Source organism: Panthera onca, chromosome D1, assembly GCF_046562875.1.
Source record: "Panthera onca isolate mPanOnc1 chromosome D1, mPanOnc1 haplotype 2, whole genome shotgun sequence".
In the NCBI taxonomy this organism is placed as follows: domain Eukaryota; kingdom Metazoa; phylum Chordata; class Mammalia; order Carnivora; family Felidae; genus Panthera; species Panthera onca.
Genome location: NC_138348.1, coordinates 52,616,754 through 52,688,842, shown reverse-complemented (window position 1 = coordinate 52,688,842; position 72,089 = coordinate 52,616,754). Strand labels below are relative to the sequence as shown.

The following is a 72,089-nucleotide window of genomic DNA, read 5'->3' as shown; positions in this document are numbered from 1 at the left end:
ATATAATGAAGAAACCAATCATGTTTGCTCCAATTATGGAAGAGTATGAAAAATTCACATGAAGTTCAAAATGAAAGTTAAAAAAAGGAACAATCATGGTTCCTAATACACAGTTATACACACATCCTACTTAAATTTTTCTCACTAAAGGGAACATTTCTATTGACTTTTCTCTCTGAAAAACATACTGCATTTTCTCAGGAATATGGTTTTCAGGTTTCTCTTGCATTTTCATCATTATAATGCAATGAGAAAAGTCACGATAAGTTAGTATGAATACATTCATTAGGATGGTTTGGGGGGTACCTATCTAAAAATTGTGTTCTGGAAGCCCATGAGAACTTCTGAGCGAGCTTATTGGACCCATGGAGGGCATCGAGTGTGCACATGCAAATACAGTGAACATGGATGGATTGATGTAAGACCTCTACCCCCAGGAGACTAACTGCGTACAGAACACAGTCCATGTTGGGCTGGATTACCAGAGCTCCTTCCTTTTAGAGAGAAATAAAATCATTTGCTTTTTCCACCTGCCTGCCTGTCTGTCCCAGGAGGACATTCTAGGCACAAGGAATTAGGGATGGAAGGTTCCAAGAGGGCAAAGCCCCTAAGGCTCTGGAGTTATAACTATCCACAGATACTTCAGGAACTAACTGAAACTCCAATATCAGTGGAGCCAGACCCCTGCTCCATGCTCTGTAAGTGAGACTGGATAGAGGGTGCCTGAGACACAGCTATACCAAAATTAGCCAGAGCATAGAGGAGATCTTTCTCTTTAGTCCAGATCTGTGCTCCATTCCATTCCTGAGTCAGTATTGATGAAGTAGTCTGAAAATAGGGCAGTAAACACTGCATCCAGTCTCAGGTCAGGAGGTACATGTGATAACCTCTGCTCTGAGACCTTTCCTTTTGCCCTCCTCTTGCTTCTTTGGATCTTTTCCTGGGTGAATCCAGATATGCAGAGAGTAGGAATTTCTTCATAGGAGATTAATGAGTGGAAGGAGTCAGGAAAGCATATCATTTGGAGCTCAGATTAGAAATTTTTGGGTTTTCATCTGTGAATATGAAAATTTAGGAGTTATGGGCAAAGAATCTGTCCATAAATGCTTGAATCATGACATAGGAACTAAATTTAATCTGTACAACTACAGGACTGAGGACACAGACATAGTTGGAGCGTTAGTGAGAGTCAGAAGATAGTTCCTCAGATTTCAGCTCAATCTAAAGAGTTTCTAAAATCTACTGCTGCCACAAACAGAAAATTGTGCACAGATCATAGAGGTATCTGTCACTGTTCAGATCAATGATGTCTGAAAAAGTACTTGGGAGAGATGTCTCACAATTCTGTCTGAGTTTATGGAGTTAGGTGGTCCCTAAAAACCCTTCCCTTCTTCAAACAGGGCTTCCATAGTGCTATGCTGGGGCCTGTCCAGCAGCCTGGGAAAAAGTTTGCCCTGCAGGTTCTCTGCTTTTGTCATTGCCCTTCAACCTCACTTGGCTTCTTCATTCTGTCTCTACCTGGAACCAGTAGTTATTAGCTCTAGGTCCTCAGCCCTCACGCTTCATTGGCTAGCTCTGATTGCAATCCAAGATTGAAAGAGAGGAGAAGAAAAACATACATGGTCTCAGATGCTTTACTTCTAGGGTAGGTCAATGCTTGTTGAATCAATTGTAGAATGAAGAATATGTAGGAACATTCCAGAGAAAAGAGGAGAAAGAGTCAGTAAGTAGAAAGAACAGATAAAAAAAGTCCTCCTAGGCTGTCCTCAGAAATTCTATCCTGGTGCTAGACACAATTATCCCAAAGTACTTCAGGAGAAAAAGAGAACATACTTCTTCCTCTTTACTTCTCCATGGATACTCATGTCTGAATTGCCATTTCTTCCATGTGGCTGTACTCTCCAAAGCCCATTTCAAGACTTTTACCTCTGTGCATTCAAAGAAACCCTAATTCGTTCCAAGAATACTCTGACACCCTTGAAGAAGGAAAACTTCTTGGAGATGGTAAGATTTGTGTCTCTCTTGCAAAGGTTAGTTGAAACAATTCTGTAGAGAGTAGAATCAGAGAATACAGTAAGCAAAGATCAAATGACTAAACCTAAACGATGAAAATGGTGTTTAGGGGAATATTTTAAATTCAGCAGCCTGATATTGTACACGCTGTGGGTCACTGTGGCAAAGACTGGTCTGAGCTAGTGCTATTAGTTATGCCTCAAACCTATATGTGAATGAATCCTATGAGAAGTTTGACAGAAAGACAGAGTTCAATGAACATAGCGTTTAAGACAGGAGAAGGACCTTAGGTCAAAACTGAAGGCTCAATGTTTTTTCCTATGGGTTTTTATCTTCAGAAATCTCCTGCACTTCCAGTATCTCCCAGCCTTTGTGGCCACTCCACCATGGCAAAGCATAGAACTACTAGACAAGAAAAAATGGATTATTATATTGAAGATATAAAGAGAAACAGAAAGGGAATAAAAGAACTTTAAAGGTAGACTTTATCACCTTCACACTATTGCAATCAGAATTATCAAATTTCATCTTGTTCCATGACTGGTATCACTCTCTCATACCTATGTGTGATTGCCTAGGCTCCTTTTAAGACTCTTTCTTCCAAAAGATAAGAATCCTACAAATATAAACATGTATAGGGGAGGGGCAGTTATTTGGCAGGACCATACCAGCCTAATTACAATCACTTTTTAGACAAAATGAAAATTACCCTACGTTACTTTCAGGGTACCATTTTAAAATATAATTAAACTCCATTTGAAAACTCAGAATGGGGGTGCCATGGACAACTAGGGACATTCACCTGAGTCCCTATTTGTGCCAGTTTCAACTACTCACCTGCACACATTGTTATGGTTAAATTATCATATAGTAGTCTATGTGGCCATTAAAGAAAATCAAAACCCAAAGGAAGAAACTTGTAAGAACAAATTTAGCAACTCACTGGTCACAAAGTAGTTCTAAAGTAATTTTGTCCCTCTCTTTACTTTTGGCAAAGATACAACAATTCTATTAATAATCATCCTTGAAAGAATCAAGCATGTATAAGTAAACCATATTACCTCTGTTCTCTATACTGTTCACTGGTAAAACCATCCAAGTAGCAAGGCACAAAAGATAAACAGATGAAGTCACATGGCTCTGGATAACCCGAGGCTCGTGCATTTCACCTAGGTGAAGCAAATTTTCTAAATCCAGGTGTCTTGAGTCAGTATCCAATTTTTATCTTAATTTTACAGATCACTAAAAGAAATCTATAGAAATATATGACAAAATATGACAGCGCACCAAAATGGCACCATCTCCTCTGAGGTTTCAGACTTCCTCCTGAATTGTTTTGCCAGGTCCCCTAGCTGGAAATTCTGGTTGTCCCTGCCCCTCAGCTTCCTCTTTCTTTTAGCCATGGGGGCCAATAGTGTCCTCCTGATCACCATCAGGCTGGAGGCATCTCTGCATGAGCCATTGTACTACCTGCTCAGCCTCCTCTCCCTGTTGGACATCATTGTCTGCCTCACCGTCATCCCCAAGGTGCTGGCCGTCTTTTGGTTTGACCTCAAGTCCATCAGCTTCTATGCCTGCTTCCTCCAGATGTACATCATGAACTGCTTCCTTTCCATGGAGTCCTGCACATTCATGGTCATGGCCTATGACCGCTATGTAGCCATCTGCCACCCATTGAGATACCCATCCATCATCACTGACCAATTTGTAGCCAAGGCTGCTGTCTTTATTTTGGCCAGGAATGGCATTTTAACAGTACCTATCCCCATTCTTTCATCCCGACTCCATTATTGTAGGACAAATGTCATTGAGAACTGCCTCTGCGCCAATATGTCTGTCTCCAGGCTCTCCTGTGATGATGTCACCATCAATCGCCTCTACCAGTTTGCCGTAGGATGGACCCTGCTAGGATCTGACCTCATCCTCATCTTTCTCTCCTATACCTTCATACTGCGAGCTGTGCTGAGACTCAAGGCAGAGGGTGCTGTGGCCAAGGCCCTGAGCACATGCGGTTCCCACTTCATCCTTATCCTCTTCTTCAGCACCATCCTTCTGGTCTTCGTGCTCACTCTTGTGGTGAAGAAGAAAGTCTCGCCTGATGTGCCAGTCTTGCTCAACATCCTCCACCATGTCATTTTCTCAGCCCTCAACCCCATTGTGTATGGGGTGCGAACCCAGGAGATCAAGCAAGGAATCCAGAGATTACTGAAGAAAGTGTGGTAATAAGGACAATTAGATCTCTGCATTCCTCACATAAAATGAGTTTTGAATCAATAATGGGTGAGTGGGCTTAATCATATCTATGAATTGCAATCTCAAAATAGGTAATTTGAATATTGTGTCTTCTTTAAAAACTTAAGCTTCACTGTTAAGTTTCCCTTTTCTCACTTCTCCTTTAGGAATATCTTTTGCCCCTTTTGCCTTTTCCCATACATATTATCCTATATTGACAAAATACTGAGATTCCTTGGGGGAGGTCCCAAAATGAGAAATTTATGTTCCTGAATATACAGCTGTTATTATGTCATGCCTTTACATTCTTAAATACACAACTGTGGCTATTTGGGGGTAGAGTTGTGTAACATGTAATGAATTCTTATTCTCATTTCTACAGAAGGGATCATATTGGAGAAAAAGATATAGCAGTGAAATTTCACTCCTGAATATGGAAGGTTGCTACTTCTCTCTAACTGGGTCTGAAGTTGGGTGATCATTCTAAATGAGCATTGCAAGAGGACAGGGTTTTTCTGTCCTGGATTTCTCATTTGTGCAACAATTATCAATGAGGTCGATTATAGTTAAGAGACTCTTAAATTCTCCTCCGCAATGGATTTGTGCTTTGCACATTTATCTTTTCAATCCAGAGTGTCACAGTTTAGTTCAATCTAGGGTGTGCAAAAATAGTTTAACTAATGAGTTAAAGATTTCAAAGACTGTGTATATGATCCAGTAATAATAATTTAAATATAAAAAATATAATATCTGAACATTTTTTTCATATTAACTGAACAATTTCTAAGAACACTTTGTGTCCTGGGAATTCTGTTAGCTATTAAGACTCAAAAATATACAGAAAAATGTGGCTTTTGGGAGCTCAAAGTTTTCTTAGGAGGAATAAAATATGAGTTCCAGGAATATATTCTCAATGGGAAAGAATGGGGAATGGGGTAATGTACCTACTGGTAGTAGAGTAACTGGAAACTTAAGAAAGCACTGGATAGAGAGTTAAAAGTCTGAATTACAAGCCTTGAACAGCTACCAAAAAAGGATGGCTTCTTGGAAACAAAAGAGGTGGTCTCATTGTGTTTCATGTTACTCATCAGTTACTCCTGAGAATAGTGAACAATTGTTTTAGAAAACCCTTTCTAAATATAAGCTTTTGTGCCTCAGTAGCAACCTATAAGTAAGTTTCCTTGTTTATACCATGAAAGGAAAATCTCTAAACCATCTAATGCCAAAATTGTCGCCCAAATCTAGGTCTTTCAGCCTTCACAGAAAGCACCTGGATTCATCCTTGACCACTTAAGCTTTCATTCAGCACAAGTCTGTTCATTTATTTTAGTTCTCTGCCTCACAGTGATGAATAACAAGTTGGTATTTCATTCCTCTGCTTCTGGTTATCACTATGAACTACTATTTGGAAAGTAAACATGTACTCACATAATTAAGAAGCAATGGTTAAAAGCATACAATCAACATTTTAACTGGGAATAATATATTTATCAAAGGTAAAAAAAAGAATGTCAAGATCTAATTAGGTTCATACCATAGATAACTTTTTTCTTTCTTACTTGAAAAAGAATTCCCCAATATCTCATTCTCTCACCCATTTCAACATAAGAAAAATGACTTTGTTGAAAGTGTGCATAACCAACAGAAAGGTCTTATAAATATGAAGAAATAATACGTTAAGATAAATTGAAGCTACTATCTCTTAGGAAATATTACAAGTCTACTAGTTTAAACACTATCATATATTAACATCTGCTCATTAAGGGACCAAAAACTTTCAGGACTAATCTCTACCAGAATCACATTGCATAACAAAACCAGATCTCTCCTATCAGCTTTCAAAAAATTTGAGCACTGAATGTATAAAAAGGGCTACATCAGTCTCCAAATTAGACTGATAAAATCTTTGTATTTTAAACATATATTTTTGTTAAGTACTGGGTGTTGTATGTAAGTAATGAATCTCTAAATTCTACATCTGAAACTAATATCACACTGTGTGTTAACTAACTGGAATTTAAATAAAAACTTGAGAAAAAAATGTTTTGAAAGCTTTGCTTTATTGTGTTTATACACAGCTTTTACAGGTTTATGGCTCACATCAAAGCAGTATTGACAGATCCATTTGATAAACAATGGATCAGTATTGACAGATCCATTTTATCCATCTGATAAACAGATTAACGATGGCTTATCCCATTAAAATAATTGATACTAATAAGTATCTCCTCTAGAACAATGTTGTCCAATGTGAGCCACACACACAGACTTAATTTTAAACATCTAAGAAGCCACATTAAGATATAAAAAGAAAAGCTAAATGGATTTTAATAATTATTTGTTGAATCCAATATGTCTAAAATACTATCATTTCAAAACTTAATAAATATGAGAATTTAATAAATATATCTCATTCTTTTTTTTGTACACTAGATCTTCTAAATCGAGTGTGTACTTTACATTTATAGCATATTTCAGTCAGGACTATCACATTTCAGGTGCTAGTAGATAATCAGGACTATCACATTACATGTGCCAATAGATACCATATGGATCAGTGTAGCACAAGACATATGGATTTTTTTTTTTATTTTTTAATATATGAAATTTACTATCAAATTGGTTTCCATACAACACCCAGTGCTCATCCCAAAAGGTGCCCTCCTCAATACCCATCACCCACCCTGCCCTCCCTCCCACCCCCCATCAACCCTCAATTTGTTCTCAGTTTTTAACAGTCTCTTATGCTTTGGCTCTCTCCCACTCTAACCTCTTTTTTTTTTTTTTTTTCCTTCCCCTCCCCCATGGGTTTCTGTTATGTTTCTCAGGATCCACATAAGAGTGAAACCATATGGTATCTGTCTTTCTCTGTATGGCTTATTTCACTTAGCATCACACTCTCCAGTTCCATCCACGTTGCTACAAAAGGCCATATTTCATTTTTTCTCATTGCCACGTAGTATTCCATTGTGTATATAAACCACAATTTCTTTATCCATTCATCAGTTGATGGACATTTAGGCTCTTTCCATAATTTGGCTATTGTTGAGAGTGCCGCTATAAACATTGGGGTACAGGTGCCCCTATGCATCAGTACTCCTGTATCCCTTGGATAAATTCCTAGCAGTGCTATTGCTGGGTCATAGGGTAGGTCTATTTTTAATTTTCTGAGGAACCTCCACACTGCTTTCCAGAGCGGCTGCACCAATTTGCATTCCCACCAACAGTGCAAGAGGGTTCCTGTTTCTCCACATCCTCTCCAGCATCTAGAGTCTCTTGATTTCTTCATTTTGGCCACTCTGACTGGCGTGAGGTGGTATCTGAGTGTGGTTTTGATTTGTATTTCCCTGATAAGGAGCGACGTTGAACATCTTTTCATGTGCCTGTTGGCCATCCGGATGTCTTCTTTAGAGAAGTGTCTATTCATGTTTTCTGCCCATTTCTTCACTGGGTTATTTGTTTTTCGGGTGTGGAGTTTGATGAGCTCTTTATAGATTTTGGATACTAGCCCTTTGTCCGATGTGTCATTTGCAAATATCTTTTCCCATTCCGTTGGTTGCCTTTTAGTTTTGTTGGTTGTTTCCTTTGCTGTGCAGAAGCTTTTTATCTTCATAAGGTCCCAGTAATTCACTTTTGCTTTTAATTCCCTTGCCTTTGGGGATGTGCCGAGTAAGAGATTGCTACGGCTGAGGTCAGAGAGGTCTTTTCCTGCTTTCTCCTCTAAGGTTTTGATGGTTTCCTGTCTCACATTCAGGTCCTTTATCCATTTTGAGTTTATTTTTGTGAATGGTGTGAGAAAGTGGTCTAGTTTCAACCTTCTGCATGTTGCTGTCCAGTTCTCCCAGCACCATTTGTTAAAGAGACTGTCTTTTTTCCATTGGATGTTCTTTCCTGCTTTGTCAAAGATGAGTTGGCCATACGTTTGTGGGTCTAGTTCTGGGGTTTCTATTCTATTCCATTGGTCTATGTGTCTGTTTTTATGCCAATACCATGTTGACTTGATGATGACAGCTTTGTAGTAGAGGCTAAAGTCTGGGATTGTGATGCCTCCTGCTTTGGTCTTCTTCTTCAAAATTACTTTGGCTATTCGGGGCCTTTTGTGGTTCCATATGAATTTTAGGATTGCTTGTTCTAGTTTCGAGAAGAATGCTGGTGCAATTTTGATAGGGATTGCATTGAATGTGTAGATAGCTTTGGGTAGTATTGACATTTTGACAATATTTATTCTTCCAATCCATGAGCAGGGAATGTCTTTCCATTTCTTTATATCTTCTTCAATTACCTGCATAAGCTTTCTATAGTTTTCAGCATACAGATCTTTTACATCTTTGGTTAGATTTATTCCTAGGTATTTTATGCTTCTTGGTGCAATTGTGAATGGGATCAGTTTCTTCATTTGTCTTTCTGTTGCTTCATTGTTAGTGTATAAGAATGCAACGGATTTCTGCACATTGATTTTGTATCCTGCAACTTTGCTGAATTCATGTATCAGTTCTAGCAGACTTTTGGTGGAGTGTATCGGATTTTCCATGTATAATATCATGTCATCTGCAAAAAGCGAAAGCTTGACTTCATCTTTGCCAATTTTGATGCCTTTGATTTCCTTTTGTTGTCTGATTGCTGATGCTAGAACTTCCAGCACTATATTAAACAACAGCGGTGACAGTGGGCATCCCTGTCGTGTTCCTGATCTCAGGGAAAAAGCTCTCAGTTTTTCCCCGTTGAGGATGATGTTAGCTGTGGGCTTTTCATAAATGGCCTTTATGATCTTTAAGTATGTTCCTTCTATCCCGACTTTCTCAAGGGTTTTTATTAAGAAAGGGTGCTGGATTTTGTCAAAGGCCTTTTCTGCATCGATTGACAGATTCATATGGTTCTTCTCTTTTTTTTTGTTAATGTGATGTATCACGTTGATCGATTTGCGAATGTTGAACCAGCCCTGCATCCCAGGAATGAATCCCACTTGATCATGGTGAATAATTCTTTTTATATGCTGTTGAACTCGATTTGCTAGTATCTTATTAAGAATTTTTGCATCCATATTCATCAGGGATATTGGCCTGTAGTTCTCTTTTTTTACTGGGTCTCTGTCTGGTTTAGGAATCAAAGTAATACTGGCTTCATAGAATGAGTCTGGAAGTTTTCCTTCCCTTTCTATTTCTTGGAATAGCTTGAGAAGGATAGGTATTATCTCTGCTTTAAATGTCTGGTAGAACTCCCCTGGGAAGCCATCTGGTCCTGGACTCTTATTTGTTGGGAGATTTTTGATAACCGATTCAATTTCTTCGCTGGTTATGGGTCTGTTCAAGCTTTCTATTTCCTCCTGATTGAGTTTTGGAAGAGTGTGGGTGTTTAGAAATTTGTCCATTTCTTCCAGGTTGTCCAATTTGCTGGCATATAATTTTTCATAGTATTCCCTGATAATTGTTTGTATCTCTGAGGGATTGGTTGTAATCATTCCATTTTCATTCATGATTTTATCTATTTGGGTGGGTCATGTCCCTTTTCTTTTTGAGAAGCCTGGCTAGAGGTTTGTCAATTTTGTTTATTTTTTCAAAAAACCAACTCTTGGTTTCGTTGATCTGCTCTACAGTTTTTTTAGATTCTATATTGTTTATTTCTGCTCTGATCTTTATTATTTCTCTTCTTCTGCTGGGTTTAGGCTGCCTTTGCTGTTCTGCTTCTATTTCCTTTAGGTGTGCTGTTAGATTTTGTATTTGGGATTTTTCTTGTTTCTTGAGATAGGCCTGGATTGCAATGTATTTTCCTCTCAGGACTGCCTTCGCTGCATCCCAAAGCGTTTGGATTGTTGTATTTTCATTTTCGTTTGTTTCCATATATATATATTTTTTTCTTTTTATTTTATTTTTTAATATATGAAATTTACTGTCAAATTGGTTTCCATACAACACCCAGTGCTCATCCCAAAAGGTGCCCTCCTCAATACCCATCACCCACCCTGCCCTCCCTCCCACCCCCCATCAACCCTCAGTTTGTTCTCAGTTTTTAACAGTCTCTAATGCTTTGGCTCTCTCCCACTCTAACCTCTTTTTTTTTTTTTTTCCTTCCCCTCCCCCATGGGTTTCTGTTATGTTTCTCAGGATCCACATAAGAGTGAAACCATATGGTATCTGTCTTTCTCTGTATGGCTTATTTCACTTAGCATCACACTCTCCAGTTCCATCCACGTTGCTACAAAAGGCCATATTTCATTTTTTCTCATTGCCACGTAGTATTCCATTGTGTATATAAACCACAATTTCTTTATCCATTCATCAGTTGATGGACATTTAGGCTCTTTCCATAATTTGGCTATTGTTGAGAGTGCCGCTATAAACATTGGGGTACAGGTGCCCCTATGCATCAGTACTCCTGTATCCCTTGGATAAATTCCTAGCAGTGCTATTGCTGGGTCATAGGGTAGGTCTATTTTTAATTTTCTGAGGAACCTCCACACTGCTTTCCAGAGCGGCTGCACCAATTTGCATTCCCACCAACAGTGCAAGAGGGTTCCTGTTTCTCCACATCCTCTCCAGCATCTATAGTCTCCTGATTTCTTCATTTTGGCCACTCTGACTGGCGTGAGGTGGTATCTGAGTGTGGTTTTGATTTGTATTTCCCTGATAAGGAGCGACGTTGAACATCTTTTCATGTGCCTGTTGGCCATCCGGATGTCTTCTTTAGAGAAGTGTCTATTCATGTTTTCTGCCCATTTCTTCACTGGGTTATTTGTTTTTCGGGTGTGGAGTTTGATGAGCTCTTTATAGATTTTGGATACTAGCCCTTTGTCCGATGTGTCATTTGCAAATATCTTTTCCCATTCCGTTGGTTGCCTTTTAGTTTTGTTGGTTGTTTCCTTTGCTGTGCAGAAGCTTTTTATCTTCATAAGGTCCCAGTAATTCACTTTTGCTTTTAATTCCCTTGCCTTTGGGGATGTGCCGAGTAAGAGATTGCTACGGCTGAGGTCAGAGAGGTCTTTTCCTGCTTTCTCCTCTAAGGTTTTGATGGTTTCCTGTCTCACATTCAGGTCCTTTATCCATTTTGAGTTTATTTTTGTGAATGGTGTGAGAAAGTGGTCTAGTTTCAACCTTCTGCATGTTGCTGTCCAGTTCTCCCAGCACCATTTGTTAAAGAGACTGTCTTTTTTCCATTGGATGTTCTTTCCTGCTTTGTCAAAGATGAGTTGGCCATACGTTTGTGGGTCTAGTTCTGGGGTTTCTATTCTATTCCATTGGTCTATGTGTCTGTTTTTATGCCAATACCATGTTGACTTGATGATGACAGCTTTGTAGTAGAGGCTAAAGTCTGGGATTGTGATGCCTCCTGCTTTGGTCTTCTTCTTCAAAATTACTTTGGCTATTCGGGGCCTTTTGTGGTTCCATATGAATTTTAGGATTGCTTGTTCTAGTTTCGAGAAGAATGCTGGTGCAATTTTGATAGGGATTGCATTGAATGTGTAGATAGCTTTGGGTAGTATTGACATTTTGACAATATTTATTCTTCCAATCCATGAGCAGGGAATGTCTTTCCATTTCTTTATATCTTCTTCAATTACCTGCATAAGCTTTCTATAGTTTTCAGCATACAGATCTTTTACATCTTTGGTTAGATTTATTCCTAGGTATTTTATGCTTCTTGGTGCAATTGTGAATGGGATCAGTTTCTTCATTTGTCTTTCTGTTGCTTCATTGTTAGTGTATAAGAATGCAACGGATTTCTGCACATTGATTTTGTATCCTGCAACTTTGCTGAATTCATGTATCAGTTCTAGCAGACTTTTGGTGGAGTGTATCGGATTTTCCATGTATAATATCATGTCATCTGCAAAAAGCGAAAGCTTGACTTCATCTTTGCCAATTTTGATGCCTTTGATTTCCTTTTGTTGTCTGATTGCTGATGCTAGAACTTCCAGCACTATATTAAACAACAGCGGTGACAGTGGGCATCCCTGTCGTGTTCCTGATCTCAGGGAAAAAGCTCTCAGTTTTTCCCCGTTGAGGATGATGTTAGCTGTGGGCTTTTCATAAATGGCCTTTATGATCTTTAAGTATGTTCCTTCTATCCCGACTTTCTCAAGGGTTTTTATTAAGAAAGGGTGCTGGATTTTGTCAAAGGCCTTTTCTGCATCGATTGACAGATTCATATGGTTCTTCTCTTTTTTTTTGTTAATGTGATGTATCACGTTGATCGATTTGCGAATGTTGAACCAGCCCTGCATCCCAGGAATGAATCCCACTTGATCATGGTGAATAATTCTTTTTATATGCTGTTGAACTCGATTTGCTAGTATCTTATTAAGAATTTTTGCATCCATATTCATCAGGGATATTGGCCTGTAGTTCTCTTTTTTTACTGGGTCTCTGTCTGGTTTAGGAATCAAAGTAATACTGGCTTCATAGAATGAGTCTGGAAGTTTTCCTTCCCTTTCTATTTCTTGGAATAGCTTGAGAAGGATAGGTATTATCTCTGCTTTAAATGTCTGGTAGAACTCCCCTGGGAAGCCATCTGGTCCTGGACTCTTATTTGTTGGGAGATTTTTGATAACCGATTCAATTTCTTCGCTGGTTATGGGTCTGTTCAAGCTTTCTATTTCCTCCTGATTGAGTTTTGGAAGAGTGTGGGTGTTTAGAAATTTGTCCATTTCTTCCAGGTTGTCCAATTTGCTGGCATATAATTTTTCATAGTATTCCCTGATAATTGTTTGTATCTCTGAGGGATTGGTTGTAATCATTCCATTTTCATTCATGATTTTATCTATTTGGGTGGGTCATGTCCCTTTTCTTTTTGAGAAGCCTGGCTAGAGGTTTGTCAATTTTGTTTATTTTTTCAAAAAACCAACTCTTGGTTTCGTTGATCTGCTCTACAGTTTTTTTAGATTCTATATTGTTTATTTCTGCTCTGATCTTTATTATTTCTCTTCTTCTGCTGGGTTTAGGCTGCCTTTGCTGTTCTGCTTCTATTTCCTTTAGGTGTGCTGTTAGATTTTGTATTTGGGATTTTTCTTGTTTCTTGAGATAGGCCTGGATTGCAATGTATTTTCCTCTCAGGACTGCCTTCGCTGCATCCCAAAGCGTTTGGATTGTTGTATTTTCATTTTCGTTTGTTTCCATATATATATATTTTTTTCTTTTTATTTTATTTTTTAATATATGAAATTTACTGTCAAATTGGTTTCCATACAACACCCAGTGCTCATCCCAAAAGGTGCCCTCCTCAATACCCATCACCCACCCTGCCCTCCCTCCCACCCCCCATCAACCCTCAGTTTGTTCTCAGTTTTTAACAGTCTCTAATGCTTTGGCTCTCTCCCACTCTAACCTCTTTTTTTTTTTTTTTCCTTCCCCTCCCCCATGGGTTTCTGTTATGTTTCTCAGGATCCACATAAGAGTGAAACCATATGGTATCTGTCTTTCTCTGTATGGCTTATTTCACTTAGCATCACACTCTCCAGTTCCATCCACGTTGCTACAAAAGGCCATATTTCATTTTTTCTCATTGCCACGTAGTATTCCATTGTGTATATAAACCACAATTTCTTTATCCATTCATCAGTTGATGGACATTTAGGCTCTTTCCATAATTTGGCTATTGTTGAGAGTGCCGCTATAAACATTGGGGTACAGGTGCCCCTATGCATCAGTACTCCTGTATCCCTTGGATAAATTCCTAGCAGTGCTATTGCTGGGTCATAGGGTAGGTCTATTTTTAATTTTCTGAGGAACCTCCACACTGCTTTCCAGAGCGGCTGCACCAATTTGCATTCCCACCAACAGTGCAAGAGGGTTCCTGTTTCTCCACATCCTCTCCAGCATCTATAGTCTCCTGATTTCTTCATTTTGGCCACTCTGACTGGCGTGAGGTGGTATCTGAGTGTGGTTTTGATTTGTATTTCCCTGATAAGGAGCGACGTTGAACATCTTTTCATGTGCCTGTTGGCCATCCGGATGTCTTCTTTAGAGAAGTGTCTATTCATGTTTTCTGCCCATTTCTTCACTGGGTTATTTGTTTTTCGGGTGTGGAGTTTGATGAGCTCTTTATAGATTTTGGATACTAGCCCTTTGTCCGATGTGTCATTTGCAAATATCTTTTCCCATTCCGTTGGTTGCCTTTTAGTTTTGTTGGTTGTTTCCTTTGCTGTGCAGAAGCTTTTTATCTTCATAAGGTCCCAGTAATTCACTTTTGCTTTTAATTCCCTTGCCTTTGGGGATGTGCCGAGTAAGAGATTGCTACGGCTGAGGTCAGAGAGGTCTTTTCCTGCTTTCTCCTCTAAGGTTTTGATGGTTTCCTGTCTCACATTCAGGTCCTTTATCCATTTTGAGTTTATTTTTGTGAATGGTGTGAGAAAGTGGTCTAGTTTCAACCTTCTGCATGTTGCTGTCCAGTTCTCCCAGCACCATTTGTTAAAGAGACTGTCTTTTTTCCATTGGATGTTCTTTCCTGCTTTGTCAAAGATGAGTTGGCCATACGTTTGTGGGTCTAGTTCTGGGGTTTCTATTCTATTCCATTGGTCTATGTGTCTGTTTTTATGCCAATACCATGTTGACTTGATGATGACAGCTTTGTAGTAGAGGCTAAAGTCTGGGATTGTGATGCCTCCTGCTTTGGTCTTCTTCTTCAAAATTACTTTGGCTATTCGGGGCCTTTTGTGGTTCCATATGAATTTTAGGATTGCTTGTTCTAGTTTCGAGAAGAATGCTGGTGCAATTTTGATAGGGATTGCATTGAATGTGTAGATAGCTTTGGGTAGTATTGACATTTTGACAATATTTATTCTTCCAATCCATGAGCAGGGAATGTCTTTCCATTTCTTTATATCTTCTTCAATTACCTGCATAAGCTTTCTATAGTTTTCAGCATACAGATCTTTTACATCTTTGGTTAGATTTATTCCTAGGTATTTTATGCTTCTTGGTGCAATTGTGAATGGGATCAGTTTCTTCATTTGTCTTTCTGTTGCTTCATTGTTAGTGTATAAGAATGCAACGGATTTCTGCACATTGATTTTGTATCCTGCAACTTTGCTGAATTCATGTATCAGTTCTAGCAGACTTTTGGTGGAGTGTATCGGATTTTCCATGTATAATATCATGTCATCTGCAAAAAGCGAAAGCTTGACTTCATCTTTGCCAATTTTGATGCCTTTGATTTCCTTTTGTTGTCTGATTGCTGATGCTAGAACTTCCAGCACTATATTAAACAACAGCGGTGACAGTGGGCATCCCTGTCGTGTTCCTGATCTCAGGGAAAAAGCTCTCAGTTTTTCCCCGTTGAGGATGATGTTAATTGTGGGCTTTTCATAAATGGCCTTTATGATCTTTAAGTATGTTCCTTCTATCCCGACTTTCTCAAGGGTTTTTATTAAGAAAGGGTGCTGGATTTTGTCAAAGGCCTTTTCTGCATCGATTGACAGGATCATATGGTTCTTCTCTTTTTTTTTGTTAATGTGATGTATCACGTTGATCGATTTGCGAATGTTGAACCAGCCCTGCATCCCAGGAATGAATCCCACTTGATCATGGTGAATAATTCTTTTTATATGCTGTTGAATTCGATTTGCTAGTATCTTATTAAGAATTTTTGCATCCATATTCATCAGGGATATTGGCCTGTAGTTCTCTTTTTTTACTGGGTCTCTGTCTGGTTTAGGAATCAAATAATACTGGCTTCATAGAATGAGTCTGGAAGTTTTCCTTCCCTTTCTATTTCTTGGAATAGCTTGAGAAGGATAGGTATTATCTCTGCTTTAAAAGTCTGGTAGAACTCCCCTGGGAAGCCATCTGGTCCTGGACTCTTATTTGTTGGGAGATTTTTGATAACCGATTCAATTTCTTCGCTGGTTATGGGTCTGTTCAAGCTTTCTATTTCCTCCTGATTGAGTTTTGGAAGAGTGTGGGTGTTTAGGAATTTGTCCATTTCTTCCAGGTTGTCCAATTTGCTGGCATATAATTTTTCATAGTATTCCCTGATAATTGCTTGTATCTCTGAGGGATTGGTTGTAATAATTCCATTTTCATTCATGATTTTATCTATTTGGGTCATGTCCCTTTTCTTTTTGAGAAGCCTGGCTAGAGGTTTGTCAATTTTGTTTATTTTTTTCAAAAAACCAACTCTTGGTTTCGTTGATCTGCTCTACAGTTTTTTTAGATTCTATATTGTTTATTTCTGCTCTGATCTTTATTATTTCTCTTCTTCTGCTGGGTTTTGGCTGCCTTTGCTGTTCTGCTTCTATTTCCTTTAGGTGTGCTGTTAGATTTTGTATTTGGGATTTTTCTTGTTTCTTGAGATAGGCCTGGATTGCGATGTATTTTCCTCTCAGGACTGCCTTCGCTGCATTCCAAAGCGTTTGGATTCTGTGTTTTAATTTTTTTTGTTTCCATATATTTTTTAATTTCCTCTCTAATTACCTGGTTGACCCATTCATTCTTTAGTAGGGTGTTCTTTAACCTCCATGCTTTTGGAGGTTTTCCAGACTTTTTCCTGTGGTTGATTTCAAGCTTCATAGCATTGTGGTCTGAAAGTATGCATGGTATAATTTCAATTCTTGTAAACTTATGAAGGGCTGTTTTGTGACCCAGTATATGATCTATCTTGGAGAATGTTCCATGTGCACTCGAGAAGAAAGTATATTCTGTTGCTTTGGGATGCAGAGTTCTAAATATATCTGTCAAGTCCATCTGATCCAATGTATCATTCAGGGCCCTTGTTTCTTTATTGACTGTGTGTCTAGATGATCTATCCATTTCTGTAAGTGGGGTGTTAAAGTCCCCTGCAATGACCACATTCTTATCAATAAGGTTGCTTATGTTTATGAGTAATTGTTTTATATATCTGGGGGCTCGGGTATTTGGCGCATAGACATTTATAATAGTTAGCTCTTCCTGGTGGATAGACCCTGTGATTATTATATAATGCCCTTCTTCATCTCTTGTTACAGCCTTTAATTTAAAGTCTAGTTTGTCTGATATAAGTATGGCTACTCCAGCTTTCTTTTGGCTTCCAGGAGCATGATAGATAGTTCTCCATCCCCTCACTCTCAATCTAAAGGTGTCCTCAGATCTAAAATGAGTCTCTTGTAGACAGCAAATAGATGGGTCTTGTTTTTTTATCCATTCTGATACCCTATGTCTTTTAGTTGGTGCATTTAATCCATTTACATTCAGTGTTATTATAGAAAGATATGGGTTTAGGGTCATTGTGATGTCTGTATGTTTTATGCTTGTAGTGATGTCTCTGGTACTTTGTCTCACAGGAACCCCCTTAGGATCTCTTGTAGGGCTGGTTTCGTGGTGACAAATTCCTTCAGTTTTTGTTTGTTTGGGAAGACCTTTATCTCTCCTTCTATTCTAAATGACAGACTTGCTGGATACAGGATTCTCGGCTGCATATTTTTTCTGTTTAGCACACTGTAGATATCGTGCCAAGCCTTTCTGGCCTGCCAAGTTTCAAAGGAGAGATCAGTCACGAGTCTTATAGGTCTCCCTTTATATGTGAGGGCACGTTTATCCCTTGCTGCTTTCAGAATTTTCTCTTTATCCTTGTATTTTGCCAGTTTCACTATGATATGTCGTGCAGAAGATCGATTCAAGTTACGTCTGAAGGGAGTTCTCTGTGCCTCTTGGATTTCAATGCCTTTTTCCTTCCCCAGTTCAGGGAAGTTCTCAGCTATAATTTGTTCAAGTACCCCTTCAGCACCTTTCCCTCTCTCTTCCTCCTCTGGGATACCAATTATGCGTATATTATTTTTTTTTTAGTGTATCACTTAGTTCTCTAATTTTCCCCTCATACTCCTGGATTTTTTTATCTCTCTTTCTTTCAGCTTCCTCTTTCTCCATAACTTTATCTTCTAGTTCACCTATTCTCTCCTCTGCCTCTTCAAGCCGAGCCATCGTGGATTCCATTTTGTTTTGCATTTCGTTTAAAGCGTTTTTCAACTCCTCGTGACTGTTCCTTAGTCCCTCAATCTTTGTGGCAAGAGATTCTCTGCTGTCCTGTATACTGTTTTCAAGCCCAGCGATTAATTTTATGACTATTATTCTAAATTCACTTTCTGTTATATTATTTAAATCCTTTTTGATCAGTTCATTAGCTGTTGTTATTTCCTGGAGATTCTTCTGAGGGGAATTCTTCCGTTTGGTCATTTTGGAGGGTCCCTGGCATGGTGAGGACCTGCAGGGCACTTCCCCTGTGCTGTGGTGTATAACTGGAGTTAGTGGGCGGGGCCGCAGTCCGACCCGATGTCTGCCCCCAGCCCACTGCTGGGGCCACAGTCAGACTGGTGTGTGCCTTCTCTTCCCCTCTCCTAGGGGCGGGATTCACTGTGGGGTGGCGTGGCCCGTCTGGGCTACTTGCACACTGCCAGGCTTGTGTTGCTGGGGATCTGGCGTATTAGCTGGGGTGGGAAGGCAAGGTGCACGGGGGGTGGAGGGGCAGGCTTAGCTCGCTTCTCCTTAGGTGATCCACTTCAGGAGGAGCCCTGTGGCAGCGGGAGGGAGTCAGATCCGCTGCCGGAGGTTTGGCTCCGCAGAAGCACAGAGTTGGGCGTTTGCGCGGAGCGAGCAAGTTCCCTGGCAGGAACTGGTTCCCTTTGGGATTTTGGCTGGGGGATGGGCGGGGGAGATGGCACTGGCGCCTTTGTTCCCCGCCAAGCTGAGCTCTGCCGTCCGGGGGCTCAGCAGCTCTCCCTCCCTTTGTCCTCCAGCCTTCCCGCTTTCCGAGCAGAGCTGTTAACTTATGACCTCCCAGACGCTAAGTCGCGCTTGCTGTCGGAACACAGTCCGTCAGGCCCCTCCGCTTTTGCCAGCCAGACTCGGGGGCTCTGCTTGGCCGGCGAGCCGCCCCTCCGCCCCGGCTCCCTCCCACCAGTCCGTGGAGCGCGCACCGCCTCGCCGCCCTTCCTACCCTCTTCCGTGGGCCTCTAGTCTGCGCTTGACTCCGGAGACTCCCTTCTGCTAATCCTCTGGCGGTTTTCTGGGTTCTTTAGGCAGGTGTAGGTGGAATCTAAGTGATCGGCAGGACGCGTTGTGAGCCCCGCGTCCTCCTACGCCGCCATCTTCCGGAACCTCTGAACTGTGCTATGTGGTTTTCAAGACCTTCGTTGGCTCCGTTTCTTCATGTGCTCCTCCTTTCCTTCCATGGAATCTTCCCTTTCACTTTCCTTCGGGGGCTCCTCTTGTTCATCTGCCGTCCGCGCTCTTCGTCACCTCTGGCGTCGCCGCCGCCTGCGGTGCTTGCTGCTCGCCGCTCGCCACCCCGGCCCGGTGCCCACTCCTCAGGCCCCGGCCCGGGCACCAAGACATATGGATTTAAACAGCAAATGAAAAATGGCTATGAGAGAAATGAATTGAGGAAAAACATATCCTTCTTGGGAAAGAGCTAAGCAAAATTCTTTCTTCTTGGCTGTGTTTTTCTCTTTTTTATGTTTTTCCACATGGAGGAAAGGAAGCCAGTGTTTTAGAAGATGAATAATGACTTCTTTGTCCTAAGATGCTTCGTTATATGAGTGCTTATGGCTTAGAAACCATTTCTAAACCAGTGTGAGAGGGTAAAATAAGAGAAGGCTAATCTACTGGCTTTATACAACACATAGTCCTCGAATCCTGCAGCAACAGATTTGAAATAGAGCTATGCTTGCCTTGGAAGTAACAGAACCTAAGAAAAAATGTAAATAAAGACTTTACTCATGATAAGGCAAGAATCTAAGTGCTAGGGGAAGCAATAGATGTTAATGTCAAAGGTTTATCAAAAGATAGATGATAATAATCACACTTTGTAAGACTTTAAACTTTTCTTACCAGTATTTACATGTACTCATGTAGGAACATTTTTTTAAGTTTATTTATTCTGAGAGAGAGAGAGAAAGTGGGGTAGGAGCAGAGAGAAAAGGAGAGAGAGAAACCCAAGCAGGCTCCACGCCATCAGGGCAGAGTCCAACACATGGCTCCAAATCATGAACGGAGAGATCATGACCTGAGCTGAGATCAAGAGTCGGATGCTTAACTGGCTAAGCCACCCAGGTGCCCCCATATTAGTATTTTAATTCATTATTTCGTGCCCTATTATTTTAATAAAATATATTTAAAATGAAATTTTTAATAGTGAAAAGTGTCATAATTATTCAATAAAACATATGAGTAGGAAACCAGACTTAATACCCCAATCCATAAATGTTAAAGTTCAGATTTTGTTGGTGAGACTTTTCACTTTTCTCACACATCACCATAATTAGACCCTTCTTTCAATGGCTAGAAAAAGTGAGGCAGATATTTGGGGGCAGATCCAGCTGACACTGGATATTGGGCCAGGAGAACAATGCAGAGCACAACAGAGAAAGGTAATGGCCCTTCAGGCCCACAGTTAACATCATTTTATCTGCAAAATATGCATTGACACCTATTATAGACAAACCCTTGTTGCAGGGCTGGGGTTGCAGGCAAGGTCCATGTTTATAAGTGCAAAGGGCCTGTGCCTGGAGGAAGAAGTCCAAGAAGCAAGGGGGAAATGTCAATATATAGGAAGGACACAGCCAAAGAAAGGCTAAGGTAGAGGTCTAAAGCAGTGGCCACGTAGCAGAAAGTCAGAACCCTAATCTAGAATAGGATTTGAAGGACTGGGTAGAATATTGCTTTAGGAACTTGAGTTTGAGCCAAGGAAGTAACACAATCTTATAAACTGAAGATATGTAGAGGAAATTGGAGCTGAAAAACAGGATGCCCTTCATCAGAACCAAACACAATCCAGAGAAAATGTACCACTGTGTAGTCTAATAGAAATAACTCAATACAAAGACCTCTCCCTTCCAAAATATTATTCAAATAATTACATTATATCTCCAGCATTCCTAGATTAGGTGCCACATGGATAAAAATTGAGACAATTCGTAGAAAATCAGACCTGACTACATACACTATAACCTACGAAAAGAATAGTGATCTAATTCCAGGACGCGGGACACATTGTCCTTTGTCAGTGAGAGTTTTCAAATTTCTTGTAATTAACAAACACTTGTTTATATTTTCTTTTTGTATAATTTAAATCTTGCTTGAATGTTGTGAGGTCTATTTTGTATATATGAAGATGAGGTTACTTGTGATACTGTATGATTTTAGTGAGTGTTTCAATTCTTATAAATCTGGTACTGCCTATAAAAGGGGATTTGATAGCAGATTTGACACTGCAGGAAAAAAATACAAATACAGGTATAGAAATTTAAGCTACTTAAATTAAAACATAGAAAAAAATAATGCTGAAAAAATATAGAGTGACCTGATAATAGATGAGATAATATTAACCAATCAAGTATTGATGAACTTGGTAATTGAAGGTATAAACAGAGAGGAATTAGGGGAGAAAAACATGGTGACAATACAGTCAAGTTTATAAAATCAGTAGAAATAAAACATGTAGTAAAAATAGAAGAAGGATAACAAGGGGTAAAATGGAAGTAAACTTCTATGAATTCGTATTTTATATGTGAAGTTGAATATTATTTGAAGGTTGACTGTGTTAATAGAAAAATGCATATTTAAATACTACAATTGCAACAGCAGAAATTTTCTTCAAAAAGTTCAGATTTTGGGGGTACCTGAGTGGCTCAGTTGGTTGAGCATCTGACTCTTGATTTCAGCTCAGGTCGTGATCTCACAGTTCATGTGATGGAGCCCTTCCTTAGGCCCCAGGTTGGGCATGGAGCTACTTGGGATTATCTCTTTCCCTCTCCATCTGCCCCTCCCATGCTCATTCATTCTCTCTCTCTCTCTCTCTCTCTCTCTCTCTGTCAAAAACAAATATTTTGGGGCTCTTGGGTGACTCAGTCAGTTAAGCATACAGCTCTTGATTTTGGCAGTCTCAAGTCATGAGATCAAGCCTGGCACTGATTCTGCCTGCTTAAGATTCTTTCTCTCCCTGCCTCTCTGTTCTTCCCACTGCTTCTCTCTCTCTACAATAAAAAATTTAAAAAATTTAAAAATAAAAGTAAATAAACACTTAAAAACTAAATTAAAAGCCCAGATTTTTAAGGCTGTATAGTCTCTGTTACAGCTACCATGCCAAATAGAGTAAAACAAGTCATGAATCGAGGTGCCTGGGTGGCTCAGTAGGTTAAGCTTCAGCTCAGGTCACGGTCTCCTGGTTCAGTTTGTGAGTTTGAGCCCTGCCTTGGGCTCTGTGCTGACAGCTCAGAACCCAGAGCCTGCTTTGGACTTTGTGTCTCCCTCTGTCTCTGCCACCCCTCCCCTGCTGGTGCTTTATCTCTCTCTCAATCTCTCTCTCTCTCTCAAAAATAAATAAGCATTAAAAAATTGTTTAAAAAAAGAAGCCATGAATGGACATTAATCACATCAACATAGCAAATGTATATGGTTAAATTGATGGATCAGGAAGGGGTGGCAATTTTGACCCCATGGACACATTTGCCAATGTCTCAACAATTTTGCTCATTACAACCATGGGAGGCAGAGGTGAGGATGGAAATGTGCTGACAACTAGTGAGCAGAGGCCAGGAATGCTGTTGGATATCTCACAATATATAGGACAGATTCACACACACAACAAAGAATTGTCTGACCAAGATGTCAATGCTACTTGAGAAACCCAGGTCAAAATAATCCGAATAAAAGCCAGAAATAGACATATGGGATTTGGAAGGGAAAAAAAACAAGTGTCATCTATATGCATCCAACTGGACATCCATCTGCAAAGAGATACATGATAGTTAGATGACTGATTGATACATAGATAGATAATAGGTAGATAGATGATAGAACGATGATAGATAGATAGATAGATAGATAGATAGATAGATAGAGATAGAGACAAAGACCTTCCACCGTTCACAAAAATTTACTCAGAATGGATCATGGACCTCAATGTAAAATGAGAAACTATAAAAGTCCTAGAAAGTAACATAGGTCAAAAACCTAGATAACCTTGGGTATTGGGATGCCTTTTTAGGTGCAACACCAAAGACACAATCCATGAAAGAAGAATTGATAATCTGGACTCATTAAAATTAAAAACTTCTGCTCTGAGAAAATCAATGTCCAGAAAATGAAAAGACAAGCCATACACCTGGAGAAATAATTCCAAAGAGAACACACCTCACCAAAGAAGATACACAGATGGCAAATAAACATACGAAAAGATGTTACACATCATGTTATCAGGGAAATACAAATTAATACACCAAGGAGATACCATTATACACTTATTAGAATGGCCCAAATCCAGAACATTGACAACAACAAATGCTGGCAAGGCTGTGGAGGAACAAGAATCCTCAGTCACTGCTGGTGGGAATGCAAAATGCTACAAGCCATACTAAGTAGATGGGTGGGTGGTTTCTTACCAAATAAAACACACTCTTACTGTTTGATCCAGCAAGTGCACTCCTTGGGTTTTACCCAAAGAAGTTGAAAACTTATGTCTATACAAAAACCTGCACAAGGATTTTATAGCAGCTTTGTTCACAATTGCCAAAACTTGGAAGCAACCAAGGTGCCCTTTAATAGGTGAGTGGTAAATAAATTGTGGTATATCCAATGGAATATTACTCAGGTCTAAAAGGAAATGCAGCTATCAAACCATGAAAAGACACAGAATAATCTTAAATGCATATACTGAATGAAGAAAGACAGTGTGAAAAGGCTACATGGTATATGATTTTTTCTATATGACATTCTGTAAAAGACAAAACTATGGAGACAATAAAATGAACATGGGCTGCTGGGTGAGGGAGGGAAAGTGGTGGGAAGATGAATAGGCAGAGCACAGAGAATATTTAGGTCAGTGAAAATACATAATAATGTATGATATTATAATGATGGACATATGCCATTATTCATCTGTCCAGATCCACAAAATATACAACGTGAAAAGTGGACCCTAAGGTAAACTATGGATGATTATGTTGTGTCAATGTAGGTTCACCCTTGGTAAAAATGTATGATGTTAATAATGGGGAAGACTATGCATATGTGGGGAGCAGGGATTATATGGGAAATCTCTGTACCTCCCTTTTTATTTTGTTGTAAACCTAAAACTGCTTTAAAAATATTAACTTTAAAAAATCAGAGTAGTAAAAACTAAAAAGGGGGGGGGCAGAATATACACAAAAGCAAATGATCATAAGAAAGCTGGAATGGTTATACTAATATCAGACAAATTTCCAATTCTGATATGGTCAGATAAATTCCTAGCAGGCCTGCTAATCTTGCAGATATCCTCTATGTATCTCAGGGCTGAAGGCACTGAAGGGTGAAGGAAAACATGAGGACACCGGATGGAAACTGAGCCTGAGGGAAGGAAATGGTGTGGGCAATTCATCATTTCTTTTGACGTTAGCTTGAATGAATAATAAGGTAAGCACAAAACATGGAGTAATTAAAACCAGAAGTCTTCTTATCTCTCCTAAAAACCTAGAGGAAAGTTTGAGGCAACAACAGCTACTGGAATAGGAAACAAGAATCAAGAAAAGGAGAGAGAGTGTGGAAAACCTAAATTCTGTGTATGAACTCTTCCAAGTCTCTACTTCCTGAAACATGTAGGCACACAGCAAATACAAAGCAGGTCAGACAAAGATAAAAGAGCTGAAGTAATATTTGAGCTGTTTTCCAACACAAGTTTCTATTTCAGGATCAAACCAAGTTAACTGTCTGCTTAAACAAAAGCTTCAAACCTCTTTGGAAGACTGTAACAGACCCCACAGCCTCCATAACATGATATCCACAATATCCAGCATAACCGAGGTAAGACTGAAAATCAGTGAAATAGCCATTTTACTATTTACTCTACAACAGTAGAGGAAAAAATTAATGAAACCAGAAACTGATATTAAGATAAATAAAATTAATATATGACTAAGCAAGGGGCACCTGGGTGGCTCAAACAATTGAGCATCTGACTTTAGCTCACGTCATGATCTCACAGTTCATGAATTTGAGCCCTTCCTTGGGCTCTGTGCTGACAGCTTGAAGCCTGGAGCCTGCTTCAGATTCTGTGTACCCCTCTCTCTCTCTCTCTGCCCCTCCCCTGTTTGTGCTCTCCCTCTCAAAAATAAATAAACATTTAAATATGTATAGAGAGAGAAGGTGAGTTTGGTGTCTTCCTTTGTTGCCATCTTGTACTGGAACTCAAGAAAAAAAGGAAGAGTTCCAGTACAAGTTAGAAACACAGGAAGACTCCAAACTCACCTCCTCCATGGACACACCAAATCTAAAGCTATTTATAGAGCAATTCCTCCTAAAGAAGAACTGAGTGCTAACTGAACAGCTTATACACAACAAAAGGTATGGAGAACTCCAGGAGAGATGGAGATGGTAATGAAGAGAACCTCCACTCCCAGCGCTGCGAACTGCAGTTGAGATGGACATTACTGAGGGATTAGGAGCAGATATATCTGCCCTGGGGCACAGGGGGGGAAAAATCCTGAGGTATAAAATAGCAATTTATAAAAGATCCATCCCTAGAAAGCAGTCAAATGGCATGAGTGCTGCTGAAACACGCTATGGTGGAAAGGACTGGCAAGCACTACAGTTTACACTCCCCCTCTACCTTGAAAGGGAAGACTAGGACAGGGTCTGGAAGCTATAGCCAGCCTGCTATCCCTCAATAACCACTGGGTTTCTAGCCCACACCAACTCCAGACACATGGACACAGAATAAAAGCTGCGATTTAAAAGAGCAACTAGCATAGAAAGAAGCCAGCTCTAAAATTCCTCCAAATGGCAGGGGCAACTGCTGGAACTCTCTCCAAGATGGAGGGGCTGGCAAGAGCCCCAGCTTATACTCCCTCTCCAAGATGACATCATGAATTGGAGTAGGGTCCAGCCATCCTAACCAACCTACCCAGTGAGCCCAGGGCCCCTAACCCACACCAGCTGCAGCCATCCCACCAAGATAGCCCTAGGGTGGTGAACACCAGGGTACCTCTGGTCAGTGCTCACTACAACTCCACCCTTCATGCCGAGGTGACACGTGCTTAAAGCACCCTGGAACACTTTAGGTACACACTGCTTCAGCTTCAGATGGCTTACTAGGGCGTCCCCATGGCAGAGCACTCCAGGACCTCCTAGCTGATAACTGATTAGTCTCCAGCCACTTTCCAGGGTACCCTCATGTGGACTGCCCTGGGACACCCCCACTCATACCAGACTCAGCGCCAGCCACCTCACAAGGGCACCTATGTGCTGAGTACCCCAGGATATCCCAGCTTGAATCTCTTTCAGCTTCAACCATCCTACCAGAGTGACTTCAGAGTTGAAAGCCCCAAGACACGCATGTTTGTACTCACTCCACCTTCACCTGTCCTTCCAGGGCACCCTTTGCACAGAGAAGCCAAAGACTACACAAGACCATACCCACTTCAACTACAGCTGTCCTGCCAGTTCATTCAATGAATAGAAAACCCAAGGACCACCCAACCCACAACCTGCCTTGGCTCCAGCCATGCTGTTCAGGATATCCTCTGAGCAGAAAGTCCTGGAAAACTCCAGTTTATATCCATTTAAGCTTTAGCCATTCTACCAAGGAGTCCTCTCTGCATAGATCTCCAGGACCCCCCAACCCCTGCCACCTACTTCAGGTCTAGCTATCCTGCCAGGGCACCCTCTGCACATAAAGTCCAGGGAAACTGCCCCCTCGCCCCAGCCTGCATCCACTTCAAGTTCATCTGTCCTGTCAGGGGCCTTCATCCCTTTCCATCCCACCAGTGCAGCCCCAGCACAGAGTGCCCCCTAACCCTATCCCACATCAGCAACAGCTCCAGCCAGTCAGTGAAAATCACCAAACACACTTGGGCTACACAGAAAATGATCACACACAAGACCATTCCTTCATGTTTAGGAGAAGTAGCAATTCCATCTAATTCATAGGAACAAACATAGAAAGTCAAACATAATGGAGAGACAGATGAAAATGCCCCAAAAGAAAGAATGAGATAAAACCTCAGAAAAAGAACTGATTGAAATAGAGTTAAGCAATATGCCTGATAGAGTATAAAGTAGTGATCATAAATATGCTCACTGGCCTGGAGAGGAGAGTGGAAGAACTCAGTGAGAACTTCAACAAAGAAACAGAAAATATTTTAAAAAAATCAGAGTTGAGGAATACAATAGCTGATATGCAAAACACATGAGAGGGAATCAACAGTAGATCAAAGGATGCAGAAGAAAGGATCAGCAATCTGAAAGATGGGGTAATGGAAAGCACCCAAGCTGAACAGCAAAAAGAAAAAGAAGTTTTTAAAAATGTGGATAGGTTAAGGATCTCTTGGACAGCATCAAGTTAACACATATTTGCATTGTAAGGGTCCCATAAGAAGGAAAAGAGAGAAAGGGCAGGAAACTTATTTGAAGAGATAACTGAAAACTTCCTTAACCTAGGGAATACAATAGACATCCAGGTTCAGGAAGAACAGAGTTCCAAACAAGATGAACCTAAGGAGGTCCACATAATAATACATAATAATTAAAATATCAAAGCTTAAAGATAAATAGAATTTTAAAAGCAGCAAGAGAGAAGCAAGATTACATACAGGGGAAGTCCCTCAAGGCTACTAGCTGATTTTTCAGCAGAAGCTTTGTAGACCTGCAGAAAGTAGCATGATATAGTTAATGTGCTGAAAGGAAAAAACTTGCAACCAAGAATATTCTAATCAGCAAGGTTATCATTCAGAATTGAAGGAGACACAAATAAAAGTTAAAGGAGTTTATCACCACTAAATCAGCCTCACAAAAAAATGTTAAAAGGATGTCTTTAAATGGAAAAGAAATGACCATAATTACAAGTAATGAGACTATAAATAAAATACAAAATATGACAACATATACATAAACAGTGGAGAAGAGAATAAGAAAAAGGTTTTTTTTTTAGAATGTGTGTGTTTGAACTTAAATGACCATCAACTTAATATAGACTTATATATCCTTAGTATGTTATATATAAACCTCATGGAACCCAAAACTAAAAACCTGTAATAAATACACAAAAATATGAAGAGAAAGAGAGCTAAACATAACACTACACAAAGTCATCAGTAACAAAAAAAAGAGAGCAAGAGAAGAGAAAAATAAACAGAGAACGACAAAAACAACCAGAAAACAATTAATAAAATGGCAATTACTACAAACTTATCAATAATTATTTTAAATGTGAATGTTCTAAATGCTCCAATCAAAAGACAAAAGGTGGAAGAACAGAATTAAAACAAAGAAACAAAAACAAGACCTATCTATATGCCACCAATAAGAAACTCATTTCAGACCTAAAGACACATATAGTAAACGGCTTGAAAAACATTTACTATACAAATGGAACAGCAACAACAAAAAGCCAGGGTAACAATACTTATATCATAGAAATAGACTTTAAAACAAAGATTGTCAATATATGCAAAAAAAAGCATTTGACAAAATACAGCATCATTTCTTAATAAAAACCCTCAAGAAAGTCAGGATAGAAGGCACACTTTAGTATCATAAACACCATATATGAAAGGGCCACAACTAATATCTTCAATGGGGAAAAACTGAGAGCTTTCCCCCTGAGATCAGGAACACGACAAGGATATCCACTCTCAACACTGTTGTTTAACATAAAGTTGGAAGTCCAAGCCTCAGCAATCAGACGACAAAATGAAATAAAAGGCATCCAAACTGGCAAACAAGATATCAAACTTTCACTTTTCACAGATGACATGATACTCTATGTGAAAAACTAGAAAGACTCCACCAAAAAGCTGCTAGATATATGAATTCAGCAAAGTTGCAGGATGTAAAATCAATGTACAGAATTCAGTTGCATTTCTATACACCAATAATGAAGCAACAGAAAGAGAAATCAAGAAATTGATCCCATTTACAATTGCACCAAGAACCATAAAATACTTAGGAATAAACCTAACCAAAGATATAAAGGATCTGTGTGCCAAAAACTATAGAAAACCTATGAAAGAAATTGAAGAAGACACAAAAGAATGGAAAAAACATTCTATGCTCATGGATTGGAAGAACAAATACTGTTAAAATGTCTATACTACCCAAAGCAATCTACACATTCAATGCAATGCCAATCAAAATTGCACCAGCATTCTTCTCAGAACCAGAACAAACAATCCTAAAATTTGCATGGAACCTCAAAAGACCCCAAATAGCCAAAGTGATGTTGAAAAAGAACACCACAGCTGGAGGCATCACAATCCCAGACTTTAGCCTCTACTACAAACCTGTAATCATCAAGACAGTATGGTATTGGCACAAAAACAGACATATAGACCAATGGAATAGAATAAAGAACCCAGAAATGGACCTACAAATGCATGGCCAACTAATCTTTGACAAAGCAGTAAAGAGTATCTAATGGAAAAAAAAGACAGTCTCTTTAGCAAATGGTGCTGGGAGACCCAGACAGCAACATGCAGAAGAATGAAACCAGACGACTTTCTTACACCTTACACAAAAATAAACTCAAAATGAATGAAAGACCTAAATGTGAGACAGGAAACCATCAAAACCCTAGAGGAAAAAACAGGCAACCACCTCTTTGACCTCAGCTACAGCAACTTCTTACTCCACACATCTCTGAAGGCAGGGGAAACAAAAACAAAAATGAACTATTGGGACCTCATCAATATAAAAAGCTTCTGCACAGCTAAGGAAACAATCAACAAAACTAAAAGGCAACCGACAGAATGGGAGAAGATGTTTGCACATGACATATCTGATAAAAGGTTACTATCCAAAATCTATAAAGAACTTACCAAATTCAACACCTGAAAAACAATTAATTCGGTGAAGAAATGGGCAGAAGACAGGAATAGACACTTTTCCAAAGAAGACATCCACATGGCCAACAGACACATGAAAAGATGCTCAACATCTCTCATCATCAGGGAAATACAGATCAAAGCCACATTGAGTTGCCACCTCACACCAGTCAGAGTGGCTAAAATTAACAACTCAGGAAACAACAGATATTGCCAAGGATGTGGAGAAATGGGAACCCTCTTGCACTGTTAGTGAGAATGCAAACTGGGGCAGCTGCTCTGGAAAACAGTATGTAGGTTTCTCAAAAAATTAAAAATAGAATTTTTAATTCTATGACCCAGCAATAGCACTACTAGGAATTTATCCAAAGGATACAGGAGTGCAGATTCATAGGAGCACATGTACCCCAATGTTTATAACAGTGCTATCAACAATAGCTAAATTATGGAAAAGGCTTAAATGTCCATCAACTGATGAATGGATAAAGGAGATGTGGTTTCTATACACAATGGAATACTACTTGGCAATGAGAAAGAATGAAATCTTGCCATTTGCAACAATGTGGATAGAACTGGAAGGTATTATGCTAAGTGAAATAAGTCAGTCAGAGAAAGACAGATATCATATGTGGAATTTGAGAAACTTAACAGAAGACTATGGGGGAAGGGAAGGGGGAAAAATAGTTTCAAACAGAGAGGGAGGAAAACCATAAGAGACTCTTAAATACAGAGAACAAACTGAGGGTTAATAGGAGATGAGAGGGAGGGGAAAATGAGTGATGGGCATTGAGGAGGGCACTTCCTGGAATGAACACTTGATGTTGTATGTAAGCAATGAATCATGGGAATCTACTCCTGAAACCAAGAACACACTGTATACACTGTATGTTAGCTAATTTGACAATAAATTATATTTAGAAAAAATAAATAAATAAAAAGAAAAGAAAAGAAAAATTCATCCTAGTAAAAGCCAGTGGAAGAGGCTTAAAATTATGAATATTAATTTAATTCTTGTCCTATCTTTCTTACCGTTGTTGGTGAACATTGCTCTTGGGTGAGCAAGTTTCCAAGTGCCTCAAAACAAATAAAATAATAATAATAATAATAATAATAATAATGCAAAAACTATAATAATAGACAAAGAAGGGCATTACATAATAATAAAGGTAACCACCCAGGAAGATATAACAATTGTACATATCTATGTACCAAACACTGAAGCACCTAAAAACATAAAGCAAATATTATGGACATACAGAGAGAAGTTGATGGTAATAAAATAATAGAATGGAATTTTTTTAATGTTTATTTATTTATTTTGAGAGAGAAAGAGAGAGAGCAGGGGGCACAGAGAGAGAGAAGAGAGAGAATCCTCAGCAGGCTTTGCACTGTCAGCACAGAGCCCAACACGAGGTTCAATCTCATGAACCTTGAGATCATGACGTGAAGCAAAATCAAGAGTCAGACACTTAACCAACTGAGCCTCCCAGGCTCCCCAGAATAGGATTTTAATACACCAGTTACATCAGTGGATAGATCACTCAGAAAATAAATAAGGAAACAATGTTTTTGAATGATACATTAGATCGGATGGACATAGTAGATATATGCAGAATATTCCACCCAAAAACAACTGAATACACATTCTTCTCAAGCACACATACAACATGCTCCAGGATTGATCACATGTTCGGCCACAAAATTCTCAGTAAATTTAAGAAGACTCAAATCATATCATGCATCTTTTCCAACCACAATGGTATGAAACTAGAAATCAATTACAAGTAAACACACAAACACACACAAGAAGGGTAAACATGCTACTAAAAAACGAATTCGTTAACAAAAAATCCAAGTAGAAAAAAAAATACATAGAGACAAATGAAAATCAAAAAACATGTCCCAAAACTTTGGAACACAATGAAAGTAATTCTAAAAGGGAAATATATTTGTCTTTCTCTGTCTTATTTCACTTAGCATTATACTCTCTAGCTCCATCCATGTCATTGCAAATGACAAGATTTCATTCCTTATAATGGCTGAATGGTATTCCATTGTGTATATATACCACATCTTCTTTACCCCTTCATTATCAAAGGACGCTTGGGCTGCTTCCACAATTTGCTATTGTAAATAATGCTGCAATAAACATAGCAGTGTACATCCCTTTGAATTAGGGTTTTGGCAGTAAATATCCAGTAGGTGATTACCAGATCATAGGGGTAGTTCTTTTTTTAATTCTTTAAGAAACTCCACACTATTTTCCACAGTGGCTGCACCAGTTTCCATTCCCAGCAGCAGCGCAAGAGAGTTTCTTTTTCTCCACATCCTTGCCAACACTTGTTTCTTACATTTTATTTTAGCCATTCTGACAGGTGTAAGGTGATATCTCATTGTGGTTTTGATTTGCATTTCCCTGATGATGAATGATGTTGAACATCTTTTCATGTGTCTGTTAGCCATCTGCATGTGTTCTTTGAAAAATGTCTGTTCATGTCTTCTGCTCATTTTTAATTGGATTATTATGGGGGGCGGTGAGTTGAGAACCATATAAAGTTCTTTACATATTTTGGATACTAACCCTTTATCAGATATGTCATTTGCAAATATTTTCTTCCATTTTGAAGGTTGCCTTTTAGTTTTGTTGATTGTTTCCTTTGCTCTGCAAAAACTTTTTATTTTGATGTAGTCCCAATTGTTTTTCTTTACTTTTGTTTCCCTTGCCTCAGGAGACACATCTAGAAAAATGTTGCTATGGCCAATTTCAGAAAGATTATTGCCTGTGCTTTCTCCTAAGATTTTTATGGTTTCAGATCTCACATTTATATATTTAATCCATTTTTTAAATTTATTTTTGCTTATGGTGAAAGACAGTGATGCAGTTTCATTCTTTTGGATGTAGTTGTCCAGTTTTCCCAACACTTATTTGAAGAGACTGTCTTTTTTCCCATTGGATATTCTTTTTGCTTTGTCAAAGATTAATCATCCACACAACTATGGATTTATTTCTGGGTTTTCTATTCTGCTCCAGAGAGCTATGTGTCTATTTTTGTGCCAGTATTGTACTGTTTTGATTACCACAGCTTTGTAATATAACTTGAAGTTTGAAACTGTGTTTCCTACAGCTTTGCTTTTCTGATTTCGCTCATGTGGAATGTAAGAAACAAAGAAACAAAAAGAGAGAGAGAGAGCAAAGGAGAGAGAGAGAGAGAGAGAGAGAGAGAGAGAAAGAGAAAGAAACCAAAATACAGACCCTTAACTATGGAGAACAAACTGAGGGTTACCATAGGGGAGGGGCGGGGTGGGGGCAAGATGGGTAAACAGGCAATGGGGATAAAGGAGTACACTTGTCATGATGAGTGCTGGGTGTTGTATGGAACTTTTAAATGTGTGTACCTGAAACTAATATAACAGTGCATGTTAACTATACCAAAATTTAAAATAAAAATTAAAAAATATAAAGTTTTTAATTTAAAAATAATAAATAAATAACTAAATAAATAAATAAATAGGAAATACATTGCAATAGAGGCCTACCTCAAGAAACAAGACAAAGCTCACATAATCTCACCTTACACCTAAAGTAATTGGAAAAAGAACAAAGAAAGCCCAAGGTCAGTAGGAAAAAGGAAATAATAAAGAAATAAAGAAAGAAATGACAGAGACTAAAATATCGACAGGAAAGATCAATGAAACCAAGAGCTCACTCTTTGAAAAGATAAAATTTAAAAACCTTTAGCCAGACTCATCAGACAGAGAAATACAAATACCATATGATTTCAATTATATGTGAAATCTAAAAAACAAAACAAACAAATAAATAAACAAAAAGCAGAATCAGACCTGTGCAGAAAATAAACTTATGGTTGCCAGAAAGGAGAGGGGTGGGAAGGTAGGCAAAATCAGTTAAGGAGGTGGGAGATACAAACTTCTAGTTATGGAAACAATAAGTCATAGGAATAAAAGGTAAAGCACAGAGAATTTGGTTAATGGTATTTTAATAGCATTGCATGGTAATAGATAGTAACTACACTCGTAGTGGGCATATAGAGTTGTTGAATCACTATGTTGTATACCTGAAACTAATGTAACATTGCATATCAACCATATTTAAAAAAAGACAACCCACAGAATAAGAGAAATATTTGCATTGATAAAGGACTTGTATCTAGAAAATATAAAGAATTTTTCCAATTCAACATATAAAGACAACCCAATTAATAAATGGGTAAAGGATCTGAATATACATTTTTCCAAAAAGGATATACATATGTCCACTAAACATGAAAAGATGCTCAATATCATTAGCCATCAGGAAAATGAAAATCAAAACCATAATTACATACCATTTTATTCCCTCTAGAATTGTTATAATCAAAAAGGCAGGTCAATAGCAAGTGTTAATGAGGATGTGAAGAAATAGGAATCCTCATACACTGCTTGCAGAATGTAAAATGGTGAAGGCACTTTGGAATACAGTCAGACAATTTCTCAAAAGGTTTTAAAGACTTACCGTATGACCCAACAATTCTATTCCTAGGTATACACCATATATATATATATATATATATATATATATACACACACACACAAAAAAAAATATATATATATAATATATGTATATATATATATATATATATATATATATATATTATATATACAAAACTGTTACTCAAATGCTCATAGCAACTTTATGCATAATAGACAAAAAAGGAGTCAACCCGAATGTCCATTAATTGATGAATGAATGGATCAATAAAATGTGGTATATCAATATAATAGGATATTATTAAGCAATAAAAACAAATGAAATACTGATACACACACTACAACATGGAAGAACCTTGAAAACATCACACTAAGTGAAAGAAGCCAGTGTCAAAAAATCACATATTTCATGATTCCATTTACATGGTATGTCCATAATAAGAAATTCTGTAGAATCAAAGAGTAGATTAGTAGTTGCTTAGGGGGTGGGTAGGTTGGGGGGCTTGGGAAAAACAGGGACTGGTAATGGATATGGGGTTTCTTTTTTGGGGTGACAAAATGTTCCAAAAATCATGATGATGATTGTATAACTCTGAATATATTAAAAGCCATTGAATTTTACAGTTTAAAAAAAGGAAAAGGAAAAAAATCCCACAAATTTCCAATATTTGGAATGAAAAAAAGGATATCACTACAGGGTATACAGACTGTAAAAAGATAATAAAAGAAAATTATCAGCAGCTTTGTGCCAATAAATTTTACAACTATACAAAACGGTCAAATTCATGACTGGCATAAATTATCAAAATCGATTATGATGTTTAATTTTATTTGTCAACTTAAATGGGCCATCAAATGCCTAGAAATTTGGTCACATATTATTGTGGATATTTCTGTGAGAATGCTTTTAGATGAGATTTACATTTAAATAAATGGAATCTGTGTAAAGCGGATTGCCCTTCATAATATGGCTGGGCTTCATCCAATCAGTTGAAGGCCTGAATGAAACAAAAAGACTGGTGTGGTGCTAAGCATGAGAGAATTCTCCAGCAGACTGACTCATCTAATTTGGCTTTATCTGATTCTATAGCAGATGGCCTTCAGATTTCAAGTGGAAGATTAGCCTTTTTGGATCTCAAGCCTGCCGACTCACCCTGCCAATTTTGGACTTGTCAGCCTCTCTATACCCATGTGAGCCAATTTCTTAATAAATTGATTAACTCTAGCTAATACACTAATACAAAGAGAAAAAGAAAATCTGAATAAAGTTTCATTTATTGAGAAATTTTATTTTACAACCCGTCCACACACACAAAAAAAATTTCGTCACACATGATGTCCATAGTGAATTCTAGTAAACATTTAAGGAAGAAATGGTACTAGTTTTTCAAAAACTCAGAAAAACAGAGTAAAGTAAAAAAATGCTAAGTCGTTTTATAAGACCAAAATTACCCTGATATCAAAACTAGAAAAAAATATCACAAGAACTTTTCAGACTAATTTCAAAATCTTAGCAAATAAAGTATGTACATTTAAAGGGAAAATATAGTATTCCAGGCAGGATTTATCCCAGAAATGCAAGGTTGGTTTACCACTCAAAAATCATTTATTGTAACTTTTCACATTAACTAAAACAATTTTGGGAAACAGAATAAAGTCCAATTCTCCTTTCCAGATATTAATATATTTCACAAGGCAGTTGTAACAAAAACATTGTAGAACTGATTTAAAAATGGTCAAATACACTAACTTAGATAATGATGTGAAGAACAATAGATTCTTATATATGAGAATATAACAAATTTCATAGTTGACCACACAAATCAGTATTATTAGATATCTATTTCTAACCAGTACTAAATAACCTTTATTCAGTAAATTGTGTTGACAAAATGGGTTTCCCATTTGCAGAAAGCAAAGTTGATTGAATACTTCAGAAAAATCACAGGTAATATTTAAAATATTTAATAACTAGTATAACAAAATGACACTAACTGATCAAAGTGAATTGGCATCGTGACACATAACTAAAAACTATCAGCTTTCCAAATATGCCCTTAATTTCTCGATCCTAAATACATAACAGACACCAGGGCAGTGGTGGGGACAGTCACCCAGAGACATCAGAATGCAGATTTTTATCAACTAACTGTCTTAATGACCAAAATGACTATACCAGAGTAAACAACTTGATATCAGCCCCATGATAGACAGCACAAACCATAAAGACATAAAAATAAAGATAAGACTTAAGAGCTTATAGAAAATATAGAGTAACAACTTTGGGACCTTGAGATGGGGAGAGAGTTCCTAAACAAGAGTCAACAGTAGGAAGTATCAGGAGAGATCTAGACAGGGTTGCCTATAGCAAAATTAAAGATTTCTATTAAAGTGGTAGTCATCAAAACAGTATGGTACTAGCACAAAAACAGACACATAGAACAATGGAAGAGAAGAGAAAACCCAGAAATAGACCCACAACCCTTCAACAAAGCAGGAAAGAATATCCAATGGAAAAAAATCTCTTCAACAAACGGTGTTGTGAACGCTGGACAGAGACATGCAGAAGAATGAAATTGGACCGCTTTCTTATACCATACCAAAAATAAACTCAAAATGGGTGAAATATGTAAATGTGAGACAGGAAACCATCAAAATCCTAAAGAAAAACACAGGCAGTGACATCTTTTACCTCAGCCATAGAACCATCTTACTAAACATGTCTTCAGAGGCAAGGGAAACAAAAGCAAAAATGAACTATTGGTAAAATCCTTCCACACAGTGAAGGAAACAATCAACAAAACTAAAAGACCACCTACAAAATGGGAGAAGATATTCACAAATGACATATCTGAAAAAGGGTTAGTATCCAAAATCTACAAAGAGCTTAATGGGGTGTCTGGGTGGCTCAGTCAGTTAGGCATCTGACTTCAGCTGAGGTCATGATTTCACCACTCATGAGTTGTAACTCCTCATTGGGCTCTGTGATGACAGCTCAAAGCCTGGAGCCTGCTTCTGATTCTGTGTCTCCCTCTCTCTCTGCCCCTCTCTCGCTCATACCATGTCTCTCTCTCTCAAAAATAAACATTAAATTTTTTTTAAAATAAACATTTTTTTAAAAATTAAAAGAAAGAACTTATCAAACTCAACATCTAAAAAACAAATAATCCAGTTAAGAAATGAGCAGAAGATATGAACATTTTTCCAAAGACATACAGATGGCCAAAAGACATATAAAAAGATGTTCAACATCACTCATCATCAGGGAAATACAAATCAAGACCATGATGAGATACTGCCTCACACTTGTCAGAATGACTAAAATTAACATCACAGGAAACAACAGATGTTGGTGAGGATGTGGAGAAAGGGGAACCCTCTTACACTATTGGTGGGAATGCAAACTGGTGCAGCCAGTCTGAAAAACAGTTTGAAGATTCCTCAGAAAGTTAAAGATAGAACTACCCTATGACCCAGCAATTGCACTACTAGGTATTTACTCAAATGACACAAAAATACTGATTTGAAGGGGCACATGCACCCTGATGTTTACAGCAGCATTATCAGCAACAGCCAAATTATAGAAAGAGCCCAAATGTCCACTGACTGATAAATGGAAAAATATGTGGTATAGACAGATACATGTAGATAGATGATGATGACGATGATGATGATGATAGATAGAGATTATAGAGATACATATATAGATATAGACGATATAGATGATATAGACATAGGTATATACAATGGAATATTACTCAGCCATCAAAAAAGAATGAAACCTTGGGGCACCTGGGTGGCTCAGTCAGTTAAGTGTATGGCTCTTGATTTTAGTTCAGGTCATGATCTCATGGTTCATGAGATCGAACACCACATTGGGCTCCATGCTATAAGCATGGAGCCTGCTTGAGATTCTCTATCCGCCCCTCTCTCTTTACCCCTCCCCACTCTCTTTCCTTCTCTCTCTCAAAATAAATAAATAAACATTAAAAAAAAGAAGAATGAAATCTTGCCATTTGCAATGACATGGATGGAGCTAGGAAATAAGTCAGAGAAAGACAAACGTATGATTTTGCTCATGTGTGGAATTTAAGAAACAAACCAGAGGAACATAGAGAAATGGAAAAAAAGAGAAAGAGAAGGATGCAAACCGTAAGCAACTCTTCACTACAGAGAACAAAGGACAATGTTCTCTATACATTGGGGTTGATGGACAAAGGTGGATGGGAAATGGACAATGGGTGTTAAGGAGGGCATTTGTTGTGATGAGCCCTGGGTGTTTTTTGTAAGTGATGAATCACTAAATTCTACACCTAAAATCAATTGTACCATATATATTAACTAACTAGAATTTAAATAAAAATTGAAATAAAAAAGTACATCATGTTCAAAAATAGACAAATGTGTGACAGATTAGGAGAGGATGTTAGCAATGTCTAAAACAAGAATTAAGTGTTCTAAAACTTAAATTTTTTAATAATATTATGTACGTTATCAAGAAAAAAGAAGAGCAAAAATGAGTAAAAAGTATAAGTAGATAATTCAGAGAAAGGAAAACCAGAATGACTAAAAACTTTATTTAAAAAACACTAAGCAGGGAGCCTGGGTGGCTCAGTCAGTTAATCATCCGACTCTTGATTTCAGTGCAGGTCATGATCTCACAATTCACGAGTTCAAGCACATTGATAATAAATGATTTTATTATTAATATTAATAAATAAAAGCATTAGCATAAAGCTATATGAAGGGCATGATATTAGTATATAATAATGTGAAAAGTGTGGCTATCTCAGTTCAGGGCACCAAAGTCCCCAAAGGAAAATAAAGGAAGGCTTCATGTTTCACAACAATTATTAAGTTAAAATCAAATTACATTTTGTAAGGTCTCATTGTAACAAAAATACTTTCACATGGGTATCCTCTCTGGAAAATGTGTTTCATTTCAAACCACTCTGAAATTTACCAAGGCATTGTTAACATATGCTGTCCTTAAAAACAGGAAAAGGAGTGGGAGCTTGTTTTGAAATTACTTTTGCTTCCCAAGACAGACACACAGTTCCTGGCAGACACTAATAGGACAACACTCCCTTGGTTTTGAAGCAGAACATCAAAAGGAATGAAGAGGAGTTGGCGAAGCGGAGGGTAATTCCTACTACCTTTCTCTGACCCAGCAATTCCCAGGGCCATTGGTAAGAAGGGTTGAGGTCTAACAAAAAACAAAGTGACCAGGACAGGAAGTGTGGGAGCAAGGACATACACAGATGAAAACGAATGTGTCATTTTAACAGCTACATCCAATGGCTTCTGATCATTGAAAACTAGTTTCAGTTCTTGGTTCATACTTCTATTAAAAATCCTTTCTTATCACCTCAGCCTCCATTCCAAAAATGCCTCGCTACTATGGTAATCAACTTTCAAAAATTGTTGTTACCCTAGGGGGATAGATTTCTTTTTACAGAGATTGAAGAACCAAACACAATGTCATGGCATTATACGGCTCAGGAATTCTGACAGACTATCTAACCAATGTTCCTTTGCTGATTAGAAGTAGTACAGTATAGGTGGCTAAAAATTGGGTTTTAAACGAAATAGAACTTTGCATCTAGACTGAGTATTATTGTAAGTGATCTTGGAATTTTCTCAACCTTTCTTCACCTCATTTCCCTCATTTGTAAAGTCAGGTAAGACATACCTCACATAGTTGTTTTAATCTCAAGTGAGATAATGCTCCAAATATAGATTAACACAGTGCCTAGTAAGTATTGAAAATCCATTGAATACACTGCAGACATTTTTATTTTCTTGTTAGCTAAACAAATGCAAAACAGTTAAGTTTAAATACTGAGGAAGCAGAGTAATCTCCACACATGGGATGACATCTGAACAGAACACCAGTGCCAGGTGAACAAATCTAGGGACCCTACACAGCATGATTTTTAAGACTCCAGATATGCTGATCTCAAACATGTTGCAGGCATCTCTCACTGCAACAGGCAACTCTTTTTCATGACTTTCTTTGGACTTGCTTTTAAAAGTCAGCAGGAGAGGAGTCCTGGGAACACTTCACTTTCATGTGAATGAAGTTCATCTTCACCTACCCCCTCTCAAAATATTCTGCATACTGCTCTGTCATGATTCTTATCATTGTCTTTATATTTATCTAACCTTATCACCCCCAGTGGATTGTCACTTCCTTGAGAACAAAGATAATCTTTGTGTCTCCTGTATATAAAGGGTAAATAAAAAGCACACAGAAAGAAAGGAGTCACAACACTGAGCAGTACCTGCTGTGGAAACTGGGGACATTATCTAGGCAACTGGGTAGAGAGATTGAGAGAGGAATTACTGAAGACAAATCTCACCACCTTCACATTGCTGAAATCAGGGGGTCTATTTTATCACAATGTTCAAAAGTAAACATGCTGCTCCTAGCTAACTGAAATTACTAATTCGATTTTATAAGATTGTTTCATTAAGAAATTAGAAATATTCAGGAAATGAGGAGAAACAAAATTTGCTGAAGATTTAAATGAATTTCTTTTTCTGTATGTAACATGCAAAATCCCCAGTTAAGGCAAAATAACCTGATGGAGCCATAGGTTACATCCAATGAACTCGAATTTTTTATTTCATTTTAACCACAGTCAGAGGTTAATTTTGATCCTAATTTTTTAAATCATCGAAGAAAATCTGTAGAAACAGAATCCACAAGATGACAACTCATGGAAATGACTCCACTAGGGTTTCAGACTTTCTCCTGAATTGTTTTGTCAGGTCCCCCAGCTGGCAGCTCTGGCTGTCCCTGCCCCTCAGCCTCCTATTCCTCCTGGCCATGGGGGCTAATGTTATTCTCCTAATCACCATCCGGCTGGAGGTCTCTCTACACCAGCCCATGTACTACCTGTTCAGTATTGTCTCCCTGCTGGACATTGTTGTCTGCCTCACTGTCATCCCCAAAGTCCTGGCCATCTTCTGGTTTGACCTCAAGTCCATCAGTTTCTATGCCTGCTTCCTCCAGATGTACATCATGAACTGCTTCCTTTCCATGGAGTCCTGCACATTCATGGTCATGGCCTATGACCGCTATATCTGCCACCCACTGAAGTACCCATCCATCATCACTGACCAATTTGTAGTCAAGGCTGCTGTCTTTATTTTGGCCAGGAATGCACTTCTTACTGTGTCCATTCCCATCCTCTCTGCCCGGCTCCATTACTGTGGGAGAAATGTCATTGAGAATTGCATCTGTGCCAATATGTCTGTCTCCAGGCTCTCCTGTGATGATGTCACCATCAATCGCCTCCTCCAGTTTGCTGGAGGCTGGACACTGCTAGGATCCGACCTCATCCTCATCTTCCTCTCCTACACACTCATACTGCGAGCGGTGCTGAGACTCAAGGCAGAGGGTGCTGTGGCCAAGGCCCTGAGCACATGTGGCTCCCACTTCATCCTTATCCTCTTCTTCAGCACCATCCTTCTGGTCTTCGTGCTCACTCATGTGGTGAAGAAGAAGGTCTCACCCAATGTGCCAGTCCTGCTCAACGTCCTCCACCATGTCATCCCTGCAGCCCTCAACCCTATAGTTTATGGAGTCGAACCCAGGAGGTCAAGCAAGGAATCCAGAGATTACTGAAGAAAGGGTGGTATTAAGGACAACAGGATCTCTGCATTTCTAATACATGATGACTTATAAATCAGTTAATGGAAAATTGGGTTGGAACTCATAGCTCAAATAAATTGAGATAGTAAGTTCAAGGAAAGAAGTAAATTTAAATCTGAAACAATTTCTTGACTCTATCCCTCTGCTTCAAATCCTAATGCTCCCCCAAGAAAAATCTCGCATTTCTGTGACTTTTTAAAAATTTTTCCCAATCTTTGGAGTTCTATTCTGTCCGAAATATGAGAACTCAGGAGGATGAACTCTATAGTTGAGAAATAAATCCCAGTTAATACTGTATTTACATTTCTATACAAGTAATTTTTTAAATATAAAACTGTGGGTATCAATGCCCTTGGTTGTAACATTGTTATTAATTTATTACTGTTTTTAACCTAGTTGCATAATGCAGTTGAAAAAGACCACAGTATTTAAATGTCAGGTCTGAATGATGAATAATAGCTAGAGTCCATAAGTAAATCTCTTTCCATTACCTCCAACTAAGCCAGTAATTTTCTTCTCTTCCCATCTTTGCCCAAGCAAAGACTGCGCCTTTTCTGGTGCAACCCTCAGAGGGCTAAGGCTCTTGCAAGAATTGCTCACATGTGGAGAAATGAGATTTACTGGGTTTCAGAGAAGTTATCACACAAAGGCTCTTCTTTGGTGTCCTCACACCAGTGTCTGTGCTTGAAGCTTCATCTTCAGAATTCAAAGACTCACTCTGCGATGTGCGTATAGGTTTCTGCTTTGGTGTACTAACATGTCACAGCATCAGAAGATGTCCCAGCAATGAAACGTTAAGCTATTAGGGCCTACTATTAATTAAGCAAAGACTTCCTAGGCAATTGCTCTGGTATAGAAACTTTGTTAGAGTTTGAGGGCACAAAGATGCACAGAACAAATATGCAATCATTGAGGAATGCATATGCTATTTTTTAGACAGAATATAAAGCAATCTAGGCCCTATAAAATTGAAGAAATATTTTTTTCCACATAGAAGGAGGTGGAAAGAAATGAGGTATAAATAAGCACAGTAAGCAACTTACAAAAGAGAAAATTCCTGAGATGGTGAGTTAAAAGTTCTGAACTCTAGTACTTGCACAACCACATACAAGATTGTGACTGGAAACAAATCAGTAGCCTCACTGAGTTTCAGCACCTTCATCTGTTACATGAAGACAGTGAACTAGTTATTTTAAAACGTATTGCTTGTTCTAAGAGTCTATGAAACCATGTTTTGCCTTTAGATAGGCAAACCCTCTCCTTTCTCCTTTCTCCCTTTTTTCGTTCAGTCCCTGTGGCTGTTTCCACTTTTCCACTGTCTCTCCAGCTGCTTTTTTTGGGGGGTGGGGTGGTGGGGAGGGGTGCTTTTCCCATACTCTCCCCACACCCACCCACCCACACCCACCTGTCTCCATCCTCTATCCACAAGCAAAAACAGCTCCCTGCCCTCCACGGCTTCTCTCTTCCCCAGTTCACCTGTCTGAGCCCTGTACCTGGCTCGGTTAATCATCAAATCAGTTTTCTAGGTGTGCAAGATGGTTTAGTGTTGATCTGGCTGCATTTCAGAGACAAGAGACGCAAAAAAAACTTCCATGCTTTTCCAACACCTTGCCTCCTCCCCTAACAGGTAGGTGGAATACAGCCATAGAGAGGGTGGGGCAGAAGCCCAGGGCATTGTCCACAGGGGAGATCTGCAAGTAGCAGGGCCCGTGACAAAGAACAAATGGCTATTAAAAGGTGACTATCAGGATGCCTGGGTGGCTCAGTCAGTTAAGAATTCAACTCGCTCAGGTTACCATCTCATGGTTCATGTGTTCAAGCCCCGCATTGGGGTTCTGCACTGCTGGTGCTTCTCTCCCTGCCCCTCCCCCACTGCTCCCTCTCTCTCCCTCTCTCAAAAGACACAAATAAATAACCTTTAAAAAGTTAAAAAATAAAATTTAGAAAGAAAACAGGTGGCTATCAGTCAAGACCTGGCAAAGGACTAGAGATCAATGTAGAGCTAGTAAATGGGAACTCACATCAGAACCACAGCAGGGACACGATCCTACAAACCAGAGACGTACAGGAGAAGAGGCTGGAGTTCAAATGCTGGACCTATTATTATCATGGTACTATAGATGGAATGCTACAGCACAGAGAACATTATATCTTGGGAAAATTTAATTGGAATGGTGCTCAACATTAAGCATCTTCTTTAAATATTGGTTGATTGCATAATTTCATCCTCATTACTCCTAGACTGGATGCCAGTGGAGGCAGATCTGAGCTGAAGAGAACATTATTAAATCTGGCTAGGGTAGCTGTAAATAAAGGAGACCTAAAACAATTACCTTTTCCCATACACCTTACCAGGTATTCCAGGATCTCAGATGGGGTGGCAGGGACAGCGGCACATTCAGCCTGGCTACCAAGTGGTTTCAAGTTTTCTATTGACTACATATTTAATAACATCTTACTGTATTAATGTCTTTAATTTATATTTTTAGTGAGGTACAATTTACATAACAGTATATTAATTTTAGGTGTACAATATAATGATTTTATATTGTATATATTGTGAAATGATCACTATGGCAAGTCTACCTAACATCTATCACCATACATAGTTACATTTTTATGATGAGAACTTTTAAGATATTCACTCACAGCAACCTTCAAATATACAATATAGTTTTATTAACCATACATGCCCATGACTTACTTGCTTTATAACTGAAAGTTTGTACCTTTTGACCCCTTTCACCCATTTCACCCATTCCCCCCACCTCTGGCAACTATTAATCCGTTCTCTGTTTCTATAAGCTCAGGGAGGGGAGGAGTTGTTTGCTGTTTGTTTAGATTTCACATGTAAGTAAGATCATATGGTATTTGTCTTTCCCTATCCGACATATCTCACTTAGCATAATCCCCTCAAGGCCCATCCATGTTGTCACAGGTGGCAAGATTGCATTTTTTTTGGCTGAATAATATTCCATTGTGTGTGTGTATATGTATCACATTTTCTTTATCTATTTATCTGCCAACGTACATTTAGGTTGTTTCTATCTCTTGGCTATTATAAATAATTCTGCAATGAACATGGCAGTGCATGTACCTTTTCCAGTTAGTGTTTTCATTTTCCTCAGATAGATGCCCAGCAGTGGAATCGAGGGATCATTGGGTGGTTCTATTTTTTTTTTTTAAGTTTATTTATTTGGGGGGAGGGAAGGGCAGAGAAAGAGAGGGAGAGAGAGAATCCCAAGCATGCTCCACACTTCCAGCACAGAGCCCAATATGGGGCTCAAACTCACAAACCATGAGATCATGACCTGAACCAAAATCAGGAGTCAATACTTAACCAACTAACTCAACAGGGTGCCCCATGGGTAGTTCTATTTTTAAGTTTTTGAGGAACCTCCATATTGTTTTCCACAGTGGCTGCACCAGTTTGCATTCTCACCAACAGTACATAAGAGTTCCTTTTCTCCACATCCTTGTTAACACTTGTTATTTCTTATCTTTTTTATTTTAAATTTATTTATTTAAATTCAAATTAATTAACATACAGTGTAGCATTCGTTTCAGGAACAGAACCCAGTGATTCATCACTTACAAATCTTATCTTTTTGACAATATCTATTCTAACAGGTGTGAGGTGGTATCTCATTGTGGTTTTGATTTGCATTTCCTTGATAATTAGTGATGTTGAGCACCTTTTGACGTACCTGTTGGCCATCTGTATGTCTTCTTTGGAAAAATGTCTATTAGATCCTCTGTCCATTATTTAATCAGATGTTATTGCTTTGTTTTTTTTTTTGTTTTGCTTTTGAGTTGTATGAGTTTGTTATATATTTTGAATATTAATCCCCTTATCAGATATATGATTTGCAAATATTTCCTCCTATTTAATAGGTTGCCTTTTCATTTTGTCAATGATTTCCTTTGTTGTGCAGAAGCTTTTTAGTTTGATGCAGTCCCAATAGTTTATTTTTGCTTTTGTTGCCTTTGCTTTTGGTATCAGATCCAAAAAACCATTGCCAAGACTGATGTCAAGGAACTTACTGCTTACGTTTTTGCAACTCTTTAAATGTTAGAGTTGTATCCTCTGGAGTGCCTGGGTAACTCAGTCAGTTAAGTGACTCTTGATTTCATCTCAGATCATGATCTCATGGTTCATGAGCTTGAGCCCCACATTGGGCTCCACACTATAAGTGCAGAGCCTGTTTGGGATTCTCTCTCCATCTCTGCCCCTCTCCCCTGCTCACACTGTCTCTCTCTCAAAATAAACATTTAAAAAAATAAAATACAAAGTTGTATCCTCTATTTTGAATATAAGAAGTCCATTACTCTGCTAAATTATGTTAATGAATGCTTTTATTCTAACAAAAATGACATAACTTTTAATGTTTGCTGAAACCAGCATATGAAATTTCATCAACAAATAGTACTATTTAGGGGGTGGGTTGGTGCTTTTTTTTTTTTTTATTTGAGAGAGAGAGAGAGAGAGAGAGAGAGAGAGAGAGCATGCCTGAGTGGGGGAGAAGGGAATAAGGAAGAGAAAGACAGAGAGAGAGAAAGAGAATCCTAAGCAGGCTGTATGATGTGCATGGGCTTGATCCCACAACCCTGGGATCATGACCTGAGCCAAAATCAGGAGTCAGATGTTCAACTGACTGAGCCACCCAGGCACCCAAAATAGTACTATTTTTAGATCAAGATTCCATAATCCAGATGCCACATAATGTGATCAAAAGTTTTGAGACAGTCAAAATTATTCATTGAAAAAGCACCTACTATGTGCCAGACAAAATGCCAGATACAAAGAAGAATTAAAGAGCTTCTGATTTTAATGAGATTGTATTCTTTTGGGAGTGGCAAACAAGTATGGATCCAGGATACCCAACACATCAATAAGTTTCTTGAAGAAAGGTATAGAAATAAGTGGATAATTCATCAACATAATTCATATCACTCATCTAAATAGGATTTAAATCCCACCTATATACTCCGATGACTCAAACTTCTGTTGCTAGCTTAGATCTGGTCCCTGAATAGTGCCATATGTACAGTTGCTTACTTTTACTTCTCTATTTGGATATTTAACAGTCATTTTAAAAGTACAGTCATTTGGAGGAGTTTGGTATGGAAATAGAGTTAGGTGTCCAAAGCCAAATTTCTGATATCACATATAAAACTGGCTCCTCAGTAAATGGCAATTCTGCCTTTCCAACTGTTTTGCAAACAGCCTTGAAGAAGCAGACTCTTCATTATAGAGAACAAACTGATGATTACCAGAGGGGAGGTGGGGGAGGGCAGATGGGTGAAATAGGTAATGGCGATTAAGGAGTGCACTTGTGATGAGCACTGGGGTGTTGTATGGAAGTGTTGAATCACTATATTGTACACCTGAAACTAATATTACACTGAATGTTAACTACCTGGAATTTACATAAAAACTTAAGAAAAATAAAGGCTTGGAGTCATCCTTTACTCCTCTCCATCTTTTATATCCTACTTATGGACTCTCAGCAAATCTTTGACCCATAACTTCAATTTTTACTCATCACCTTAATCCAAGCCATTATTACATTTCACCTGGATTACTTAAATTAAGTCTTGGGGTCTCTGGGAGGCTCAGTGGGTTGAGTGGGGTTCCTGGGTGGCTCAGTAAATTGAGTGTCTGACTTTGGCTCAGGTCATAATCTCACAGGTTCATGAGTTCAAGCCCCACATCAGGCTCACTGCTTTCAGTGCAGAGCCCGCTTTGGATCTTCTTTCCCTCTCTCTCTGCTCCTTCCTCGCTCACACACACTCTCTCTCAAAAATAAATAAAACAGGGGCGCCTGGGTGGCTCAGTCGGTTAAGCGTCCGACTTCAGCTCAGGTCACGATCTCATGGTCTGTGAGTTCGAGCCCGCGTCGGGATCTGGGCTGATGGCTCAGAGCCTGGAGACTGCTTCAGATTCTGTGTCTCCCTCTCTCTCTGCCCCTCCCCCATTCATGCTTTGTCTCTCTCTGTCTCAAAAATAAATAAACATTAAAAAAAAACCTTAAATAAATAAGTAAATAAATAAATAAAACATTTAAGAAAATATTGTCTTCATTGGTTCCCCTGTTCCTACCCACATCCCCCATGTTATATTTAAAGTGCTATCTCATCCTTGCCCTAGGAATTAAATGTGACAGTTACTCAGAATGTAAAGACTAAGAAGTATATGGAAGGTATTAAATAATTATTTAATGGATGGGTATTGAAGGATCATGATGGCAACGGGTTAGAATAAAAAGGTAATTGTTGCCTAAACATGTGTTCGGTGAGGATTTGAGGAGGCGATAATGAGGGTAAATATTATGACAGTGTCTGCAGAAGGTTTAAGTTCAAGATGAGGGTAGCAGCATGGATGTCATATGTGTTCCTCGGGGCATTTAGATGAATCTATCACTAAAACAGACTTTCATAATCTGGATCTTTGACTCATATCTCTCCAAACTTGTACTTGAATAGTTTGAGAATCCCTTGCTTGATTTCCTGGGTTCGTACTCCATAAACAATGGGGTTCAGGGCTGGTGGAATGAGGTGGTGCAAGACATTGAGAAGAATGGGTACCTCTGAGGGCACCTTCTTTTCTGCCTTGTTTGTGAAGATGAAGACAAGCAGCAATGTATAGAAGAAAAGTATAAGAATGAGATGGGAACCACAAGTACTCAAGGCTTTGGTTGCTGCACCTCCTGACTGCAGACGTTTAACAGCCCTCAGGATGAAGCAGTAGGATAGTAAGATGAGCACTAGGTCAGAACCCAGTAGACACCAAACACTCACAAATTGGTAGAGCTTATTTGGGTGAATATCCCCACAGGAGAGCTTTGCTACAGAAATGTTGGCACAGATACAGTTCTCCACCACATTGCTGGCACAGTAGTTGAGCCTGGCAGCCAGAACTGGTGTGGGTAGTGTGGCCAGAAAATTGCGGAAGACAATGAAGATGGCTGCATAAATGACAAATTTTTCAGTGATGATGGACGGGTAGTGCAGAGGATGGCAAATGGCCACATAGCGGTCATAGGCCATGACCAGGAAGGTGGAAGACTCCATAGGAAGGAATGTATTCATGATGAACATCTGCAGAAAGCAGCCTGCAAGGCTGATGGTCTTCATGTTGAACCAGAAGATGAGCAGGACCTGCCAGAATCATTATTCTCAAAAACTGCATTCATTCCCACCCTACAGTACCTAACCTTGGGGGAAACTTTCAATGGCTTCAACCATCTGTATCCCCAAACCACAGCCCTATAATCCCAGCTGGGACAGTATCTTAATTTAAAATACCTTCTATGTGCATCCCAAGTAGAGCCTTATTTATACCCTTTTCTCCCCATCTATAGACCATGCCTCTTGTTTAATGTTTACTTCTAGCCTGTCTTCTCTTGATCCCCAGAGTTCTTACCCAAACTCCAGTTGAATGCATCACAAGAACACCAAACTCAGTAAGTTCAATATTTACATTTGGATACTCTCCACCTTCTCTAGACATATAAGAAATCTCTTTCAATTCTGCTTCCTATCTCACTATATGATATAAACATACATCCAGTTACACTTTAGAAAGTAAATTCTAGAGCTCTTGGATGTAAAGGTGGGATCATTCTGAGTCAAGGAAAATCTCCCTAGAAGTAAAAAGAATGTAAAAACTTGGAATATCATTGACTCAGACATTGAGAGAGGGCCTGTCAGTTGGGAAAGAATTAAATCTTTAAAAAATGGACACTACAGGAAACCATCAAAACCCTAGAGGAAAAAGCGGGAACAACCTCTCTGACCTCAGCTGCAGCAATTTCTTACTTGACATATCTCCAAAGGCAAGGGAGTTAAAAGCAAAAATGAACTATTGGGACCTCATGAAGATAAAAAGCTTCTGCACTGCAAAAGAAACAATCAACAAAACTAAAAGGCAACTGATGGAATGGGAAAAGATATTTGCAAATAACATATCGGACAAAGGGCTAGTATCCAAAATCTATAAAGAACTCACCAAACTCCACACCTGAAAAACAAATAATACAGTGAAGAAATGGGCAGAAAACATGAATAGACACTTCTCTAAAGAAGACATCTGGATGGCCAACAGGCACATGAAAAGATGCTCAACGTCGCTCCTCATCAGGGAAATACAAATCAAAACCACACTGAGATATCACCTCACACCAATCAGAGTGGCTCAAACGAACAAATCAGGAGACTATAGACGCTGGAGAGGATGTGGAGAAATGGGAACCCTCTTGCACTATTGGTGGGAATGCAAACTGGTGCAGCCACTCTGGAAAACAGTGTGGAGATTTCCCAAAAAATTAAAAATAGATCTACCCTATGACCCAGCAATAGCACTGCTAGAAAATTACCCAAGGGATACAGGAGTGCAGATGCATAGGGGCACTTGTACCCCAATGTTTATAGCAGCACTTTCAACAATAGCTAAATTATGGAAAGAGCCTAAATGTGCATCAATTGATGCATGGATGATGGATAAAGAAGTTGTGGTTATATATACAATAGAATACTACTTGGCAATGACAAAGAATGAAATCTGGCCTTTTGTAGCAACGTGGATGGAACTGGAGAGTGTGATGCTAAGTGAAATAAGTCATACAGAGAAAGACAGATACCATATATTTCCACTCGTATGTGGATCCTGAGAAACTTAACAGAAGACCATGGGGGAGGAGAAGGGGGAAAAAAGTTACAGAGAGGGAAGGATGCAAACTGAGAATAAACTGAGGGTTGATGGGGGGGTGGGAGGGAGGAGAAAGTGGGTGATGGGCATTGAGGAGGGCACCTGTTGGGATGGGCACTGGGTGTTATATGGAAACCAATTTGACAATAAAATATTTTTTTAAATAATTAAAAAATTTAAAAAATGGACACTGAGAATGAGAGGGGACATATCTGGGAGCTGTGACAGACCCTGTGTGACGGTATGGACCACTCACTGAGGATTGTCCTTCAGGGGTAGTAGGATTTATAGCAGCAAAACAAACCACTATTTAAAGAAAAATAACTGAATGCTTGGAAGTCAATCCAGAAGGGGTCTGACCTTGGGGATGACAGTGAGGCAGAGGATGATATCCAGCACGGAGAGGATGGCAAGTAGGTAGTACATGGGTTCGTGCAGAGATGTCTCTTGCCGAATGGTGAGTAATAACACAAAGTTGGCCCCCAAAGCCAAAACCAGGAGGGGAGCAAGGACTACAGATAGCCAGTGCTGTGTTTCCTGCATTCCTGGGAAGCAAATCATCAGGAATTCAGTCACCTGGGTGCCTGTGTTGTTGAGAAATAGTACCATGACTGGCAGGTGGGCCTGAAACTGGCTGAAAGGAAAGACATGAATTCAGGGTTTGACTGTTTCATTAACAATCTCCTAACTGATGTATCTGCTTTTGTTCTAGGCTGTCATGTTTCTCCACAATTCTGTCGACATGAAATATGTCTACAATTTAAATTGTACAAGTGACTCTTTGTTAAAACAATGTCCTTAGCATTCATAACCTTATGAATAAAAAATAACTCCCTTCACAAGTATATTCCAACTCCACACATAAACCCAGCCACTGACAGAACATGCTTTGCTCTTTGTCTCAACTCTGTGTTTTTACATGTCATCTCCTTCTCCTAGAATCAACTCTCTTTCCCTCAAATAACTAACTTTTTCTTGTTGCATTCTATCTGGAACGAGAGTTATAGGTCTTAGAAATGGTTTTTCTTAAAAAAAAAAACAAAAAAAAAAAAACAAAAACAAAAACAAAAAAAAAACGTTGAAGGGGCGCCTGGGTGGCGCAGTCGGTTAAGCGTCCGACTTCAGCCAGGTCACGATCTCGCGGTCCGTGAGTTCGAGCCCCACGTCAGGCTCTGGGCTGATGGCTCGGAGCCTGGAGCCTGTTTCCGATTCTGTGGCTCCCTCTCTCTCTGCCCCTCCCCCGTTCATGCTCTGTCTCTCTCTGTCCCAAAAAATAAATAAATAAAAAACGTTGAAAAAAAAAAAAAAGAAATGGTGTTTCTTGTTACTCTTTCTGCATCCATGGTTAGATGCCTCCCCTTTCCATTGTTTCCCTATGATCCTTTAACTTCCTGAGCATGCTGCTATTAAAGCATTAATAACACTCTCCTATACAAATGGTATGTCCTATTTGTCTGCCAAAAAGTCTGTGCTCCATTTGTCAGCAATGAAATCTTATCTTTTTATAATAGCACAGAGAAAAGCGCCCTGCACCTGCTGACATAAAAGGCACTCAATAAGTACAAGTCAGATATATGAAACTGACAGATTGTTGAAAGCATCATAATACCCTTGACTCTTTTAATTTAGCATCTCCATATCTTGATGTACTGTGAACCACTGGCAGTCTTGCTTAATACTCACTAAAAAGCAGAACAAAGCAGAATGGGAAAGAAAAAAAAACAATTAGTGGTGAAACCTAGGGGTGGAAACAATAAATACAAAATTACCTGTGCAGTATCTTATTTGCATCTGTAGTCAGTAAGTAGCTGCTTAAAAATAATAAAATAAAAACCATTATATTTCCTTGGTAAAGGAGAAAAAATAAGGAAATAAGGCTTCAAGAACAAGAGAAGAACTAACGGAATAGTTAAACATGCCCAAGCACAGGATGCTGTACAAACTGGAGCTTCAGTTCTCTTCAAGGATCTTCTTAACCATCCTGGACCCTCATGGGAAGAAGTTGCCAGGTTCTGCTGTTGTTCTCCTCTGAGGCAGAGGAAAAACCATCCCACCATCCCTTACAGATGAATTTTGGCGCATGTTGTTTGGGTGCCCCTGAATACACACACACACGCACGCACGCACACACACACACCTCCAAATCGATATTTAGAGCTCTCCATTTTTTTTCTTCAATATATAGTGCGGGCTTCTTATCAGCCTTTTCTTTTATCTAGACCAGTGGTTCTCAAATGTGGGTGTGTATGAGAATCACCTGGAGAGCTGGTTGAAACACAGATTGCTGATACCAATCTCCAGACTTACCTATTTTGTAGTTTGGGGAGAAAAGCCAAGAATTCACTTTTCTAAGAAGTTCCCAGGTAATGCCTATGCTGCTTTTCCAGGGACAATACTTTGAGAATGATAAAGCTACATCCAACTGTCATTAACTGGCCTAACCACTGATTTAGGCTAACCCTAATCCAAGACTGCCACCTCAGTTCAGCCAGCCCTAGCCTCAGCTCTGCTCAGCTTCAGACATCACATTGACTGCTTCTCCCATTATCTTTACTTAAATTTGACCACAATTCTGGCCAACTTATGATCTCCCAATTTTAAAGTTATCTTCCTCCCAGGGACACCCTGGGAATTCTATAGGTTCCTGTTTCATGGTTTTATCCCTCTGCCTGGATCTATAGTTCTTAGGCACCTTTCCTAGGAGGACCAAAGCTCATTAAAGTCAAGAAAAAGGTACGCATCATTTTTCTTTGTGGCAGTTGGCACAAATCCAGACACTTAAAATATGCCTCAAATAATCAAATCAGAGACAAAGCTGAGCTGACCTTCTGTGAGTTCAGCTGACCCACAACCTAATGTGCTCATGCTCACACATTGGTTGATCTTCAAGTCTTCACATACCAACATCTGAGGATACAATAACATTCTTCTATATGAGCAGTGAATTAAACTGAAGTGCAAACTCAAAAGTGTCACTTATGCTTGGCTTTCCAACATACTGTTTCCAAAATACCTACAGAGAAATTCTGCCCCAAATGGCAGTTTGATCATCCGGCTGCTATCAGCCAAAGTGTGACTTCTCAACCTCTCACTAGCCCACTGCATATGACTCTGGTAAAACAGGAGATATTTATGTGATCTGAAGAGAAACCAAAGTATTGTGGCTTTGGCCCCTGGACGACTTTATAAAGATGTCTCTATAACAGCCACTCTCCTGTGGCTGGAAACATGAAGAGTTTGTTTGGGCATCCTGCTCCCATGGGTTCCTGCCTCCGTGAAGATGCACACACACATTTCTAATGTAAAAAGAGATTTCTGAATTTATACTCAGATGAAGTGAAAGAGCAGTGATTGGCTCATAGTTTCTTTTGAGGCATCTGTAAGTTACATGAACTGAGATGTATTACTTGTAATAGAAAGAAATATCAATCAGGGACTCAGAGGATGTAACTAAAAGACCCTTGAGAAAGACAAATGACATCAGACTTATGAAATGACTTCATCTTATATATTAGCTGCACTCTAGAAAAAATTGTTTTTAAAATGAGTACTTTATGATGATTTATTTTATCATTAATTTATATTAAGTGTTTCACACAGGGAAAATATGTCACTGAAAGGAAAACAACTATATGGAATCCTGAGTACTTCAAACAGTATTCTTAAATAGACTAGTAAGTCAAGAATATCATCTTTACTGATTTTATGCTGGGATTGTCACCAAAATAATACTAAAAAAGATTGCATAAAATTTCATTAATCCAAAATAAGACAAGAAAGTAGAAGGAAATTAATATATTTGAGGTTATATACAAATAAAAAGATGGTAGCTATAAAGCAATCAGCAATTGCATTTATGTAGATAGAGCACATATTCTAAGTACAAGACTAAGACTATCAGATTAAATATATCCATAATACTTACAAAAGATGCATTTTACTTTTTTAAATGTTTATTCATTTATTTTGAGGGAGACAGAGAAAGCGCCTGTGGGATAGGGGCAGAGAGAGGGAGGGAGGGAGGGAGGGAGGGAGGGAGGGAGAGAGAGAGACAGAGAGAGAGAGAGAATCCCAAGTAGACTCCATGCCATCAGTACAGAGCCTGATGAGGGGTTTGACCCCACAAACCATGAGATCATGATCTGAGCCAATATTGAGAGTCAGATGCTTAACCAACTGAGCCACCCAGGTGCCTCTGAAAGACAAATTTTAAATATAAACACCAGAATCACTGAAAACAAAAGAAAGGAAAAAATATATCAGGAAAATACTAACCAGGAGAATGTGAGTAGCTATACTAATCTGATTAATGCAAACATTAAGGCAGGAAGCATAACCAGAGATAATGAAGGACATTTTATAATAATGAAGTGATTATAATGATGAATTGGAAAGTGTAACAATATCACAATTTCTATTAAAATAATGCAAAAACATTAACACAAACAAAAGGTGAAATAAATACACAATCACAGTGAGATTTCAACATGACTCTCCTAAAAGATGATAGAACAGCTGATAAAAAGAAGATCCATACAGATATGAAACATTAGAAGAATGTAATTAACAAACTTTACCCAAATGACACGTGCAGAACATTGTACTCAGTAACAACAGTATTAATATTCTTAAGTAAATAAAACATTATCAAAATCAACTAAATGCTGAAACATAAAAAAATTTTCAATGAATTTCAAACTATTGAAATTATTCAGAATGTTCTCTGACCACAGTGAAACTAAGCTATAAAGCAATAATAATGTATCTGGAAATCCCATACTTCATACAAATTATACATATCTAAAAAACCTACGAGTAACAGAAAAAATCAAAGTGGAAAGTAGAAAATATTTTGAACTGATGATAATGAATATAAAACATAAAAGAATACATAAAAATAAAACTATAGTCAAATATATATACATATATGTATATTCTATATTACATTTAACATATTTTAATGTATTACATATGATAAAATGGAATATATTATATATGAATGAAAAGAAGAATAAAAATCAATGATTAAATATGCCATCTGAAAAAAAAGAACTAATCAAAAAAGAAGGAAAGCAATAATTAAGACATCAGAAAGATTTCCCAAAGATAAGAAACCTGAAGAAAACTATGCCAAGGCATATCATGATCAAATTGCTTAAAATCAATGATAAAGAGAAAATCATAAAAGTAAACACAGGAAAAAAGACATTACATACAAAGAGGAAAAGTTAAGGATAACAGCAGATTTCTTGTTAGAAACCATTCAAGTCAGAATATGGAGAAGCAACATCTTTAAAGTACCAAAAAAAATTTTGTTAACTTGGAATTCTATATTTAGTGAAACAGAACATTCTGAACATTCAGAAAATTCTGAATAATTTCAATATCTTTCAAAAATTAAAGAGAGAAAAATCCTTTTTCAGGCATACAAAAGCTGAAATCATTCACCATCAGGAGCCCTGAACTGCAAAATATATTAGAGGAATTCTTTGGAGCAGAAAGAAAATGATACCAGATGAAAATCTGGATGTGCAGAAAGAAATAAACAGTTCCAGATATGATAATTACATAGGTAAATAAATAAGCAAACTAGTGTAAGATTTTCATACTATATATGAAATGGTATATCACTTGAGGCGCTCTGTGGTAACTTAGTGATGCATACTGTAAACTCTAAAGCAACAACTAAATTAAAAAAACAAAAAGTTGTAACTAATAAACCAAAAGAGAAAAAGAATCGCAGTGAAAAGAAATACTCAATCCAATATAAAGCATAAAAACAGGAAAACATGGAACAAATAACAGGTGTGATGTATAGAAAACAAGTAGCAAGGTGGTAGATTTAAATCCCACCATATCAATGATAAAATTAAGTGCAAATAAATTAAACAACCCAATTAAAAGGCCAAAAATATGAGTCTGAATAAAAAGCAAGACCCAATTACATGTTACCTATGAAAACACCACTTCAAATATACAGACAAAAATAGGTTAAAAATGAAAGAGTGGAGGAATGGGGCGCCTGGGTGGCGCAGTCGGTTAAGCGTCCGACTTCAGCCAGGTCACGATCTCGCGGTCCGTGAGTTCGAGCCCCACGTCAGGCTCTGGGCTGATGGCTCGGAGCCTGGAGCCTGTTTCCGATTCTGTGTCTCCCTCTCTCTCTGCCCCTCCCCCGTTCATGCTCTGTCTCTCTCTGTCCCAAAAATAAATTAAAAACGTTGAAAAAAAATTTTAAAAAAAAGAAAGAGTGGAGGAAGAAATATCATTACAAGAAAAGAATATAAGGGCACCTGACTACCTCAGTTGGAAGAGCATCCAACAGTTAATCCTTGGGTGGTGAGTTCGAGTCCCATGCTGGATGTAGAGATTACTAAGAAGAAAGAAAGAAAGAAAGAAAGAAAGAAAGAAAGAAAGAAAGAAAGAAAGAAAAAGGAAGGAAGGAAGGAAGGGAAAAAAACTTTGAAAATAAAAAAATTGAAGATATAAAAATGAAACCTTTAAAAAAGAAATCAATCTCTCACATGAACATGTATATAAAAGTTCTTAAATCATTAGCAAATCAAATGCAATGACATATGACATATGAAAATGGTAAGTGACCACAAACAAGGGTAATATAATATTTGAAACTAATGTGATCTGCTCCATTTACAGAATAACAAATGAAACTATGTGAATATCTCAAGAGAAGCAGAAAAAGCATTTGACCAAAGTAAATACCCATTTAAAAATCTTAGCATATTAAAATAGGAGGGAATTTCCTTGATCTGATAAAGGATATTTCCAAAACACCTACGGAAGTCACAGGCAATCAATGGTTAAATGGTAAAGACTTGTCCTTTAATAAGAAACAAAATAAAAGACAACAAGGTCCAATATCACCACTCCCTTTCAACATGGCACTGGAGAGTCAAGTCAGTGAGTAAATCTGAAAAAAACAAATAGCAAGCAGCAGGATTGAAAAGAAAGGAATAAAACTGTCATTTTGCAAAGCATATAATTATGTACTTCAAAAACCCAAAAGTAGAATACTAGAACTAATACATGATTAGATTTATCAACCAAAACATGGGCAAAACACAATTTAGCTGTGTATGACAATAAACAGAAAACAAAGAACATATTCACAATAGCATCAGAAAAATTAATACCTGGGAATAAGTCTAAACAAAGATTACATAATATTTATCCTGAAAGATACAAAATTGGAACCTAAATAACGTACAGAAATGAGGTTATGGATTGGAAAACTTAATACGGTATGGATGTCAACCCTCCTGCATAGTTAATCTCTAGATCCAATGCAATCCCAGTCAAATTCCCAGCAGTTTCTCCTCCACCATTTTTTTTACCAACTCCTATGTAAAACTTCATATGGGAATTGAAAAAGTCAGTCTTAAAGATGAACAAAACTGCATGACTTATATTGACTGCCAGATTTCAAAACATTACAGAGCTTTAGGAATTAAGATGGTGTGCTATTGACACAAGGGTAGACAATCCAGCCAACTAAAGAGTAAGATAGCCCAGAAATAGGCCCAGATATATCTATCTATCTATCTATCTATCTAGATATATAGATACAGATATATAGATAGATAGATAGATAGATATAGATATATAGATAGATAGATAGATAGATAGATATAGATATATATATAGATGATATAGATATAGATATAGATATATATAGAGAGATATATATATAGATATATATATAGATATATAGAGAGAGATATATATAGAGATATATATAGAGAGATATATATAGATATATAGAGAGATATATATAGAGATATATATATAGAGATATATAGAGAGATATATATATCTCTATATATCTATAGATATATATAGAGATATATATATATATCTATATATATCTATAGATATCTATAGATATATATAGAGATATATATAGATATATATAGATATGTATATAGATATCTATAGATATATATAGATAGATAGATATATAGATATATAGATATACATATAGATATATAGATATATAGATATAGATAGATAGATAGATAGATATAGCCACCTGATTGATGAGAAAAGCAAACTAAATGGGCCCTAGGGAGAAATAGTCATTTTAACAAATGTTAAACGAATTAACTGGATATCCACTATATACAAATATCGCAGATGGACTTCCTCTCTAAATGTTAAAGATAAAAGCTAGTGCCTTCGATGAGGGTCTCAAGGGTGTTTAATTTGGGGGCAGGAGAAATATCCAATGAGGGAGATAATGGTGAGTTTATGGGTCCCTAAAGCACAAAATTATTTCCAAGGGACAAAATTACGAGCGAGGTCATGAGAATAGATTGACAGTGCTGCGTGTCCTGTATCCCTGATAAGTAACTCAAGATCTTGGTCACCTGGGTCCCTGTGTTTTTAGAAAATAGCACCATCACCAGTGGGGAGAAGGAAGGGCTAGGTCTAGCTGAAATACCACAGATATGATTTCATTCTTTGGTGTATGATTCCTTCAATAGTCTAGAATTACCCATCTGCTGCTAGCCTAACCCCTCAAATACTTCTGCAATGCTTCCTTTGGAATAACCAGAATAAAATGTAATTTATCTCATGCCCTTCAAACATCCATCTGTGGTTCCCATGAGTTTATGGCTAAAAAATTAACAAAAAATAACTCTCTTAAGCTCAAATTTTGCTGTTTCCACAAATACATTAATTCAGCTACACCAGTATATAATTTTATGCTTGGCCTCACCCCTGTGACTTTACACACGTTCTTCCCTCATTGAAAATCTTCCCTGTTTTGGGGCGCCTGGGTGGCTCAGTTGGTTAAGCATCCAACTTCGGCTCAGGTCATGATCTTGCGGTCCGTGAGTTCGAGCCCTGCGTCAGGCTCTGTGCTGACAGCTCAGAGCCTGGAGCCTGTTTCAGATTCTGTGTCTCCCTCTCTCTCTGACCCTCCCCTGTTCATGCTGTCTCTCCCTGTCTCAAAAATAAATAAACCTTAAAAAAAATTAATAAAAAAGAAAAAAAAAAAGAAAATCTTCCCTGTTTCATTTTCCTAAACCTTTTGTCTCATTTTGTCTAAGTGTTACATATTCCTTGATATCATAGTCCTAGACAAAGTCAGATTCCTGTCCTTGTCTGTTGCTCCTCTGTACCCATTAAAACCTTGAGCACAAACCATTAAATCCATTATCTATTTTATCAGTCTTCTAATGGTCACCAGTTTCAAGCCTCTGCTCCACGTCTCACCTCGCCTTTCTGAAAATTCTCTTGGATGGAAAGCTAAACCCTATCGTCAGTACAGAGCAACAGGATAAAACTGAGTGGTATTGAGGCCAAATCCAAACTCACTCTGCCTGTGTTCAATCTCTCACTTTGTTCATTGGGGAGATGCTATTCTAAATGCTTGGCCCTTTCAGGGTAAAAGATGCAGAGTAAGAGAGTACGCTTTTTGAGACAGGAGCAGACATGGCCAGTTGTCCATAAAAGGATGCTTGGTATGTGAAAATTAATAAAGGGAAACCTCATGAAAATAGAGCGCAGTAGCCAGAAGGGGGAGCCATACCATTCAACATCAATAGAGGAAGAAATGTCAATTTCCCAACAGGGAAAGATCTACATTGCATCTCCTAGGAGAAACTGGCACCCCAGTTTCTCTGGCAACTCAGCCAATGAGAAATTGTCATCACTCTGAACTCTTGCCTTTCTCCAATGGACTTTTGTTCAAAACAACTTATCTCAGCTTCCTCCTTCGTCTCCATAAAATAATGGTCCTCTCCTTTGTTTGTTTGGTTTGCCTATGGTTTTGCCATAGCATGTCCTGCATTGCGATTCTCTGCTATTCCTGATAAACTCATTTGGCTGGTAAAATAACTTTCTGTTTTATTTTTTAGGTTAACAAGTGAAATGTTGAAGAGCCCAGATAAACTCAAGTTGGTGCTTTAGTTCTCTTTGGATGATTCCTGGACCATCCATCATCCTGAGTTACTAATTCTGCCATGTTTCCCCCCAAAGCACAAGCCAACTGTTGCCTCTTATGGAAGGGGGGGAGGTCTTCTACACAGCTCCATTCCACCACAGCTGTGGGGAGAAGAGGAGAGTCTTAAATTAAGACAAATTTTCTCATCAGGAAAGTAACTTCTCCCTTTCCTCAAATCTCTGCATGCGGGCTCTGATTTCAGATTAACGTAATCCTACCCCTTAGTTAGCACAGGTCTGGACACAACTTTACGCAGTGTTAGACATCAGACTGTCCAGTGTTCTAATGACATGAACACTAGCATCTCCCTGTCCCTATTCCCTCGAGTTGGACGACCCTTTCCTCCAATCAATGTTTAAAGCTCTACAGCTATCCTTTTCTCAATTTTGTCTCTCTACTTGGAGCTGTAGTTCTTGGTGTAACTGACATCTTCCTTGGTAATATAAAAGTTCATGAGGAAAAATATCAAAGTCTTAGACATTTTGAACATTCATCACTTCACACAGAAAAAAAAAAAGCCAGATACTTATATCTCAAAGTTGGTTTAATGATTTTCCTCTCTCAGTTTCTCCATTCAACATCGCTTCTAAATGCACATCTGAACTACACTTTACATGTTTTGGGCTAACCCACAGACCTTCCACCAAAATTATGTTTAGTGGAATGATGTACCTGTTAGAATAATGTATAGTCTGGTGGGTATTAATCTCTGCATGTTTGGATTCTCAAACATGAATATCTAAGGTGTACATTCTCATTCTCTTATACACAAGGTGGAATGAAAACTCTAAGATAAAAGTACTACTTCTCCTAAAACTGTTTTCATATTGAATAAACTTGACACACAATATTGCATAAATTTAAGGTGTACAGAAAGTATTACTTTGCTACACTTATATATTGTAATATGATTGCTGTTGTAGCAATATTTATCATGTTACATAATTATAGTATAATATTATTGCCTGTATTCCTTATACTGTACACTAGATCTCTATGGCCTATTTACTACTCATTTGAAGTTTGTACCCTTAAACACTATCAATCTTATCCCTCCACCCTCCATCCTTTGGTAACTACCATTCTACTTTCTGTTTTTTACAGGTTTGATATTTTTTAGATTCCACATGCAAGTGATACATACAGTTCTTTTCTTTCTCTAACTGACTCATCTTGTGCTAACTGTTTAAATGGATATTTTGAAGGTACTATGTAAAGTTTCCTCTAAGTGGAGGTCTTATTCATTTAGTAGTCAGCTGCCAGTATGTGACTCTTCAACTTCTTGCCTTATGTTCTTTGCTGGGCTCCCTGAAATTGCTAAAGATATAATGTTGCCTCTCTTGCAAGTCAAAAGATAACAAAGATACTTTGAGTTTCCTGTCCTCATGGTTCCTTGAAGTATTACATCCTGCACAAACATACCTACCTGCCTAAGCCTACACACATTCTTACATAAACCTACATACTTCCAAAGGTGAAGGAAAGATGTATGCATTTAAATACAAAAAGAAAGAAAAAACAGGTTTGTAGCACTTTGCCCAGAGAATCCCATGCTTGGAGTGTTTGACTGTATTAGAGATACCAGTCATTTAGAACCACACTCCTAAATATAAAATTTACCTCTCACATTCCATTTTATTATATACTTCATTCCACATATCATTTCATTCTCTCATTTTACTGCATTTCACATTTTGTTAATCTATTTCATATGCATCTGCTAAACATCTTTTATGTGTTTGTTATTCTGCTTGTCTCAGTAGGAAATGCAAAAGTGAGCAACAATCAGTAACCTAATAGGACTTATATAGGAGAAAGCACGGTATAAGGAAATGAGAAATTATGTGGAAAGGGAGTGAATATTATACCTGTTTTAGAACTATCAGTTCTGCAAGCTCCCAAATGGAATATTGTTAAAATGACTGAAGCTAGTACTAGAAATTTAATTCACCAGAAAGTTTCCATATGGGCCCAAGGAAAAACTGCGGGCAAGTGAGAGGGTCTCTTTTTAAAATCCGAAACAGAAATCAACGCTTTCTGTCCCAAGTGGCAGAAGACAGTTTCTTATCAATGAGGAAATTAAGCAAATCTTGAATTCTTATTTATCAAATAGTCTTTAGTGGAAATTCCAAGAGGACTCTAGATTTGGTGACTTTAAAATCCCTATAGATATGAAATTCTGGGTATCCAGAAATTAAAAAAAAAAAAAGTGATTGCCAATGTGGACAATCTACCAAACATTTTTGTGTGCTTTAAGAGGTAAATTATAAAAAAATTAAAACTTTCTAAACTAAAAAAAATAAAATAGTAACATAAAAAATTGTAGAAATATATGTAGCGACTCTGTGAGCATATGCTCCTCACTGGGTAACTTCATATCATTTTTAAAATTTTTTCTGTTCTCTGTTCATGTACAGCCTAGAGTCTTTCATTGTGAATAGAGGTGCTTTTAGTCTGGATCCATTCCAACCAGACTATTAGGCAACTGCCAACATCTAAACTGAGGCAGCAAGACCAAGGTTTTAAAAGATGAGTTAGAACAAGAAACGATTGAGGGTGCCATGGTACAACATGACCCTGAGCTTTGAGTAAGGAAAGGATTTTATAAGACAGTGGTGCACAATAATCAAGAAATTGCACTGGGGAAGAGGAATGACACACAGGGAAAGGCAAAGCGTCTCTGAAATGCATTGTGGTATATAAAAGAATGAAGAGCATCTTCTTCTGAAGACATTTGAGAAATCAATGTTTATAGGAAAATGATAAAATGAGTTGCCATCTAAAAGTTATTAGCATGTTTAAGTATATGGTTGAAAAGCTTTCCATAGATTGTCAACCAATAATCTGATAAATCACATAATAAAAGTCAGTTATCACTCTTCTTACATGAGAAAACGAGAGCTCAGATCAGTGAGTAAAAAGTTACACATCTAGTCAGTGGCCAGAATGGTATACCTGGGATTCAAATAAATAAAGATTCCTTCTTATCTTATTCCAAGAGAAATAGTCTTAAGTTCTTTGGTATATAACACCACACTGAACTGTGAGCTATATAAGGTTTTTGTAAAGTGTTTTGAAAAATACATTATATTAACAACTTGATCTTCCCCTAAGAAATTTTCAGAAGAAATAATAAAAACATAATTCATATCAATTATTCACTGTAGTTCAACAAAATAACAAATAAGTAAATAATTGTGTTACCAGCTCTCAGTACATAAAGTTAAGAAGACAAATAAAACTCTTCAACAAACTCAGAGGAATTAATAATCTAGTATCAGAGGGAGATACACACGTGGCTAAAAATAGATTAATTCTGCTGGGGTGAATAAAGGGAAGGATTGTAAAAGTAGGTGGAGTTTCCATTGAAACTTACAGTTTGTCAAATGAAGACACGTACTGGTTTTCTATGTGGGAGAAGATTCTTGAACATAGACTTTAAGAAAAAATATCAGTGGGCATAATCTGAAAATAATGAGCTAGGAGTAACTGAAATGATGGGCGAATAGGACAGTGCTTGAGAAGTTCATACTTTGGTCAGGATCAATCTTTGGACCTGTGGAACAGAGAAGAGAGAGTGGATCAAAGCTACTACTTTGGTGAAAGATAATGCTATAAGAATGATAAATTATTTTATAAATTCCCCCCAAATAACTACCATCATCATAGATCAGCTAGGTATGTTAGAAGATACTCTCAAAAGGCTCTTATATGTGACACTCTCAGTATCCAAAAGGGGGATCTGTTGCCAAGGTAAATTAATCCCAGGAAACACTGGCCAATATCTGAGTCCCTACCATTTTCAGGGCATAAGCAGAAAGGGAATTGCAAAGAATGAAACACACTTATCCTTGTTCAAATAACCCACTAATATGGATGTCTGGATCCCAGAGGACACTATTTTGGCACCAGCACAGGATGTGAGGATTGACACAACAGAGCTGAAAGTAGACTGAATAAGTCAATTTACCTGTATAACTAAGATAAACAGAAAAAAAGTGGGGATGCAGATAGTGCCTGAAGGCTGATGGCAGTCATATACGAGAGGATGAAGACAAAAGTTAGTGAAGCACATCTGAATACAGGAGACACACTTTCACTTGAAACAAAGCACAAACTCACAAAAATGAGTCATCTTAAAATGTTTTAATTCATCAAATATTAAAGGAGAGAATTACAGGAAATTCATACTCCAGGGAAGTGGCATTAAGTAAGTATATGGACAATGTCTGGGAGGGCTTAGAGAAGGCAGTGAGTGACACATGTCATTCCCTCACGATAAGAATCAAAGTTCTGGAGCCAACTTCTGTATCTCCACAGGAGACCCATTCATGACACAAAACCAGCTTGAACTGTGTCAGGTAGAAACAAGAGAAATAATACATATCTAAGTATTAAGCAATTGAGGAAACTCAGAGGCACTGAATGTGAGTGGAATACCATTTCTTCTTTACTTGGAAAACAGTATTGTTCTAATTAAGGTCCTGTAATTATGGCTTGACACATCCTTCTCACTCAGGTGAGGCCAAGAAACTGCCAGAAACTCCATAATGCAAAACTAAGGTTCCAGTCAGTTCAGAGAAAACAGGACCCAGGATATGAATACCCCATAATTCAATTGAAAATTTGGAGAATGTGAAATCCAAACTTATTCCTGCAGTAACTGTTTACAGTCCCAGAGGAGCTAAGATGACAGAACAGCATGGAAGCTTTTTGTGTGTCTCACGTCCATGAAATACAGCCAGACCAACATTAAACCATCCTACACACCTAGAAAACTGATTGGAGGATTAAAACAACAATCTGCACAACCTGAACCACAGAATTCAGCAGGTACGCAGCGCACAGAGCTGAACGTGGGGAGACTGAAGCCGTGAAAGGTAGGGAACCGCTTTTGTGGGCAGAGAGAGGATGGAGACTGGGGGGAGGGGGTGGGAGCATATGGGAAAAGCACCCCCTCCCCAAAAGCAGCTGGAGAGAAAGTGGAAAATTGGAAACAGCCGCAGGGACTAAACTAAAAAGGGAGAAAGGAGAAAGGAGAGGGTTTAAATTCCATTAAGACTGTAAACAAGGGAAGCGCAAAGGCTGGAACTCCTCAGCTCGATACCTGGCGGTGCACTGGTGGGAAGGGCAAATCCCCAGGAGCAGAGTGGGGTCCAGGAGGTTCTCGGGCCACATGGGAAAAAGCAGTTCCACTGCTGGGAGGACATTTGGTAGAGACTGGTGAAGCCACCTGGTCCCAGCAGACTCCAGAAAATGGCCACATTCGTTGGTGCTGGAACAAGGTCGTTAAGTGTGAAGCCTGGTGCCAGATGTGTGTTGTGATTTTCCATAAACCCTGCAACACTGCTGCTACTCTGTCTCACAAACTTTTTCTGGGACGGGCTGGCACCTGGCCACAGTCTCCGGGCACAGGCAGCAGCAGGGTCCAGCAAGCATTCCTGGGTGCAGCCAATATTCGGCCATTGCTCATTCGGCCATTGCTCAGTGACACCCTCCCACAGAGGGGCAGAGCTGGTCAAAGCCGCAGTCATTTGGAAGTAAGGGGCCGGGGAAAATAGCCGCATCTGAGACAAAACTCGGGAGAGAGGTACTGCCTGGGGCCTGGTCACAGAGAGTGAAAAAGCAGAGAGTCGATGAGAGCTGAAGACAGAGGACCAGGGCACGATTGCTGATCTGGGAGAACAGACTGGGTAGCTGGGTGGTGCCATTTTCACCGCTCCCACGCATGCGCGTATGCACCTACAAGCACTGAAACAATCCACCCAAGTAGGCTAGCAGTGCCATCTAGTGGAGAGCAGAGCTGTTACACTGAGCCCCACCCAAATGGGCCAACTTTGGTCTTCAAACACAAGTCTCACTGACGACTTGATTTATGGACTATAAAGAGCTACATAGACTCACTTCTAAGGGAAAACAAAGCAATTTCAGTCCTACTTCAATCTGTTAGCAAGTTCATCTATTCAATTTTCTTTCTTTTTTTCTTTTTATCTTTTACAATTCTTGAATACAGAAAGAAAAATTCATTTTTATTTCCAATTTTTATTAAAATATTAAGATATTAAAAATATTTTTTAAGTTTTATTACAATATTTTTTACTTTTGTGTAATTTTTTTCAATTTATATTTTACTTCCATCATTTTATTTTAGTCTATTTCAGTGTATTCACCTTTTCAAATTTTCAATCTCCTTTTTTTCTTTTTCTTTCTTTTTTCATCTCTTTTTCCTTTCTTTTCTTTTTCTTGAATGCAGAAAGAGAAAAACTTCATTTTTACTTTCAATTTCTATTAAAAATATTCTTATTTAATTTTCATTACTGTATTTTTGCTTTTATGGCAATTTTTTCAAATTCTATTTTACTTCCATAATTTTATTTTAGTCTACTACAGTGTATTCACTTTTTCAAATTTTCAAACGATTTCTTTTTTCTTTTTTTATCTTTTTCCTCTTTTTCATTTTTTCTTGAATACAGAAAACAAAAATATTCATATTCATTTTTAATTTTTATGGAAAATATTTTTCTTTAATTTTTTCTACAATATTCTTTACTTTTGTGTATATTTTTTCTAATTTATTTTACCCTCATCATCTCATTTTGTCTACTTCAGTGTATTCATTTTTTCAAATTCTCAAACGATTTCTTTTTTGTTTCTTTTCTCCCCCCTCTTTTTTCTTTCTCTAATCTGTCAAACAACTTTCACTACCCAGACCAAAACACACGTAGACCAACACCCAGACCAAAACTCGTCATCTATTCGATTTGTGTGTTTTTTTAATTTTTAATTTTAATATTTTTTAAATTTTAATTTCAATTTTTCCACCTCCTTAAATCCTTTTCTCCCTTCAAAATGACAAAACAAAGTAATTCATTCCAAAAGAAAGAGCACGAAGAAACGACAGCCAGGTATTTAACCAACACAGACACAAGCAAGATGTCTGAACCAGAATTTAGAATCACGATAATAAGAATACTAGCTGGAGTTGAAAACAGATTAGACTCCCTTTCTGAAGAGATAAAAGAAGTAAAAAATAGCCAGCATGAAATTAAAAATGCTATAACTGAGCTGCAATCACAGATCGATGCAGCGGTGGCAAGGATGGATGAGGCAGAACAGAGAATCAGCGATATAGATGACAAACTTATACAGAATAACGAAGCAGAAAAATAGTGGAAGATTAAGGCAAAAGAGCACGATTTAAGAATTAGAAAATCAGTGGGGCGCCTGGGTGGCTCAGTCGGTTAAGCGTCCGACTTCGGCTCAGGTCACGATCTCACGGTATGTGGGTTTGAGCCCCATGTCGGGCTCTGTGCTGACTGCTCAGAGCCCGGAGCCTGTTTCAGATTCTGTGTCTCCCTCTCTCTCTGACCCTCCCCCATTCATGCTCTGTCTCTCTCTGTCTCAAAAATAAATAAACGTTAAAAAAAAAAAAAAAGAATTAGAAAATCAGTGACTCATTAAAAAGGAACAACATTAGAATCATAAGGGTCCCAGAAGAGGAAGAGAGAGAATAGGGGTAGAAGGGTTATGTGAGCAAATTATAGCAGAAAACTTTCCTAACCTGGGGAAAGACACAGACATCAAAATCCAGGAAGCACAGAGGACCCCCAGTAGATTCAACAAAAACCAACGATTAACAAAGCATATCCTAGTCAAATTCACAAAATACTCAGGCAAGGAGAGAATCATGAAGCAGCAAGGGAAAAAAAGTCCCTAACCTACAAGGGAAGACAGATTAGGTTTGCAGCAGACCTATCCACAGAAACCGGGCAGGCCAGAAAGGAGTGGCAGGATATATTCAGTGTGCTGAATCAGAAAAATATGCAGCCAAGAATTCTTTATCCAGCAAGGCTGTCATTCAAAATAGAAGGAGAGATAAAAAGTTTCTGAGACAAACAAAAAGTAAGTGAGTTTGTGAACAGTAAACCAGCCCTGCAAGAAATTTTAAGGGGGGACTTTGAGGGGAGAAAAGATAAATACACACACACACACACACACACACACACACACACACACACAAATAAATAAATACCAAAAGCAACAAAAGATTAGAAAGGACCAGAGAACACCACAAGAAACTCCAACTCTACAAACATCATAATGGCAGTAAATTCCTATCTTTCAGTACTCACTCTAAATGTCAGTGGACTCAATGCTCCAATCAAAAGACATAGGGTAACAGAACGGATAAGAAAACAAGATCCATCTATATGCTGTTTACAAGAGACCCACTTTAGACCTAAAGACACCTACAGATTGAAAGTAAGGGGATGGAGAACCATTTATCATGCTAATGGTGAACAAAAGAAAGCCTGAGTAGCCATACTTATATCAGACAATCTAGATTTAAAATAAAGACTGTATCAAGAGATGCAGAAGGGCATTATATCGTAATCAAGGGGTCTATCCACCAAGAAGACCTAACAATTGTAAACATTTATGTGCCAAATGTGGCAGCACCCAAATATATTAATCAATTAATCACAAACAACAAGAAACTCATCGATAGTAATACCATAATAGTAGGAGACTTCAACACCCCACTCACAGCAATGGACAGATCATCTCATCAAAAAATCGACAAGGAAACAATGGCTTTGAATGACATACTGGACCAGATGGACTTAACAGATATATTCAGAACATTTCATCCTAAAGCAGCAGAATATACATTCTTCTCCAGTGCACATGGAACATTCTCCAGAATAGACCATATACCAGTACACAAATCATCCCTAAGTACAAAAAGATCAAGATCATACCATGCATAATTTCATACCACAATGCTATGAAACTCGAAATCAATCACAAGAAAAAATATGGAAAGGTAACAAATACTTGGAGACTAACGACATCCTACTAATGAATGAATGGGCTAACCAAGCAGTTAAAGAGGAAATTAAGGGGCGCCTGGGTGGCTCAGTCGGTTGAGCGGCCGACTTCAGCTCGGGTCATGATCTCGCGGTCTGTGAGTTCGAGCCCCGCGTCGGGCTCTGTGCTGACAGCTCAGAGCCTGGAGCCCGTTTCAGATTCTGTGTCTCCTTCTCTCTCTGACCCTCCCCTATTCATGCTCTGTCTCTCTCTGTCCCAAAAATAAATAAACTTAAAAAAAAATTTTTTTTTAAAAAGAGGAAATTAAAAAGTATATGGCAGCCAATGAAAATGATAACACCACAACCCAAAATCTCTGGAATGCAGCAAAGGCAATCATGAGAGGAAAGTATGTAGCAATCCAGGCCTTCCTAAATAAGGAAGAAAGATCTCAGATACACAACCTAACCTTACGCCTTAAGGAGCAAGAACAGCAAATAAAACCCCAAACCAGCAGAAGACAGGAAATAATAATGATCAGAGCAGAAATTAATGCTATAGAAACCCCCCCCCCCAAAAAAAAAACAGTAGAACAGATCAATGAAACAAGAAGCAGGTTCTTTGAAAGAATTAACAAAATAGATTAACCACTAGCCACTTTGATCAAGAAGAAAAAGGAAAGGACCCAAATAAATAAAACCAAGAATGAAAGAGGAAAGATCACAACCAACACAACAGAAATAGAAACAATAATGAGAATATTATGAGCAATTATATGCCAATAAAATGGGTAATCTGAAGAAATGGACAAATTCTTAGAAACATATACACTACCAAAACGGAAACAGGAAGAAATAGAAAATTTGAACAGACCCATAACCAGTAAGGAAATCGAATTAGTAATCAAAAATCGCCAAAAAACAAGAGTCCAGGGCCGGATGGCTTTCCAGGAGAATTTTGCCAAACATTTAAGGAAGAGTTAACACCTATTCTCTTGAAGCTGTTCCAAAAAATAGAAATGGAATGAAAACTTCCAAACTCTTTCTAGGAAGCCAGCATTACCTTGATTCCAAAACCAGAGACCCCACTAAAAAGAGAAGTATAGACCAATAACCGCTGATGAACATGGTTGCAAAAATCCTCATCAAGATAATAGCCAACCAGATCCAACAATACACTAAAAAAGTTATTCACCACGACTAAGTGGGATTTATACCTGGGATGCAGGGTTGGTTCAATACCTGCAAAACAATTAACATGATCATCACATCAATAAAAGAAAGGACAAGAACCATATGATCTTCTCAATAGATGCAGAGAAAGCATTTGACAAAATACAGCACCCTTTCTTGATAAAAACACTCAAGAAAGTAGGGATAGAAGGAGCATACTTTGAGATCATAAAAGCCATATATGAATGACCCAACGCTAATATCATCCTCAATGGGGAAAAACTGAGAGCTTTCCCCCTAAGGTCAGGAACAACACAGGGATGTCCACTCTCGCCACTGTTATTCAATATAGTATTGGAAGTCTTAGCCTCTGCAATCAGACAACACAAAGAAATAAAAGGCATCCAAATCGGCCAGGAGGTGGTCAACTTTCACTTTTCACAGATGACATGATACTCTATATGGAAAACCCAAAGAGTCCACCAAAAACTGCTAGAATTGATTCATGAATTCAGCAAAGTTGCAGGATATAAAATCAATGCACAGAAATCGGTTGCATTCATATACACTAACAATGAAGTGACAGAAAGAGAAATCAAGGAATCAATACCATTTACAGTTGCACCAAAAAACGTAAAATACGTAGGAATAAATCAAACCAAAGAGGTGAAAATTCTACATGCTGAAAACTATAGGAAGCTTATGGAAGACATTGAAGAAGACACAAAAAAATGGAAAAAGATTCCATGCTCCTGGATAGGAAGAACAAATATTGTTAAAATGTCGATACTACCCAAAGCAATTTAATATTCAATGCAATCCCTACCAAAGTAATACCAGCATTCTTCACAGAGCTAGAACAAATAATCCTAAAATTTGTATGGAACCAGAAAAGACCCTGAATAGCCACAGCAATCTTGCAAAAGAAAACCAAAGCAGGAGGCATCACAATCCCAGACTTCAAGCTATACTACCAAGCTGTAATCATCAAGACAGTATGGTACTGGCACAAGAACAGACACTTCTCTGCAGTGAGGATGCAGAGAACAAGGATCTCTTTTGCGTTGTTGGTGGGAATGCAAGCTGGTGCAGCCACTCTGGAGAACAGTATGGAGGTTCCTCAAAAAACTAAAAATAGAACTACCCTACGACCCAGCAATTGCACTACTAGGCATTTATCCACGGGATACAGGTGTGCTGATTCAAAGGGACACATGCACCCCCATGTTTATAGCAGCACTATCAACAATAGCCAAAGTATGGAAAGAGCCCAAATGTCC

The 72,089-nt window shown here is 38.3% G+C and overlaps 3 protein-coding genes across 3 annotated transcripts; 2 read left to right on the top strand and 1 right to left on the bottom strand.

Moving 5' to 3' along the window:
• The first annotated feature begins 3,288 nt into the window (after positions 1 to 3,288).
• On the top strand, positions 3,289 to 4,236 carry LOC132674266 (olfactory receptor 56A3). Its single transcript, XM_060626942.2, has one exon. It carries the CDS (start codon positions 3,289 to 3,291, stop codon positions 4,234 to 4,236), a length of 948 nt encoding a protein of 315 aa, XP_060482925.1.
• Positions 4,237 to 41,201: 36,965 nt separating this feature from the next.
• On the top strand, positions 41,202 to 42,122 carry LOC132677687 (olfactory receptor 56A3). Its single transcript, XM_060629464.3, has one exon. The coding sequence runs from the start codon at positions 41,202 to 41,204 to the stop codon at positions 42,120 to 42,122; it is 921 nt and encodes a 306-aa protein (XP_060485447.3).
• A 6,483-nt stretch (positions 42,123 to 48,605) lies between these two features.
• On the bottom strand, positions 48,606 to 51,661 carry LOC144613067 (olfactory receptor 56A4-like). The gene is made up of 2 exons (XM_078433974.2): positions 51,220 to 51,661; positions 48,606 to 49,310 (listed from the first exon to the last, which is right to left on the bottom strand). Exons 1-2 carry the CDS (start codon positions 51,466 to 51,468, stop codon positions 48,606 to 48,608), a joined length of 954 nt encoding a protein of 317 aa, XP_078290100.2. The 5' UTR covers positions 51,469 to 51,661.
• Positions 51,662 to 72,089: the final 20,428 nt, after the last annotated feature.

What these genes read in the sequence shown, in the direction of transcription:
- LOC132677687 (XM_060629464.3), top strand. Translation starts at nt 41,202, where the DNA reads ATGACAACTCATGGAAATGACTCCACTAGGGTTTCAGACTTTCTCCTG.
- LOC144613067 (XM_078433974.2), bottom strand. Translation starts at nt 51,468, where the DNA reads ATGGTACTATTTCTCAACAACACAGGCACCCAGGTGACTGAATTCCTG. An exon ending in GCCTCACTGTCATCCCCAAG is followed by an intron (nt 49,311 to 51,219) that starts GTCAGACCCCTT and finishes TGATTCTGGCAG; the next exon opens with GTCCTGCTCATCTTCTGGTT.
- LOC132674266 (XM_060626942.2), top strand. Translation starts at nt 3,289, where the DNA reads ATGACAGCGCACCAAAATGGCACCATCTCCTCTGAGGTTTCAGACTTC.